Source organism: Rutilus rutilus, assembly GCF_951802725.1.
Source record: "Rutilus rutilus genome assembly, chromosome: 7".
NCBI lineage: Eukaryota > Metazoa > Chordata > Actinopteri > Cypriniformes > Leuciscidae > Rutilus > Rutilus rutilus.
The window spans coordinates 13,086,744-13,158,832 of record NC_140221.1 but is presented as its reverse complement, the minus strand read 5'-3'; positions in this window follow the sequence as shown (position 1 = coordinate 13,158,832).

The window sequence follows — 72,089 nt, the reverse complement described above, 5'->3', positions numbered from 1 at the left end:
AATGCAATGCAAGAAGTGCATAGCCTATATGTTATTCTTCAATGCACAACGTTAGATCGTTAGTGCAATGCAATGCAACAACACACATACCATCTCTTTAATGAACATGGGAATGGTTAAGTTCTAGTGTGCAATGCAATGCAAAAAGTGCATAACCTATATGTTATTCTTCAGTGCACAAAGTTAGATCGTTAGTGCAATGCAATGCAATGCAGTACAAGGCATTGCAAATCAATGCAATGCAACAACACACGTTATGTCTTTAATCAACATGGGAATGAGGTAGTTCTGGTGTGCAATGCAATGAAATGCAAAAAGTGCATAACCTATATGTTATTCTTGAGTGCACAACGTTACATCGCTAGTGCAATGCAATGCAATGCACCAACAAACGTTATCTCTTTAATGAACATGGGAATGGTTAAGTTCTAGTGTGCAATGCAATGCAAAAAGTGTATAACCTATATGTTATTCTTCAGTGCACAACGTTAGATCGTTAGTGCAATGCAATGCAACAACACACATATCATCTCTTTTAAGAACATGGGAATGATTTATTTCTGGTGTGCAATGCAATGCGAAAAGTGCATAACCTATATGTTATTCTTCAGAGCACAACGTTAGATCGTTTGTGCAATGCAATGCAATGCAATGCAATGCAATGCAATGCAATGCAATGCAATGCAACAACAAACATTATCTCTTTAATGAACATGGGAATGATTTAGTTCTGATGTGCAATGCAATGCAATGCAAAAAGTGCATAACCTATATGTTTTTCTTCAATGCACAACGTTAGATCGTTTGTGCAATAAAATGCAATGCAATGCAATTGCAACAACACACGTTATCTCTTTAATGAACATGGGAATGATTTAGTAGTCTGGTATGCAATGCAATGCAATGCAATGCGAAAAGTGCATAACCTATATGTTATTCTTCAGTGCACAACGTTAGATCGTTAGTGCAATGCAATGCAACAACACACATACCATCTCTTTAATGAACATGGGAATGGTTAAGTTCTAGTGTGCAATGCAATGCAAAAAGTGCATAACATATATGTTACTCTTCAGTGCACAGTTAGATCGTTAGTGCAATGCAATGCAATGCAATGCAATGCAATGCAATGCAATGCAATGCAGTACAAGGCATTGCAAATCAATGCAATGCAATGCAATGCAACAACACACGTTATGTCTTTAATCAACATGGGAATGAGGTAGTTCTGGTGTGCAATTCAATGAAATGCAAAAAGTGCATAACCTATATGTTATTCTTGAGTGCACAACGTTACATCGCTAGTGCAATGCAATGCAATGCAATGCACCAACAAACGTTATCTCTTTAATGAACATGGGAATGATTTAGGTCTGGTGTGCAATGAAATGCAAAAAGTGCATAACCTATATGTTATTCTTTCGTGCACAAAGTTAGATCGTTAGTGCAATGCAATGCAAAGCAATGCAATGCAATGCAATGCAATGCAATGCAATGCAACAACACACATATCATCTCTATAATGAACTTGGGAATGATTTTGTTCTGGTGTGCAGTGCAATGTGAAAAGAGCATAACCTATATGTTATTCTTCAGTGCACAACGTTAGATCGTTAGTGCAATGCAATGCAGTGCAAAGCAATGCAATGCAATGCAATGCAATGCAATGCAATGCAAAGCAATGCAAAGCAATGCAAAGCAATGCAAAGCAATGCAAAGCAATGCAAAGCAATGCAAAGCAATGCAAAGCAATGCAAAGCAATGCAATGCAATGCAATGCAATGCAATGCAATGCAATGCAATACAATGCAATGCAAAAACAAACGTTATGTCTTTAATGAACATGGGAATGATTTAGTTCTGGTGTGCAATGCAATGCAATACGTGCATAACCTATATGTTATTCTTCAGTGCACAACGTTAGATCGTTAGTGCAATGCAATGCAATGCAATGCAATGCAATGCAATGCAATGCAATGCAATGCAATGCAATGCAGTGCAAAGCAATGCAAATAAATGCAATGCAATGCAATGCAATGCAACAACACACGTTATGTTTTTAATCAACATGGGAATGAGGTAGTTCTGGTGTGCAATGCAATGCAAAAAGTGCATAACATATGTTATTCTTCAGTGCACAACGTTAGATCGTTAGTGCAATGCAAAGCAATGCAGAGCAATGCAAAGCAATGCAGATATAGTGCAATACAATGCAATGAAAAACACTCGTTATGTCTTTAATCAACATGGGAATGAGGTAGTTCTGGTGTGCAATGCAATGCGAAAAGTGCATAACCTATATGTTATTCTTCAGTGCACAACGTTAGATTGTTAGTGCAATGCAATGCAATGCAATGCAGTGCAAAGCAATGCAAATAAATGCAATGCAATGCAATGCAACAACACACGTTATGTTTTTAATCAACATGGGAAGGAGGTAGTTCTGGTGTGCAATGCAATGCAAAAAGTGCATAACATATGTTATTCTTCAGTGCACAACGTTAGATCGTTAGTGCAATGCAATGCAGTGCAAAGCAATGCAAAGCAGTGCAATTCAATGTAATGCAATGCAATACATTGCATTGCAATACATAGCAATGCAATGCAATGCAATACAATGCAATACAGCAACACACGTTATGTCTTTAATTTACATGGGAATGATTTAGTTCTGGTGTGCAATGCAATGCAATACGTGCACAACGTTAGATCGTTAGTGCAATGCAATGCAGTGCAAAGCAATGCAAAGCAATGCAAAGCAATGCAAAGCAATGCAAAGCAATGCAATGCAAAGCAATGCAAAGCAATGCAAAGCAATGCAATGCAAAGCAATGCAAAGCAATGCAAAGCAATGCAAAGCAATGCAATGCAATGCAATACAATGCAATGCAACAACACACGTTATGTCTTTAATGAACATTGGAATGATTTAGTTCTGGTATGCAATGCAATGCAATGCAAAAAGTGCATGACCTATATGTTATTCTTCAGTGCACAACGTTAGATCGTTAGTGCAATGCAATGCAAAGCAATGCAATGCAGTGCAAAGCAATGCAGTGCAAAGCAATGCAAATCAATGCAATACAATGCAATGCAACAACACACGTTATCTCTTTTATGAACATGGGAATGATTTAGTTCTGGTGTGCAATGCAATGCAGTGCAAAAAGTGCATACCTATATGTTATTCTTCAGTGCACAACGTTAGATCGTTAGTGCAATGCAATGTAATGCAACAACAAACGTTATGTCTTTAATCAACATGGGAATGAGGTAGTTCAGTTGTACAATGCAATGCAAAAAGTGCATAACCTGTATGTTATTCTTCAGTGCACAACGTTAGATCGTTAGTGCAATGCAATGCAATGCATCAACACACATATCAACACACATATCATCTCTATAATGAACATGGGAATGATTTAGTTCTGGTGTGCAATGCAAAGCGAAATATGCATAACCTATAAGTTTTTCTTCAGTGCACAACGTTAGATCGTTTGTGCAATGCAATGCAATGCAAGAAGTGCATTGCCTTTGTTATTCTTCAATGCACAACGTCAGATCGTGTGTGCAATGCAATGCAATGCAACAACACACGTTATCTTTGTAATGAACATGGGATCGAGTAGTTCTGTTGTGCAATGCAATGCAAGTAGTGCACAGACTATATGTTATTCTTCAATGCACAACGTTAGACAGTTTGTGCAAAGCAACAACACATATGTTATCTCTCTAATGAACATGGCATTGAGTTAGTTTTGGTGTGCAATGCAATGCAATGCACGAAGTGCATAACCTATGTTTCTTTAATGATGCTCAACGTTAGATCGTTTGTGCAAAGCACATAATGTTATAAGAATGAGCTATAGATAGGTACGCTTTTGACCTGCTGAACATATTTCTGGCCAAAGAGTCCTTAAAGATGTTCTATCATCCTGACAAAGGTCCAAATTTGAAACTGAATTTTTTTCTGTCCAAGGAGTACTCGAAACTTGACCTTACCATTTATACTCGTTGACTTTTTCTGATGTTACGTCAGCCATAAAGAAGTCCATATTTGACCCAAGGAACATATTTCTGGCCAAAGAGACCTCTATCTTGGGCTTTCTATACATACTCATAGACTCCTTCTGATGCTTCATAAGCCATATAGATATCCATATCTATCCTTTTGAACTTATTTCTTGTCAAAGTGTCCTAAAAAAAATTCAAACTATATAAAGTTATAGACTCCTTTTGATGATAAATCAGCTATACAGAGGCCCCTTTTGACCTCCTGAACATATTTCTGACCAAAGAGTCCTTGATCTATGGGCTTTCTATACATACTCATAGACTCCTTCTGATGCTTCATAAGCCATATAGATGTCCATATCTGACCTTTTGAACTTACTTGTGGTCAAATTGTCCTAACATTTTTTCAAACTATAGAAAGTTATAGACTCCTTTTGATGATAAATCAGCTATACAGAGGGCCCCTTTTGACCTACTGAACATATTTCTGGCCAAATAGTCCTCGATCTTGGGCTTTCTATACATACTCATAGACTCCTTCTGGTGCTTCATAAGCCATATAGATGTCCATATCTGACATTTTGAACTTATTTGTGGTCAAAGTGTCCTCAAAATATTTCAAACAATAGAAAGTTATAGACTCCTTTTGATGATAAATCAGCTATACAGAGGTCAACTTTTGACCTCCTAAACATATTTCTGGCCAAACAGTCCTTGATCTTGGGGCTTTCTATACATACTCATAGATTCCTTCTGATGCTTCATAAGCCATATAGATGTCCATATCTGACCTTTTGAACTTATTTGTGGTCAAAGTGTCCAAAAAAAAATTAAAACTATATAAAGTTATAGACTCCTTTTGATGATAAGTCAGCTATACAGAGGTCCCCTTTTGACCTCCTGAACATATTTCTGGCCAAAGAGTCCTCGATCTTGGGCTTTCTATACATACTCATAGACTCCTTCTGGTGCTTCATAAGATATAGATTTCCATATCTGACCTTTTGAACTTATTTGTGGTCAAAGTGTCCTCAACATTTTTCAAACAATAGAAAGTTATAGACTCCTTTTGATGATAAATCAGCTATACAGAGGTCAACTTTTGACCTCCTAAACATATATCTGGCCAAACAGTCCTTGATCTTGGGCTTTCTATACATACTCATAGACTCCTTCTGATGCCTCATAAGCCATGTAGATGTCCATATCTGACCTTTTGAACTTATTTGTGGTCAAAGTGTCCTCAAAATTTTTCAAACTATAGAAATTTATAGACTCCTTTTGATGATAAATCAGCTATACAGAGGTCCCCTTTTGACCTCTTGAACATATTTCTGGCCAAAGAGTCCTCGATCTTGGGCTTTCTATACATACTCATAGACTCCTTCTGATGCTTCATAAGCCATATAGATGTCCATATCTGACCTTTTTAACTTATTTGTGGTCAAAGTGTCCTAACATTTTTTCAAACTATAGAAAGTTATAGACTCCTTTTGATGATAAATCAGCTATACAGAGGGCCCCTTCTGACCTACTGAACATATTTCTGTCCAAAGAGTCCTTGATCTTGGGCTTTCTATACATACTCATAGACTCCTTCTGATGCTTCATGAGCCATATAGATTTTTCATATCTGACCTTTTGAACTTATTTGTGGTCAAAGTGTCCTAAAAAAAATTCAAACTATGTAAGTTATAGAATCCTTTTGATGATAAATCAGCTATACAGAGGTCCCATTTTGACCTCCTGAACATTTCTGGCCAAAGAGTCCTCGATCTTGGGCTTTCTATACATATAGACTCCTTCTGATGCTTCATGAGCCATATAGATTTTTCATATCTGACCTTTTGAACTTATTTGTGGTCAAAGATGTCCTCAAAATATTTCAAACTATAGAAAGTTATAGACTCCTTTTGATGATAAATCAGCTATACAGAGGTCCCCTTTTGACCTCCTGAACATATTTCTGGCCAAAGAGTCCTCGATCTTGGGCTTTCTATACATACTCATAGACTCCTTCTGGTGCTTCATAAGCCATATAGATTTCCATATCTGACATTTTGAACTTATTTGTGGTCAAAGTGTCCTAAAAAAACTTCAAACTATATAATGTTATAGACTCCTTTTGATGATAAGTCAGCTATACAGAGGTCCCCTTTTGACCTCCTGAACATATTTCTGGCCAAAGAGTCCTTGATCTTGGGCTTTCTATACATACTCATAGACTCCTTCTGATGCTTCATAAGCCATATAGATGTCCATATCTGACCTTTTGAACTTATTTGTGGTCAAAGTGTCCAAAAAAAAATTAAAACTATATAAAGTTATAGACTCCTTTTGATGATAAGTCAGCTATACAGAGGTCCCCTTTTGACCTCCTGAACATATTTCTGGCCAAAGAGTCCTCGATCTTGGGCTTTCTATACATACTCATAGACTCCTTCTGGTGCTTCATAAGATATAGATTTCCATATCTGACCTTTTGAACTTATTTGTGGTCAAAGTGTCCTCAACATTTTTCAAACAATAGACTCCTTATATGATAAATATAAGTTATAGACTTCTTTTGATGATAAATCAGCTATACAGAGGTCAACTTTTGACCTCCTAAACATATTTCTGGCCAAACAGTCCTTTATCTTGGGCTTTCTATACATACTCATAGACTCCTTCTGGTGCTTCATAAGATATAGATTTCCATATCTGACCTTTTGAACTTATTTGTGGTCAAAGTGTCCTCAACATTTTTCAAACAATAGAAAGTTATAGACTCCTTTTGATGATAAATCAGCTATACAGAGGTCAACTTTTGACCTCCTAAACATATTTCTGGCCAAACAGTCCTTTATCTTGGGCTTTCTATACATACTCATAGACTCCTTCTGATGCCTCATAAGCCATGTAGATGTCCATATCTGACCTTTTGAACTTATTTGTGGTCAAAGTGTCCTCAAAATTTTTCAAACTATAGAAATTTATAAACTCCTTTTGATGATAAATCAGCTATACAGAGGTCCCCTTTTGACCTCTTGAACATATTTCTGGCCAAAGAGTCCTCGATCTTGGGCTTTCTGTACATACTCATAGACTCCTTCTGTTGCTTCATAAGCCATATAGATGTCCATATCTGACCTTTTGAACTTATTTGTGGTCAAAGTGTCCTAACATTTTTTCAAACTTTAGAAAGTTATAGACTCCTTTTGATGATAAATCAGCTATACAGAGGGCCCCTTCTGACCTACTGAACATATTTCTGTCCAAAGAGTCCTTGATCTTGGGCTTTCTATACATACTCATAGACTCCTTCTGATGCTTCATAAGCCATATAGATGTCCATATCTGACCTTTTGAACTTATTTGTGGTCAAAGTGTCCAAAAAAAAATTAAAACTATATAAAGTTATAGACTCCTTTTGATGATAAGTCAGCTATACAGAGGTCCCCTTTTGACCTCCTGAACATATTTCTGGCCAAAGAGTCCTCGATCTTGGGCTTTCTATACATACTCATAGACTCCTTCTGGTGCTTCATAAGATATAGATTTCCATATCTGACCTTTTGAACTTATTTGTGGTCAAAGTGTCCTCAACATTTTTCAAACAATAGAAAGTTATAGACTCCTTTTGATGATAAATCAGCTATACAGAGGTCAACTTTTGACCTCCTAAACATATTTCTGGCCAAACAGTCCTTGATCTTGGGCTTTCTATACATACTCATAGACTCCTTCTGATGCCTCATAAGCCATGTAGATGTCCATATCTGACCTTTTGAACTTATTTGTGGTCAAAGTGTCCTCAAAATTTTTCAAACTATAGAAATTTATAGACTCCTTTTGATGATAAATCAGCTATACAGAGGTCCCCTTTTGACCTCTTGAACATATTTCTGGCCAAAGAGTCCTCGATCTTGGGCTTTCTATACATACTCATAGACTCCTTCTGATGCTTCATAAGCCATATAGATGTCCATATCTGACCTTTTTAACTTATTTGTGGTCAAAGTGTCCTAACATTTTTTCAAACTATAGAAAGTTATAGACTCCTTTTGATGATAAATCAGCTATACAGAGGGCCCCTTCTGACCTACTGAACATATTTCTGTCCAAAGAGTCCTTGATCTTGGGCTTTCTATACATACTCATAGACTCCTTCTGATGCTTCATGAGCCATATAGATTTTTCATATCTGACCTTTTGAACTTATTTGTGGTCAAAGTGTCCTAAAAAAAATTCAAACTATGTAAGTTATAGAATCCTTTTGATGATAAATCAGCTATACAGAGGTCCCATTTTGACCTCCTGAACATTTCTGGCCAAAGAGTCCTCGATCTTGGGCTTTCTATACATATAGACTCCTTCTGATGCTTCATGAGCCATATAGATTTTTCATATCTGACCTTTTGAACTTATTTGTGGTCAAAGATGTCCTCAAAATATTTCAAACTATAGAAAGTTATAGACTCCTTTTGATGATAAATCAGCTATACAGAGGTCCCCTTTTGACCTCCTGAACATATTTCTGGCCAAAGAGTCCTCGATCTTGGGCTTTCTATACATACTCATAGACTCCTTCTGGTGCTTCATAAGCCATATAGATTTCCATATCTGACATTTTGAACTTATTTGTGGTCAAAGTGTCCTAAAAAAACTTCAAACTATAGAAAGTTATAGACTCCTTTTGATGATAAATCAGCTATACAGAGGTCAACTTTTGACCTCCTAAACATATTTCTGGCCAAACAGTCCTTGATCTTGGGGCTTTCTATACATACTCATAGATTCCTTCTGATGCTTCAGAAGGATCAGAATCAGAATCAGCTATACAGAGGTCAACTTTTGACCTCCTAAACATATTTCTGGCCAAACAGTCCTTGATCTTGGGGCTTTCTATACATACTCATAGATTCCTTCTGATGCTTCATAAGCCATATAGATGTCCATATCTGACCTTTTGAACTTATTTGTGGTCAAAGTGTCCAAAAAAAAATTAAAACTATATAAAGTTATAGACTCCTTTTGATGATAAGTCAGCTATACAGAGGTCCCCTTTTGACCTCCTGAACATATTTCTGGCCAAAGAGTCCTCGATCTTGGGCTTTCTATACATACTCATAGACTCCTTCTGGTGCTTCATAAGATATAGATTTCCATATCTGACCTTTTGAACTTATTTGTGGTCAAAGTGTCCTCAACATTTTTCAAACAATAGAAAGTTATAGACTCCTTTTGATGATAAATCAGCTATACAGAGGTCAACTTTTGACCTCCTAAACATATATCTGGCCAAACAGTCCTTGATCTTGGGCTTTCTATACATACTCATAGACTCCTTCTGATGCCTCATAAGCCATGTAGATGTCCATATCTGACCTTTTGAACTTATTTGTGGTCAAAGTGTCCTCAAAATTTTTCAAACTATAGAAATTTATAGACTCCTTTTGATGATAAATCAGCTATACAGAGGTCCCCTTTTGACCTCTTGAACATATTTCTGGCCAAAGAGTCCTCGATCTTGGGCTTTCTATACATACTCATAGACTCCTTCTGATGCTTCATAAGCCATATAGATGTCCATATCTGACCTTTTTAACTTATTTGTGGTCAAAGTGTCCTAACATTTTTTCAAACTATAGAAAGTTATAGACTCCTTTTGATGATAAATCAGCTATACAGAGGGCCCCTTCTGACCTACTGAACATATTTCTGTCCAAAGAGTCCTTGATCTTGGGCTTTCTATACATACTCATAGACTCCTTCTGATGCTTCATGAGCCATATAGATTTTTCATATCTGACCTTTTGAACTTATTTGTGGTCAAAGTGTCCTAAAAAAAATTCAAACTATGTAAGTTATAGAATCCTTTTGATGATAAATCAGCTATACAGAGGTCCCATTTTGACCTCCTGAACATTTCTGGCCAAAGAGTCCTCGATCTTGGGCTTTCTATACATATAGACTCCTTCTGATGCTTCATGAGCCATATAGATTTTTCATATCTGACCTTTTGAACTTATTTGTGGTCAAAGATGTCCTCAAAATATTTCAAACTATAGAAAGTTATAGACTCCTTTTGATGATAAATCAGCTATACAGAGGTCCCCTTTTGACCTCCTGAACATATTTCTGGCCAAAGAGTCCTCGATCTTGGGCTTTCTATACATACTCATAGACTCCTTCTGGTGCTTCATAAGCCATATAGATTTCCATATCTGACATTTTGAACTTATTTGTGGTCAAAGTGTCCTAAAAAAACTTCAAACTATATAATGTTATAGACTCCTTTTGATGATAAGTCAGCTATACAGAGGTCCCCTTTTGACCTCCTGAACATATTTCTGGCCAAAGAGTCCTTGATCTTGGGCTTTCTATACATACTCATAGACTCCTTCTGATGCTTCATAAGCCATATAGATGTCCATATCTGACCTTTTGAACTTATTTGTGGTCAAAGTGTCCAAAAAAAAATTAAAACTATATAAAGTTATAGACTCCTTTTGATGATAAGTCAGCTATACAGAGGTCCCCTTTTGACCTCCTGAACATATTTCTGGCCAAAGAGTCCTCGATCTTGGGCTTTCTATACATACTCATAGACTCCTTCTGGTGCTTCATAAGATATAGATTTCCATATCTGACCTTTTGAACTTATTTGTGGTCAAAGTGTCCTCAACATTTTTCAAACAATAGACTCCTTATATGATAAATATAAGTTATAGACTTCTTTTGATGATAAATCAGCTATACAGAGGTCAACTTTTGACCTCCTAAACATATTTCTGGCCAAACAGTCCTTGATCTTGGGCTTTCTATACATACTCATAGACTCCTTCTGATGCCTCATAAGCCATGTAGATGTCCATATCTGACCTTTTGAACTTATTTGTGGTCAAAGTGTCCTCAAAATTTTTCAAACTATAGAAATTTATAGACTCCTTTTGATGATAAATCAGCTATACAGAGGTCCCCTTTTGACCTCTTGAACATATTTCTGGCCAAAGAGTCCTCGATCTTGGGCTTTCTGTAGATACTCATAGACTCCTTCTGATGCTTCATAAGCCATATAGATGTCCATATCTGACCTTTTTAACTTATTTGTGGTCAAAGTGTCCTAACATTTTTTCAAACTATAGAAAGTTATAGACTCCTTTTGATGATAAATCAGCTATACAGAGGGCCCCTTCTGACCTACTGAACATATTTCTGTCCAAAGAGTCCTTGATCTTGGGCTTTCTATACATACTCATAGACTCCTTCTGATGCTTCATAAGCCATATAGATTTTTCATATCTGACCTTTTGAACTTATTTGTGGTCAAAGTGTCCTAAAAAAAATTCAAACTATGTAAGTTATAGACTCCTTTTGATGATAAGTCAGCTATACAGAGGTCCCCTTTTGACCTCCTGAACATATTTCTGGCCAAAGAGTCCTTGATCTTGGGCTTTCTATACATACTCATAGACTCCTTCTGATGCTTCATAAGCCATATAGATGTCCATATCTGACCTTTTGAACTTATTTGTGGTCAAAGTGTCCAAAAAAAAATTAAAACTATATAAAGTTATAGACTCCTTTTGATGATAAGTCAGCTATACAGAGGTCCCCTTTTGACCTCCTGAACATATTTCTGGCCAAAGAGTCCTCGATCTTGGGCTTTCTATACATACTCATAGACTCCTTCTGGTGCTTCATAAGATATAGATTTCCATATCTGACCTTTTGAACTTATTTGTGGTCAAAGTGTCCTCAACATTTTTCAAACAATAGAAAGTTATAGACTCCTTTTGATGATAAATCAGCTATACAGAGGTCAACTTTTGACCTCCTAAACATATATCTGGCCAAACAGTCCTTGATCTTGGGCTTTCTATACATACTCATAGACTCCTTCTGATGCCTCATAAGCCATGTAGATGTCCATATCTGACCTTTTGAACTTATTTGTGGTCAAAGTGTCCTCAAAATTTTTCAAACTATAGAAATTTATAGACTCCTTTTGATGATAAATCAGCTATACAGAGGTCCCCTTTTGACCTCTTGAACATATTTCTGGCCAAAGAGTCCTCGATCTTGGGCTTTCTATACATACTCATAGACTCCTTCTGATGCTTCATAAGCCATATAGATGTCCATATCTGACCTTTTTAACTTATTTGTGGTCAAAGTGTCCTAACATTTTTTCAAACTATAGAAAGTTATAGACTCCTTTTGATGATAAATCAGCTATACAGAGGGCCCCTTCTGACCTACTGAACATATTTCTGTCCAAAGAGTCCTTGATCTTGGGCTTTCTATACATACTCATAGACTCCTTCTGATGCTTCATGAGCCATATAGATTTTTCATATCTGACCTTTTGAACTTATTTGTGGTCAAAGTGTCCTAAAAAAAATTCAAACTATGTAAGTTATAGAATCCTTTTGATGATAAATCAGCTATACAGAGGTCCCATTTTGACCTCCTGAACATTTCTGGCCAAAGAGTCCTCGATCTTGGGCTTTCTATACATATAGACTCCTTCTGATGCTTCATGAGCCATATAGATTTTTCATATCTGACCTTTTGAACTTATTTGTGGTCAAAGATGTCCTCAAAATATTTCAAACTATAGAAAGTTATAGACTCCTTTTGATGATAAATCAGCTATACAGAGGTCCCCTTTTGACCTCCTGAACATATTTCTGGCCAAAGAGTCCTCGATCTTGGGCTTTCTATACATACTCATAGACTCCTTCTGGTGCTTCATAAGCCATATAGATTTCCATATCTGACATTTTGAACTTATTTGTGGTCAAAGTGTCCTAAAAAAACTTCAAACTATATAATGTTATAGACTCCTTTTGATGATAAGTCAGCTATACAGAGGTCCCCTTTTGACCTCCTGAACATATTTCTGGCCAAAGAGTCCTTGATCTTGGGCTTTCTATACATACTCATAGACTCCTTCTGATGCTTCATAAGCCATATAGATGTCCATATCTGACCTTTTGAACTTATTTGTGGTCAAAGTGTCCAAAAAAAAATTAAAACTATATAAAGTTATAGACTCCTTTTGATGATAAGTCAGCTATACAGAGGTCCCCTTTTGACCTCCTGAACATATTTCTGGCCAAAGAGTCCTCGATCTTGGGCTTTCTATACATACTCATAGACTCCTTCTGGTGCTTCATAAGATATAGATTTCCATATCTGACCTTTTGAACTTATTTGTGGTCAAAGTGTCCTCAACATTTTTCAAACAATAGACTCCTTATATGATAAATATAAGTTATAGACTTCTTTTGATGATAAATCAGCTATACAGAGGTCAACTTTTGACCTCCTAAACATATTTCTGGCCAAACAGTCCTTGATCTTGGGCTTTCTATACATACTCATAGACTCCTTCTGATGCCTCATAAGCCATGTAGATGTCCATATCTGACCTTTTGAACTTATTTGTGGTCAAAGTGTCCTCAAAATTTTTCAAACTATAGAAATTTATAGACTCCTTTTGATGATAAATCAGCTATACAGAGGTCCCCTTTTGACCTCTTGAACATATTTCTGGCCAAAGAGTCCTCGATCTTGGGCTTTCTGTAGATACTCATAGACTCCTTCTGATGCTTCATAAGCCATATAGATGTCCATATCTGACCTTTTTAACTTATTTGTGGTCAAAGTGTCCTAACATTTTTTCAAACTATAGAAAGTTATAGACTCCTTTTGATGATAAATCAGCTATACAGAGGGCCCCTTCTGACCTACTGAACATATTTCTGTCCAAAGAGTCCTTGATCTTGGGCTTTCTATACATACTCATAGACTCCTTCTGATGCTTCATAAGCCATATAGATTTTTCATATCTGACCTTTTGAACTTATTTGTGGTCAAAGTGTCCTAAAAAAAATTCAAACTATGTAAGTTATAGACTCCTTTTGATGATAAGTCAGCTATACAGAGGTCCCCTTTTGACCTCCTGAACATATTTCTGGCCAAAGAGTCCTTGATCTTGGGCTTTCTATACATACTCATAGACTCCTTCTGATGCTTCATAAGCCATATAGATGTCCATATCTGACCTTTTGAACTTATTTGTGGTCAAAGTGTCCAAAAAAAAATTAAAACTATATAAAGTTATAGACTCCTTTTGATGATAAGTCAGCTATACAGAGGTCCCCTTTTGACCTCCTGAACATATTTCTGGCCAAAGAGTCCTCGATCTTGGGCTTTCTATACATACTCATAGACTCCTTCTGGTGCTTCATAAGATATAGATTTCCATATCTGACCTTTTGAACTTATTTGTGGTCAAAGTGTCCTCAACATTTTTCAAACAATAGAAAGTTATAGACTCCTTTTGATGATAAATCAGCTATACAGAGGTCAACTTTTGACCTCCTAAACATATATCTGGCCAAACAGTCCTTGATCTTGGGCTTTCTATACATACTCATAGACTCCTTCTGATGCCTCATAAGCCTTGTAGATGTCCATATCTGACCTTTTGAACTTATTTGTGGTCAAAGTGTCCTCAAAATTTTTCAAACTATAGAAATTTATAGACTCCTTTTGATGATAAATCAGCTATACAGAGGTCCCCTTTTGACCTCTTGAACATATTTCTGGCCAAAGAGTCCTCGATCTTGGGCTTTCTATACATACTCATAGACTCCTTCTGATGCTTCATAAGCCATATAGATGTCCATATCTGACCTTTTTAACTTATTTGTGGTCAAAGTGTCCTAACATTTTTTCAAACTATAGAAAGTTATAGACTCCTTTTGATGATAAATCAGCTATACAGAGGGCCCCTTCTGACCTACTGAACATATTTCTGTCCAAAGAGTCCTTGATCTTGGGCTTTCTATACATACTCATAGACTCCTTCTGATGCTTCATGAGCCATATAGATTTTTCATATCTGACCTTTTGAACTTATTTGTGGTCAAAGTGTCCTAAAAAAAATTCAAACTATGTAAGTTATAGAATCCTTTTGATGATAAATCAGCTATACAGAGGTCCCCTTTTGACCTCCTGAACATATTTCTGGCCAAAGAGTCCTCGATCTTGGGCTTTCTATACATACTCATAGACTCCTTCTGGTGCTTCATAAGCCATATAGATTTCCATATCTGACATTTTGAACTTATTTGTGGTCAAAGTGTCCTAAAAAAACTTCAAACTATATAATGTTATAGACTCCTTTTGATGATAAGTCAGCTATACAGAGGTCCCCTTTTGACCTCCTGAACATATTTCTGGCCAAAGAGTCCTTGATCTTGGGCTTTCTATACATACTCATAGACTCCTTCTGATGCTTCATAAGCCATATAGATGTCCATATCTGACCTTTTGAACTTATTTGTGGTCAAAGTGTCCAAAAAAAAATTAAAACTATATAAAGTTATAGACTCCTTTTGATGATAAGTCAGCTATACAGAGGTCCCCTTTTGACCTCCTGAACATATTTCTGGCCAAAGAGTCCTCGATCTTGGGCTTTCTATACATACTCATAGACTCCTTCTGGTGCTTCATAAGATATAGATTTCCATATCTGACCTTTTGAACTTATTTGTGGTCAAAGTGTCCTCAACATTTTTCAAACAATAGACTCCTTATATGATAAATATAAGTTATAGACTTCTTTTGATGATAAATCAGCTATACAGAGGTCAACTTTTGACCTCCTAAACATATTTCTGGCCAAACAGTCCTTTATCTTGGGCTTTCTATACATACTCATAGACTCCTTCTGGTGCTTCATAAGATATAGATTTCCATATCTGACCTTTTGAACTTATTTGTGGTCAAAGTGTCCTCAACATTTTTCAAACAATAGAAAGTTATAGACTCCTTTTGATGATAAATCAGCTATACAGAGGTCAACTTTTGACCTCCTAAACATATTTCTGGCCAAACAGTCCTTTATCTTGGGCTTTCTGTACATACTCATAGACTCCTTCTGATGCCTCATAAGCCATGTAGATGTCCATATCTGACCTTTTGAACTTATTTGTGGTCAAAGTGTCCTCAAAATTTTTCAAACTATAGAAATTTATAAACTCCTTTTGATGATAAATCAGCTATACAGAGGTCCCCTTTTGACCTCTTGAACATATTTCTGGCCAAAGAGTCCTCGATCTTGGGCTTTCTGTACATACTCATAGACTCCTTCTGTTGCTTCATAAGCCATATAGATGTCCATATCTGACCTTTTGAACTTATTTGTGGTCAAAGTGTCCTAACATTTTTTCAAACTTTAGAAAGTTATAGACTCCTTTTGATGATAAATCAGCTATACAGAGGGCCCCTTCTGACCTACTGAACATATTTCTGTCCAAAGAGTCCTTGATCTTGGGCTTTCTATACATACTCATAGACTCCTTCTGATGCTTCATAAGCCATATAGATGTCCATATCTGACCTTTTGAACTTATTTGTGGTCAAAGTGTCCAAAAAAAAATTAAAACTATATAAAGTTATAGACTCCTTTTGATGATAAGTCAGCTATACAGAGGTCCCCTTTTGACCTCCTGAACATATTTCTGGCCAAAGAGTCCTCGATCTTGGGCTTTCTATACATACTCATAGACTCCTTCTGGTGCTTCATAAGATATAGATTTCCATATCTGACCTTTTGAACTTATTTGTGGTCAAAGTGTCCTCAACATTTTTCAAACAATAGAAAGTTATAGACTCCTTTTGATGATAAATCAGCTATACAGAGGTCAACTTTTGACCTCCTAAACATATTTCTGGCCAAACAGTCCTTGATCTTGGGCTTTCTATACATACTCATAGACTCCTTCTGATGCCTCATAAGCCATGTAGATGTCCATATCTGACCTTTTGAACTTATTTGTGGTCAAAGTGTCCTCAAAATTTTTCAAACTATAGAAATTTATAGACTCCTTTTGATGATAAATCAGCTATACAGAGGTCCCCTTTTGACCTCTTGAACATATTTCTGGCCAAAGAGTCCTCGATCTTGGGCTTTCTATACATACTCATAGACTCCTTCTGATGCTTCATAAGCCATATAGATGTCCATATCTGACCTTTTTAACTTATTTGTGGTCAAAGTGTCCTAACATTTTTTCAAACTATAGAAAGTTATAGACTCCTTTTGATGATAAATCAGCTATACAGAGGGCCCCTTCTGACCTACTGAACATATTTCTGTCCAAAGAGTCCTTGATCTTGGGCTTTCTATACATACTCATAGACTCCTTCTGATGCTTCATGAGCCATATAGATTTTTCATATCTGACCTTTTGAACTTATTTGTGGTCAAAGTGTCCTAAAAAAAATTCAAACTATGTAAGTTATAGAATCCTTTTGATGATAAATCAGCTATACAGAGGTCCCATTTTGACCTCCTGAACATTTCTGGCCAAAGAGTCCTCGATCTTGGGCTTTCTATACATATAGACTCCTTCTGATGCTTCATGAGCCATATAGATTTTTCATATCTGACCTTTTGAACTTATTTGTGGTCAAAGATGTCCTCAAAATATTTCAAACTATAGAAAGTTATAGACTCCTTTTGATGATAAATCAGCTATACAGAGGTCCCCTTTTGACCTCCTGAACATATTTCTGGCCAAAGAGTCCTCGATCTTGGGCTTTCTATACATACTCATAGACTCCTTCTGGTGCTTCATAAGCCATATAGATTTCCATATCTGACATTTTGAACTTATTTGTGGTCAAAGTGTCCTAAAAAAACTTCAAACTATAGAAAGTTATAGACTCCTTTTGATGATAAATCAGCTATACAGAGGTCAACTTTTGACCTCCTAAACATATTTCTGGCCAAACAGTCCTTGATCTTGGGGCTTTCTATACATACTCATAGATTCCTTCTGATGCTTCAGAAGGATCAGAATCAGAATCAGCTATACAGAGGTCAACTTTTGACCTCCTAAACATATTTCTGGCCAAACAGTCCTTGATCTTGGGGCTTTCTATACATACTCATAGATTCCTTCTGATGCTTCATAAGCCATATAGATGTCCATATCTGACCTTTTGAACTTATTTGTGGTCAAAGTGTCCAAAAAAAAATTAAAACTATATAAAGTTATAGACTCCTTTTGATGATAAGTCAGCTATACAGAGGTCCCCTTTTGACCTCCTGAACATATTTCTGGCCAAAGAGTCCTCGATCTTGGGCTTTCTATACATACTCATAGACTCCTTCTGGTGCTTCATAAGATATAGATTTCCATATCTGACCTTTTGAACTTATTTGTGGTCAAAGTGTCCTCAACATTTTTCAAACAATAGAAAGTTATAGACTCCTTTTGATGATAAATCAGCTATACAGAGGTCAACTTTTGACCTCCTAAACATATATCTGGCCAAACAGTCCTTGATCTTGGGCTTTCTATACATACTCATAGACTCCTTCTGATGCCTCATAAGCCATGTAGATGTCCATATCTGACCTTTTGAACTTATTTGTGGTCAAAGTGTCCTCAAAATTTTTCAAACTATAGAAATTTATAGACTCCTTTTGATGATAAATCAGCTATACAGAGGTCCCCTTTTGACCTCTTGAACATATTTCTGGCCAAAGAGTCCTCGATCTTGGGCTTTCTATACATACTCATAGACTCCTTCTGATGCTTCATAAGCCATATAGATGTCCATATCTGACCTTTTTAACTTATTTGTGGTCAAAGTGTCCTAACATTTTTTCAAACTATAGAAAGTTATAGACTCCTTTTGATGATAAATCAGCTATACAGAGGGCCCCTTCTGACCTACTGAACATATTTCTGTCCAAAGAGTCCTTGATCTTGGGCTTTCTATACATACTCATAGACTCCTTCTGATGCTTCATGAGCCATATAGATTTTTCATATCTGACCTTTTGAACTTATTTGTGGTCAAAGTGTCCTAAAAAAAATTCAAACTATGTAAGTTATAGAATCCTTTTGATGATAAATCAGCTATACAGAGGTCCCATTTTGACCTCCTGAACATTTCTGGCCAAAGAGTCCTCGATCTTGGGCTTTCTATACATATAGACTCCTTCTGATGCTTCATGAGCCATATAGATTTTTCATATCTGACCTTTTGAACTTATTTGTGGTCAAAGATGTCCTCAAAATATTTCAAACTATAGAAAGTTATAGACTCCTTTTGATGATAAATCAGCTATACAGAGGTCCCCTTTTGACCTCCTGAACATATTTCTGGCCAAAGAGTCCTCGATCTTGGGCTTTCTATACATACTCATAGACTCCTTCTGGTGCTTCATAAGCCATATAGATTTCCATATCTGACATTTTGAACTTATTTGTGGTCAAAGTGTCCTAAAAAAACTTCAAACTATATAATGTTATAGACTCCTTTTGATGATAAGTCAGCTATACAGAGGTCCCCTTTTGACCTCCTGAACATATTTCTGGCCAAAGAGTCCTTGATCTTGGGCTTTCTATACATACTCATAGACTCCTTCTGATGCTTCATAAGCCATATAGATGTCCATATCTGACCTTTTGAACTTATTTGTGGTCAAAGTGTCCAAAAAAAAATTAAAACTATATAAAGTTATAGACTCCTTTTGATGATAAGTCAGCTATACAGAGGTCCCCTTTTGACCTCCTGAACATATTTCTGGCCAAAGAGTCCTCGATCTTGGGCTTTCTATACATACTCATAGACTCCTTCTGGTGCTTCATAAGATATAGATTTCCATATCTGACCTTTTGAACTTATTTGTGGTCAAAGTGTCCTCAACATTTTTCAAACAATAGACTCCTTATATGATAAATATAAGTTATAGACTTCTTTTGATGATAAATCAGCTATACAGAGGTCAACTTTTGACCTCCTAAACATATTTCTGGCCAAACAGTCCTTGATCTTGGGCTTTCTATACATACTCATAGACTCCTTCTGATGCCTCATAAGCCATGTAGATGTCCATATCTGACCTTTTGAACTTATTTGTGGTCAAAGTGTCCTCAAAATTTTTCAAACTATAGAAATTTATAGACTCCTTTTGATGATAAATCAGCTATACAGAGGTCCCCTTTTGACCTCTTGAACATATTTCTGGCCAAAGAGTCCTCGATCTTGGGCTTTCTATACATACTCATAGACTCCTTCTGATGCTTCATAAGCCATATAGATGTCCATATCTGACCTTTTTAACTTATTTGTGGTCAAAGTGTCCTAACATTTTTTCAAACTATAGAAAGTTATAGACTCCTTTTGATGATAAATCAGCTATACAGAGGGCCCCTTCTGACCTACTGAACATATTTCTGTCCAAAGAGTCCTTGATCTTGGGCTTTCTATACATACTCATAGACTCCTTCTGATGCTTCATGAGCCATATAGATTTTTCATATCTGACCTTTTGAACTTATTTGTGGTCAAAGTGTCCTAAAAAAAATTCAAACTATGTAAGTTATAGAATCCTTTTGATGATAAATCAGCTATACAGAGGTCCCATTTTGACCTCCTGAACATTTCTGGCCAAAGAGTCCTCGATCTTGGGCTTTCTATACATATAGACTCCTTCTGATGCTTCATGAGCCATATAGATTTTTCATATCTGACCTTTTGAACTTATTTGTGGTCAAAGATGTCCTCAAAATATTTCAAACTATAGAAAGTTATAGACTCCTTTTGATGATAAATCAGCTATACAGAGGTCCCCTTTTGACCTCCTGAACATATTTCTGGCCAAAGAGTCCTCGATCTTGGGCTTTCTATACATACTCATAGACTCCTTCTGGTGCTTCATAAGCCATATAGATTTCCATATCTGACATTTTGAACTTATTTGTGGTCAAAGTGTCCTAAAAAAACTTCAAACTATATAATGTTATAGACTCCTTTTGATGATAAGTCAGCTATACAGAGGTCCCCTTTTGACCTCCTGAACATATTTCTGGCCAAAGAGTCCTTGATCTTGGGCTTTCTATACATACTCATAGACTCCTTCTGATGCTTCATAAGCCATATAGATGTCCATATCTGACCTTTTGAACTTATTTGTGGTCAAAGTGTCCAAAAAAAAATTAAAACTATATAAAGTTATAGACTCCTTTTGATGATAAGTCAGCTATACAGAGGTCCCCTTTTGACCTCCTGAACATATTTCTGGCCAAAGAGTCCTCGATCTTGGGCTTTCTATACATACTCATAGACTCCTTCTGGTGCTTCATAAGATATAGATTTCCATATCTGACCTTTTGAACTTATTTGTGGTCAAAGTGTCCTCAACATTTTTCAAACAATAGACTCCTTATATGATAAATATAAGTTATAGACTTCTTTTGATGATAAATCAGCTATACAGAGGTCAACTTTTGACCTCCTAAACATATTTCTGGCCAAACAGTCCTTGATCTTGGGCTTTCTATACATACTCATAGACTCCTTCTGATGCCTCATAAGCCATGTAGATGTCCATATCTGACCTTTTGAACTTATTTGTGGTCAAAGTGTCCTCAAAATTTTTCAAACTATAGAAATTTATAGACTCCTTTTGATGATAAATCAGCTATACAGAGGTCCCCTTTTGACCTCTTGAACATATTTCTGGCCAAAGAGTCCTCGATCTTGGGCTTTCTGTAGATACTCATAGACTCCTTCTGATGCTTCATAAGCCATATAGATGTCCATATCTGACCTTTTTAACTTATTTGTGGTCAAAGTGTCCTAACATTTTTTCAAACTATAGAAAGTTATAGACTCCTTTTGATGATAAATCAGCTATACAGAGGGCCCCTTCTGACCTACTGAACATATTTCTGTCCAAAGAGTCCTTGATCTTGGGCTTTCTATACATACTCATAGACTCCTTCTGATGCTTCATAAGCCATATAGATTTTTCATATCTGACCTTTTGAACTTATTTGTGGTCAAAGTGTCCTAAAAAAAATTCAAACTATGTAAGTTATAGACTCCTTTTGATGATAAGTCAGCTATACAGAGGTCCCCTTTTGACCTCCTGAACATATTTCTGGCCAAAGAGTCCTTGATCTTGGGCTTTCTATACATACTCATAGACTCCTTCTGATGCTTCATAAGCCATATAGATGTCCATATCTGACCTTTTGAACTTATTTGTGGTCAAAGTGTCCAAAAAAAAATTAAAACTATATAAAGTTATAGACTCCTTTTGATGATAAGTCAGCTATACAGAGGTCCCCTTTTGACCTCCTGAACATATTTCTGGCCAAAGAGTCCTCGATCTTGGGCTTTCTATACATACTCATAGACTCCTTCTGGTGCTTCATAAGATATAGATTTCCATATCTGACCTTTTGAACTTATTTGTGGTCAAAGTGTCCTCAACATTTTTCAAACAATAGAAAGTTATAGACTCCTTTTGATGATAAATCAGCTATACAGAGGTCAACTTTTGACCTCCTAAACATATATCTGGCCAAACAGTCCTTGATCTTGGGCTTTCTATACATACTCATAGACTCCTTCTGATGCCTCATAAGCCTTGTAGATGTCCATATCTGACCTTTTGAACTTATTTGTGGTCAAAGTGTCCTCAAAATTTTTCAAACTATAGAAATTTATAGACTCCTTTTGATGATAAATCAGCTATACAGAGGTCCCCTTTTGACCTCTTGAACATATTTCTGGCCAAAGAGTCCTCGATCTTGGGCTTTCTATACATACTCATAGACTCCTTCTGATGCTTCATAAGCCATATAGATGTCCATATCTGACCTTTTTAACTTATTTGTGGTCAAAGTGTCCTAACATTTTTTCAAACTATAGAAAGTTATAGACTCCTTTTGATGATAAATCAGCTATACAGAGGGCCCCTTCTGACCTACTGAACATATTTCTGTCCAAAGAGTCCTTGATCTTGGGCTTTCTATACATACTCATAGACTCCTTCTGATGCTTCATGAGCCATATAGATTTTTCATATCTGACCTTTTGAACTTATTTGTGGTCAAAGTGTCCAAAAAAAAATTAAAACTATATAAAGTTATAGACTCCTTTTGATGATAAGTCAGCTATACAGAGGTCCCCTTTTGACCTCCTGAACATATTTCTGGCCAAAGAGTCCTCGATCTTGGGCTTTCTATACATACTCATAGACTCCTTCTGGTGCTTCATAAGATATAGATTTCCATATCTGACCTTTTGAACTTATTTGTGGTCAAAGTGTCCTCAACATTTTTCAAACAATAGACTCCTTATATGATAAATATAAGTTATAGACTTCTTTTGATGATAAATCAGCTATACAGAGGTCAACTTTTGACCTCCTAAACATATTTCTGGCCAAACAGTCCTTTATCTTGGGCTTTCTATACATACTCATAGACTCCTTCTGGTGCTTCATAAGATATAGATTTCCATATCTGACCTTTTGAACTTATTTGTGGTCAAAGTGTCCTCAACATTTTTCAAACAATAGAAAGTTATAGACTCCTTTTGATGATAAATCAGCTATACAGAGGTCAACTTTTGACCTCCTAAACATATTTCTGGCCAAACAGTCCTTTATCTTGGGCTTTCTGTACATACTCATAGACTCCTTCTGATGCCTCATAAGCCATGTAGATGTCCATATCTGACCTTTTGAACTTATTTGTGGTCAAAGTGTCCTCAAAATTTTTCAAACTATAGAAATTTATAAACTCCTTTTGATGATAAATCAGCTATACAGAGGTCCCCTTTTGACCTCTTGAACATATTTCTGGCCAAAGAGTCCTCGATCTTGGGCTTTCTGTACATACTCATAGACTCCTTCTGTTGCTTCATAAGCCATATAGATGTCCATATCTGACCTTTTGAACTTATTTGTGGTCAAAGTGTCCTAACATTTTTTCAAACTTTAGAAAGTTATAGACTCCTTTTGATGATAAATCAGCTATACAGAGGGCCCCTTCTGACCTACTGAACATATTTCTGTCCAAAGAGTCCTTGATCTTGGGCTTTCTATACATACTCATAGACTCCTTCTGATGCTTCATAAGCCATATAGATGTCCATATCTGACCTTTTGAACTTATTTGTGGTCAAAGTGTCCAAAAAAAAATTAAAACTATATAAAGTTATAGACTCCTTTTGATGATAAGTCAGCTATACAGAGGTCCCCTTTTGACCTCCTGAACATATTTCTGGCCAAAGAGTCCTCGATCTTGGGCTTTCTATACATACTCATAGACTCCTTCTGGTGCTTCATAAGATATAGATTTCCATATCTGACCTTTTGAACTTATTTGTGGTCAAAGTGTCCTCAACATTTTTCAAACAATAGAAAGTTATAGACTCCTTTTGATGATAAATCAGCTATACAGAGGTCAACTTTTGACCTCCTAAACATATTTCTGGCCAAACAGTCCTTGATCTTGGGCTTTCTATACATACTCATAGACTCCTTCTGATGCCTCATAAGCCATGTAGATGTCCATATCTGACCTTTTGAACTTATTTGTGGTCAAAGTGTCCTCAAAATTTTTCAAACTATAGAAATTTATAGACTCCTTTTGATGATAAATCAGCTATACAGAGGTCCCCTTTTGACCTCTTGAACATATTTCTGGCCAAAGAGTCCTCGATCTTGGGCTTTCTATACATACTCATAGACTCCTTCTGATGCTTCATAAGCCATATAGATGTCCATATCTGACCTTTTTAACTTATTTGTGGTCAAAGTGTCCTAACATTTTTTCAAACTATAGAAAGTTATAGACTCCTTTTGATGATAAATCAGCTATACAGAGGGCCCCTTCTGACCTACTGAACATATTTCTGTCCAAAGAGTCCTTGATCTTGGGCTTTCTATACATACTCATAGACTCCTTCTGATGCTTCATGAGCCATATAGATTTTTCATATCTGACCTTTTGAACTTATTTGTGGTCAAAGTGTCCTAAAAAAAATTCAAACTATGTAAGTTATAGAATCCTTTTGATGATAAATCAGCTATACAGAGGTCCCATTTTGACCTCCTGAACATTTCTGGCCAAAGAGTCCTCGATCTTGGGCTTTCTATACATATAGACTCCTTCTGATGCTTCATGAGCCATATAGATTTTTCATATCTGACCTTTTGAACTTATTTGTGGTCAAAGATGTCCTCAAAATATTTCAAACTATAGAAAGTTATAGACTCCTTTTGATGATAAATCAGCTATACAGAGGTCCCCTTTTGACCTCCTGAACATATTTCTGGCCAAAGAGTCCTCGATCTTGGGCTTTCTATACATACTCATAGACTCCTTCTGGTGCTTCATAAGCCATATAGATTTCCATATCTGACATTTTGAACTTATTTGTGGTCAAAGTGTCCTAAAAAAACTTCAAACTATAGAAAGTTATAGACTCCTTTTGATGATAAATCAGCTATACAGAGGTCAACTTTTGACCTCCTAAACATATTTCTGGCCAAACAGTCCTTGATCTTGGGGCTTTCTATACATACTCATAGATTCCTTCTGATGCTTCAGAAGGATCAGAATCAGAATCAGCTATACAGAGGTCAACTTTTGACCTCCTAAACATATTTCTGGCCAAACAGTCCTTGATCTTGGGGCTTTCTATACATACTCATAGATTCCTTCTGATGCTTCATAAGCCATATAGATGTCCATATCTGACCTTTTGAACTTATTTGTGGTCAAAGTGTCCAAAAAAAAATTAAAACTATATAAAGTTATAGACTCCTTTTGATGATAAGTCAGCTATACAGAGGTCCCCTTTTGACCTCCTGAACATATTTCTGGCCAAAGAGTCCTCGATCTTGGGCTTTCTATACATACTCATAGACTCCTTCTGGTGCTTCATAAGATATAGATTTCCATATCTGACCTTTTGAACTTATTTGTGGTCAAAGTGTCCTCAACATTTTTCAAACAATAGAAAGTTATAGACTCCTTTTGATGATAAATCAGCTATACAGAGGTCAACTTTTGACCTCCTAAACATATATCTGGCCAAACAGTCCTTGATCTTGGGCTTTCTATACATACTCATAGACTCCTTCTGATGCCTCATAAGCCATGTAGATGTCCATATCTGACCTTTTGAACTTATTTGTGGTCAAAGTGTCCTCAAAATTTTTCAAACTATAGAAATTTATAGACTCCTTTTGATGATAAATCAGCTATACAGAGGTCCCCTTTTGACCTCTTGAACATATTTCTGGCCAAAGAGTCCTCGATCTTGGGCTTTCTATACATACTCATAGACTCCTTCTGATGCTTCATAAGCCATATAGATGTCCATATCTGACCTTTTTAACTTATTTGTGGTCAAAGTGTCCTAACATTTTTTCAAACTATAGAAAGTTATAGACTCCTTTTGATGATAAATCAGCTATACAGAGGGCCCCTTCTGACCTACTGAACATATTTCTGTCCAAAGAGTCCTTGATCTTGGGCTTTCTATATATACTCATAGACTCCTTCTGATGCTTCATGAGCCATATAGATTTTTCATATCTGACCTTTTGAACTTATTTGTGGTCAAAGTGTCCTAAAAAAAATTCAAACTATGTAAGTTATAGAATCCTTTTGATGATAAATCAGCTATACAGAGGTCCCATTTTGACCTCCTGAACATTTCTGGCCAAAGAGTCCTCGATCTTGGGCTTTCTATACATATAGACTCCTTCTGATGCTTCATGAGCCATATAGATTTTTCATATCTGACCTTTTGAACTTATTTGTGGTCAAAGATGTCCTCAAAATATTTCAAACTATAGAAAGTTATAGACTCCTTTTGATGATAAATCAGCTATACAGAGGTCCCCTTTTGACCTCCTGAACATATTTCTGGCCAAAGAGTCCTCGATCTTGGGCTTTCTATACATACTCATAGACTCCTTCTGGTGCTTCATAAGCCATATAGATTTCCATATCTGACATTTTGAACTTATTTGTGGTCAAAGTGTCCTAAAAAAACTTCAAACTATATAATGTTATAGACTCCTTTTGATGATAAGTCAGCTATACAGAGGTCCCCTTTTGACCTCCTGAACATATTTCTGGCCAAAGAGTCCTTGATCTTGGGCTTTCTATACATACTCATAGACTCCTTCTGATGCTTCATAAGCCATATAGATGTCCATATCTGACCTTTTGAACTTATTTGTGGTCAAAGTGTCCAAAAAAAAATTAAAACTATATAAAGTTATAGACTCCTTTTGATGATAAGTCAGCTATACAGAGGTCCCCTTTTGACCTCCTGAACATATTTCTGGCCAAAGAGTCCTCGATCTTGGGCTTTCTATACATACTCATAGACTCCTTCTGGTGCTTCATAAGATATAGATTTCCATATCTGACCTTTTGAACTTATTTGTGGTCAAAGTGTCCTCAACATTTTTCAAACAATAGACTCCTTATATGATAAATATAAGTTATAGACTTCTTTTGATGATAAATCAGCTATACAGAGGTCAACTTTTGACCTCCTAAACATATTTCTGGCCAAACAGTCCTTGATCTTGGGCTTTCTATACATACTCATAGACTCCTTCTGATGCCTCATAAGCCATGTAGATGTCCATATCTGACCTTTTGAACTTATTTGTGGTCAAAGTGTCCTCAAAATTTTTCAAACTATAGAAATTTATAGACTCCTTTTGATGATAAATCAGCTATACAGAGGTCCCCTTTTGACCTCTTGAACATATTTCTGGCCAAAGAGTCCTCGATCTTGGGCTTTCTGTAGATACTCATAGACTCCTTCTGATGCTTCATAAGCCATATAGATGTCCATATCTGACCTTTTTAACTTATTTGTGGTCAAAGTGTCCTAACATTTTTTCAAACTATAGAAAGTTATAGACTCCTTTTGATGATAAATCAGCTATACAGAGGGCCCCTTCTGACCTACTGAACATATTTCTGTCCAAAGAGTCCTTGATCTTGGGCTTTCTATACATACTCATAGACTCCTTCTGATGCTTCATAAGCCATATAGATTTTTCATATCTGACCTTTTGAACTTATTTGTGGTCAAAGTGTCCTAAAAAAAATTCAAACTATGTAAGTTATAGACTCCTTTTGATGATAAGTCAGCTATACAGAGGTCCCCTTTTGACCTCCTGAACATATTTCTGGCCAAAGAGTCCTTGATCTTGGGCTTTCTATACATACTCATAGACTCCTTCTGATGCTTCATAAGCCATATAGATGTCCATATCTGACCTTTTGAACTTATTTGTGGTCAAAGTGTCCAAAAAAAAATTAAAACTATATAAAGTTATAGACTCCTTTTGATGATAAGTCAGCTATACAGGGGTCCCCTTTTGACCTCCTGAACATATTTCTGGCCAAAGAGTCCTCGATCTTGGGCTTTCTATACATACTCATAGACTCCTTCTGGTGCTTCATAAGATATAGATTTCCATATCTGACCTTTTGAACTTATTTGTGGTCAAAGTGTCCTCAACATTTTTCAAACAATAGAAAGTTATAGACTCCTTTTGATGATAAATCAGCTATACAGAGGTCAACTTTTGACCTCCTAAACATATTTCTGGCCAAACAGTCCTTTATCTTGGGCTTTCTATACATACTCATAGACTCCTTCTGATGCCTCATAAGCCATGTAGATGTCCATATCTGACCTTTTGAACTTATTTGTGGTCAAAGTGTCCTCAAAATTTTTCAAACTATAGAAATTTATAAACTCCTTTTGATGATAAATCAGCTATACAGAGGTCCCCTTTTGACCTCTTGAACATATTTCTGGCCAAAGAGTCCTCGATCTTGGGCTTTCTGTACATACTCATAGACTCCTTCTGTTGCTTCATAAGCCATATAGATGTCCATATCTGACCTTTTGAACTTATTTGTGGTCAAAGTGTCCTAACATTTTTTCAAACTTTAGAAAGTTATAGACTCCTTTTGATGATAAATCAGCTATACAGAGGGCCCCTTCTGACCTACTGAACATATTTCTGTCCAAAGAGTCCTTGATCTTGGGCTTTCTATACATACTCATAGACTCCTTCTGATGCTTCATAAGCCATATAGATGTCCATATCTGACCTTTTGAACTTATTTGTGGTCAAAGTGTCCAAAAAAAAATTAAAACTATATAAAGTTATAGACTCCTTTTGATGATAAGTCAGCTATACAGAGGTCCCCTTTTGACCTCCTGAACATATTTCTGGCCAAAGAGTCCTCGATCTTGGGCTTTCTATACATACTCATAGACTCCTTCTGGTGCTTCATAAGATATAGATTTCCATATCTGACCTTTTGAACTTATTTGTGGTCAAAGTGTCCTCAACATTTTTCAAACAATAGAAAGTTATAGACTCCTTTTGATGATAAATCAGCTATACAGAGGTCAACTTTTGACCTCCTAAACATATTTCTGGCCAAACAGTCCTTGATCTTGGGCTTTCTATACATACTCATAGACTCCTTCTGATGCCTCATAAGCCATGTAGATGTCCATATCTGACCTTTTGAACTTATTTGTGGTCAAAGTGTCCTCAAAATTTTTCAAACTATAGAAATTTATAGACTCCTTTTGATGATAAATCAGCTATACAGAGGTCCCCTTTTGACCTCTTGAACATATTTCTGGCCAAAGAGTCCTCGATCTTGGGCTTTCTATACATACTCATAGACTCCTTCTGATGCTTCATAAGCCATATAGATGTCCATATCTGACCTTTTTAACTTATTTGTGGTCAAAGTGTCCTAACATTTTTTCAAACTATAGAAAGTTATAGACTCCTTTTGATGATAAATCAGCTATACAGAGGGCCCCTTCTGACCTACTGAACATATTTCTGTCCAAAGAGTCCTTGATCTTGGGCTTTCTATACATACTCATAGACTCCTTCTGATGCTTCATGAGCCATATAGATTTTTCATATCTGACCTTTTGAACTTATTTGTGGTCAAAGTGTCCTAAAAAAAATTCAAACTATGTAAGTTATAGAATCCTTTTGATGATAAATCAGCTATACAGAGGTCCCATTTTGACCTCCTGAACATTTCTGGCCAAAGAGTCCTCGATCTTGGGCTTTCTATACATATAGACTCCTTCTGATGCTTCATGAGCCATATAGATTTTTCATATCTGACCTTTTGAACTTATTTGTGGTCAAAGATGTCCTCAAAATATTTCAAACTATAGAAAGTTATAGACTCCTTTTGATGATAAATCAGCTATACAGAGGTCCCCTTTTGACCTCCTGAACATATTTCTGGCCAAAGAGTCCTCGATCTTGGGCTTTCTATACATACTCATAGACTCCTTCTGGTGCTTCATAAGCCATATAGATTTCCATATCTGACATTTTGAACTTATTTGTGGTCAAAGTGTCCTAAAAAAACTTCAAACTATAGAAAGTTATAGACTCCTTTTGATGATAAATCAGCTATACAGAGATCCCCTTTTGACCTCCAGAACATATTTCTGGCCAAAAGAGTCCTCGATCTTGGGCTTTCTATACATACTCACTCCTTCTGATGCTTCATAAGCCATATAGATTTCCATATCTGACCTTTTGAACTTATTTGTGGTCAAAGTGTCCTAAAAAAATTTCAAACTATGTAAGTTATAGAATCCTTTTGATGATAAATCAGCTATAGAGAGGTCCCATTTTGACCTCCTGAACATATTTCTGGCCAAAGAGTCCTCGACCTTGGGCTTTCTATACATACTCATAGACTCCTTCTGATGCTCTATAAGCCAAATAGATGTCCATATCTGACCTTTTGAACTTATTTGTGGTCAAAGATGTCCTCAAAATTTATCAAACTATAGAAAGTTATAGACTCCTTTTGATGATAAATCAGCTATACAGAGGTCCCCTTTTGACCTCCAGAACATATTTCTGGCCAAAGAGTCCTTGATCTTGGGCTTTCTATACATACTCATAGACTCCTTCTGATGCTTCATAAGCCATATAGATTTCCATATCTGACCTTTTGAACTTATTTTTGGTCAAAGTGTCCTAACATTTTTTCAAACTATATAAAGTGATAGACTCCTTTTGATGATAAATCAGCTATACAGAGGTCCCCTTTTGACCTACTGAACATATTTCTGGCCAAAGAGTCCTCGATCTTGGGCTTTCTATACATACTCATAGACTCCTTCTGATGCTTCATAAGCCATATAGATGTCCATATCTATCCTTTTGATATGGACATCTATATGGCCTTTTCATATATACTTGTTGACTATTTCTGATGTTACGTCAGACATACAGAATTCCATATTTGACCCAAGGAACATATTTCTTGCCAAAGAGTCCTCGATCTTGGGCTTTCTATACATACTCATAGACTCCTTCTGATGCTTCATAAGAATACATACTTTCTATACATACTCATAGACTCCTTCTGATGCTTCATAAGCCATATAGATGTCCATATCTATCCTTTTGATATGGACATCTATATGGCCTTTTCATATATACTTGTTGACTATTTCTGATGTTACGTCAGACATACAGAATTCCATATTTGACCCAAGGAACATATTTCTTGCCAAAGAGTCCTCGATCTTGGGCTTTCTATACATACTCATAGACTCCTTCTGATGCTTCATAAGCCATATAGATGTCCATATCTATCCTTTTGAACTTATTTCTGGTAAAAGTGTCCTCAAAATTTTTCAAACTATATAAAGTTATAGACTCCTTCTGATAAAAAAGAGTCCTCAATCTTGAACTTTGCATTCTCACTCCTAGACTCCTTCTGATGGTTCATAAGCCACATATAGAATTCCATATTTGACCTACTGAACTTATTTCTGGTCAAATGGTCCTCAAAGGGTTTCTTATTATGTTAATTCAGCCATACAGAGGTTCCTATTTGAACTACTGAACACATTTTTGGCCAAAGAGTCTTTGAACATTAATTTCTCTGCTTATTGACTTCTCTTAATAATACATTAGCCATACAAAAGTCCATATTTGACCTACTAATATATTTCTAGTCAAAGAGTCCCTGATCTTGACCTTTCTGTACATGCTCATTGACAGCTTCTGATGTTTCATCAGCCTGAAAGATGTCCATACTTGACCCATTGAATATATTTCTGACCATAGAGTCCTCGATCTTGAACTTTCTAAACATACTTGTAGACTTGTTAATTAATTATCTGCTATCCAATGTATTTGAACAGTAGTTCAAATTTTATATTTTGAACATATTTCTAGACATGAGACATTAGACTAATTGCTTTTACAATCCTTCTGATGTTTCATCAGCCATACAGTATAGTTCAAATTTGACCTATTGAACATTTCTATAACCAAAGTGTCCTCGATCTTGATCGTTCTATACATAATCATAGGCTTGTTCTGATGTTTCATCATTGAGACAGAAGTCAGTTATTGACCTACTGAACATATTTCTGGCAAAAGAATCATCAAAGTTTAACTTACTGTTCCTTCTCCTAGACTATTTTTGATTTTACATCCACCATACAGGAGTCCATATTTGACCAAGAGAACATATTTCTGGCCAAAAGAGTCGTCAAAAGGTATGTTTATATGCATTCTCATCGACTTCTTTTGATGTTAAATCAACCATATTGTTAGTCCAAATTTGACCCATTGAACATATATCTGGCCAAAGAGACCTAGAACTTTAATTATCTATACATAATTACTATCTCCTTCTGATTTTTCATCACCCAGGCTATTATCCATATTTGACAATTGAACATATTTCTGGCTGGAAGAGTCCTTGATCTTTCTATACGCACTCATAGATGCTTTCAGATAGTACTTCAGCCAAAAAATGATCCATAATTGACTACTAAACTCATTTCTGAGCGATGGGTTTATAATCTTGATTTCTCTATACATTGACTCCTTCTGATGTTACAATAGCAAAACATTATTGTATTGTATTGTATCAATATGACCTATTAAACCTATTTCTGACCAATGAGTCTATGAACATTTTTCAATACATACTCAATGACTCCTGATTTTACAACAGCAATATAGTATTTCAAAATTTGATCAATTGAACATATTTCTGGCCAAAGAGACCTTGATCTTATTCTTTCTATACATACTCCTTCTGATGTTTCATCAGCCAGATAATTGTCCACAATTGACCTACTGAACATTTTTCTGCCCGAAGAGTCTATGAACTTGAACTTTCTATACATAATCATTTACTTCTGATGTTTCTTCAGCCATACAGTAGTCCAGATTTGACATGTTGAACATATTTCTGACCAAAGGGATTTTGATCTTGAACTTTCTATTCATAATTATAGACTCTTTCAGAAAGTTACATCGGACAGACAATTGTCCATATTAATTATTAAACATATTTCTGACCAACAAGTCCATGAACTTGAACGTTCTGTACATGCTAAGAGTCCTCTGTCTTGAACTTTCTATAGATTCTCAGTGACTCCATATAGATAATTGACCCACTGAACATATTTCTACCTGAAGACTCTTTGAACTTGAACTTTCTATTCATAATCTTCTTCCTCAATCTTCATTGACTTCTGATTCATCAGCCAGACAGCAGTCCATATTTGACCCACTAAACATATTTCTGGCAAAAGAGTCCTCGATCTTGAACCTTTTAAACATACTCATAGACTCTTTCTGGTGTTTCATCAGCCATGCAGTAGTTCTGATTTGACATAATGAACATATTTCTGACCGAAGAGTCCTCGATCTTGAACTTTCTATTCACACTTATAGACTCTTTCAGATAGTACATCGGCCAGACAATTGTAGATATTGACTATTGAAGTAAAAGAGTTCTTGATCTTGAACTTTCTATACATTCTCAGTGATGCCTTATTTTGTTTCTTTAGCCATACAGAAGTCCAGATTTGACATGTTGAACATATTTCTGACTTGAAAATTGTGTACATGCTAATTGACTCCTTTTAGTGTTTCATCAGCCAGACAGTAGTCAATAATGGACCTACTGAAAATATTTCTGGTAAAAGAGTCCTCGATTTTGAACTTTCTATACATTCTCAGTGACGCCTTATTTTGTTTCTTTAGCCATAAAGTAGTTCAGATTTAACATGTTGAACATATTTCTGACTGAAGAGTCCTTGATCTTGAACTTTCTATTCACACTTATAGACTCGTTCAGATAGTACATCGGCCAGACAACTGTCCATAATGATTTTTTTTTTTTTTTTGGCCAACGAGTCTATGTACTTGAACTTTCTATACATGCTCATTGACTCCTTTTAGTGCTTCATCAGCCAGAGAGTACTCCATAATTTACCTACTGAACATATTTCTAGTAAAAGAGTCCTCGATCTTGAACATTCTATACATGCTCATTGACTCCTTATGCTGTTTCTTTCTACACATAGTCGTTTACTCCATCTGATGTTACATCAGCCATAAAGAAGTCCATAATTGATCCAAGGGACATATTTGTGGCCAATCTTGAACTTTCTATACATACTCATAGTCTCCTTCTGATTCTTCATAAGCCATATTTATGTCCATATTTATGACTTATTATTATTTCTGGTCAAAGGTTCCTCAAAAGTTTTTAAACTATGTAAAATTATAGACTCCATCTGATGATAAATCAGACCAAAAGAGGTCAAATTTAGACTCTTGAGTCAATATGTATAGAGAGTTAATGTTCAATGATTCTTTGGCCAAAAATATATTCAGAGGGTCACATACCTGTTAAAGTGATGTATCATCAGAAGAAGTCTATGAGTATTTAGTAAGTTAACTTGTGAGGACCTTTTTGCCAAAAATATTTTCAATTCGCCAGATATGGACATCTATATAGCTAATGAAGAATCAGAAAGAGTCAATGAGTATATATAGAATGGTCAAGTTGAGACTCTTTGACCAGAAAAAATTTCAGTATGTCAAATATGGACTTTTGTCATGATGATATAACATCCGAAGATATCAATCTGAATGTATAGTGTTAATCTTTAAGGACTCTTTGGCCAGTAATATTTTCGGACATCAGAAGGAGTCTATAGATTATGACAGACAAAATCCTTTTGAGAACTCTTTGGTCAAATTTTTTTTTCAATCGGTCAAATATGGACTACTGCCTGCCTGGTTTGGCATTGCAAGAAGTCAGTCTATATTGTATAGTGAGTTAATGTTCACGGACTCTGGCCAGAAATATTTTCAGTAGGTCAAAAATAGACTACTGGCTGGTTAATATAACATCACAACAAGTCAATCTGTAGTCAAAAGTCAAAAGTTCAAGCAAGATAATGTTCAAGAACTCTTTGGCCAGAAATATGTTCAAAAGGTCAAAAGGTGACCTTTGTATAGCTGATTTATCATCAGAAAGAGTCTATAACTTTATATAGTTTAAAAACTTTTGATGACCAGAAATAAGTTCAAAAGGTCAGATATGGATATCTATATGGCTTATGTAACATTAGAAGGAGTCTATGAGTATGTATAGAAAGGTCAAGATCGAGAACTCTATGGCCATAAATATATTCCTTGGGTCAAATATGGACTTCTGTATGGCCGATTTAACATCAGAAGGAGTCTATGAGTTTCTAAGAGTAAAAAACATTTTGAGGATTCTTTGGCCAAAAACATGTTAAATCAGTCAAATATGGCTACAGTCTGGCTGACATAACATCACAAGAAGTCTTTATGGTAGGAGAAATATAAATAGTAAGGTAAATGTTCAAGGTCTCTGGCCAGAAATATGTTCAGAAGGTCAAATATGGACTTCTGTATGGCTGATTTAACATCAGAAGGAGTCTATACATTTATGATAGACAAAATCCTTTAGAGAACTCTTTGGTCAATTTTTTTTTTCAATCAGTCAAATATGGACTACTGTCTGCCTGATTTTACATTATGAGAAGTCAGTCTATATGTATAGTGAGTTGATGTTCACGGACTCTGGCCAGAAATATGTTCAGTAGGTCAAAAATAGACTACTGGCTGGTTAATATAACATCACAACAAGTCAATCTGTAGTATAGCAAGATAATGTTCAAGAACTCTTTGGCCAGAAATATGTTCAGAAGGTCAAAAGGTGACCTTGGTATAGCTGATTTATTATCAGAAGGAGTCTATAACTTTATATAGTTTGAAAAATTTTGAGGACACTTTGAACAGAAATAAGTTCAAAAGGTCAGATATAGACATCTATATGGCTTATGAAGCATCAGAAGGAGTCTATGAGTATGTATAGAAAGCCCAAGATCGAGGACTCTTTGGCAAGAAATATGTTCCTTGGGTCAAATATGGAATTCTGTATGTCTGACGTAACATCAGAAAGAGTCAACAATATGGAAAGGTCAAGTTTCGAGTACTCACTCCTTGGCCAGAAAAAAATTCAGTATGTCAAATATGGACTTTTGTCAGGATGATATAACATCCGAAGATAAAAGTCTGAATGTATAGTGTTAATCATTTAGGACTCTTTGGCCAGAAACATGTTCAGGAGGTCAAAAGGGGACCTCTGTATAGCTGACTTATCATCAAAAGGAGTCTATAACTTTATATAGTTTGAATTTTTTTTAGGACACTTTGACCACAAATAAGTTCAAAAGGTCATATATGGACATCTATATGGCTTATGAGGCATCAGAAGGAGTCTATGAGTATGTATAGAAAGCATAAGATCGAGGACTCTTTGGCCAGAAATATGTACAGGAGGTCAAAAGGGGACCTCTGTATAGCTGATTTATCATCAAAAGGAGTCTATAACTTTCTATAGTTTGAATTTTTTTAGGACACTTTGACCACAAATAAGTTCAAAAGGTCAGATATGGACATCTATATGGCTTATGAAGCACCAGAAGGAGTCTATGAGTATGTATAGAAAGCCCAAGATCAAGGACTCTTTGGCCAGAAATATGTACAGGAGGTCAAAAGGGGACCTCTGTATAGCTGATTTATCATCAAAAGGAGTCTATAACTTTCTATTGTTTGAAATATTTTGAGGACACTTTGACCACAAATAAGTTCAAAAGGTCAGATATGGACATCTATATGGCTTATGAAGCATCAGAAGGAATCTATGAGTATGTATAGAAAGCCCAAGATTGAGGAATCTTTGGCCAGAAACATGTTCAGTAGATCAAAAGGGTGTATAGCTGACTTATCATCAAAAGAACTCTATAACTTTATATAGTTTGAAAAAATGTTAGGACACTTTGACCACAAATAAGTTCAAAAGGTCAGATATGGACATCTATATGGCTTATGAAGCATCAGAAGGAATCTATGAGTATGTATAGAAAGCATAAGATCAAGGACTCTTTGGCCAGAAACATGTTCAGGAGGTCAAAAGGGGGCCTCTGCTATTATAGCTGACTTATCATCAAAAGGAGTCTATAACTTTATATAGTTTGAATTTTTTTTAGGACACTTTGACCACAAACAAGTTCAATAGGTCAGATATGGACATCTATATAGTTTATGAAGCATCAGAAGGAGTGTATGAGTATGTATAAAAAGCCCAAGATCGAGGACTCTTTGGCAAGAAATATGTTCCTTGGGTCAAATATGGAATTTTGTATGTCTGACGTAACATCAGAAAGAGTCAACAAGTCTGTATGGAAAGGTCAAGTTTCGAGTACTCCTTGGCCAGAAGAAAATTCAGTATGTCAAATATGGACTTTTGTCAGGAAGATATAACATCCGAAGATATCAATCTGAATGTATAGTGTTAATCATTTAGGACTCTTTGGCCAGAAATATGTTCAGTAGGTCAAAAGGGGACCTCTGAATAGCTGATTTATCATCAGAAAGAGTCTATAACTTTATATAGTTTAAAAACTTTTGATGACCAGAAATAAGTTCAAAAGGTCAGATATGGACATCTATATGGCTTATGAAGCATCAGAAGGAGTCTATGAGTATGTATAGAAAGCCCCAAGATCAAAGACTCTTTAGCCAAAAATATGTTCAGTAGGTCAAAAGGGGACCTCTGTATAGCTGATTTATCATCAAAAGGAGTCTATAACTTTATATAGTTTGAATTTTTTTTAGGACACTTTGACCACAAATAAGTTCAAAAGGTCAGATATGGACATCTATATGGCTTATGAGGCATCAGAAGGAGTCTATGAGTATGTATAGAAAGCACAAGATCGAGGACTCTTTGGCCAGAAATATGTTCTGAAGGTCAAAAGGGGCCCTCTGTATAGCTGATTTATCATCAAAAGGAGTCTATAACTTTATATAGTTTAAAAACTTTTGATGACCAGAAATAAGTTCAAAAGGTCAGATATGGACATCTATATGGCTTATGAAGCATCAGAAGGAGTCTATGAGTATGTATAGAAAGCCCAAGATCGAGGACTCTTTGGCAAGAAATATGTTCCTTGGGTCAAATATGGAATTTTGTATGTCTGACGTAACATCAGAAAGAGTCAACAAGTCTGTATGGAAAGGTCAAGTTTCGAGTACTCCTTGGCCAGAAGAAAATTCAGTATGTCAAATATGGACTTTTGTCAGGAAGATATAACATCCGAAGATATCAATCTGAATGTATAGTGTTAATCATTTAGGACTCTTTGGCCAGAAATATGTTCAGTAGGTCAAAAGGGGACCTCTGAATAGCTGATTTATCATCAGAAAGAGTCTATAACTTTATATAGTTTAAAAACTTTTGATGACCAGAAATAAGTTCAAAAGGTCAGATATGGATATCTATATGGCTAACATTAGAAGGAGTCTATGAGTATGTATAGAAAGGTCAAGATCGAGAACTCTATGGCCAAAAATATATTCCTTGGGTCAAATATGGACCTATGAGTTTCTAAGAGTAAAAAACATTTTGAGGATTCTTTGGCCAAAAACATGTTAAATCAGTCAAATATGGCTACAGTCTGGCTGACATAACATCACGAGAAGTCTTTATGGTAGGAGAAATATAAATAGTAAGGTAAATGTTCAAGGTCTCTGGCCAGAAATATGTTCAGAAGGTCAAATATGGACTTCTGTATGGCTGATTTAACATCAGAAGGAGTTTATACATTTAGACAAAATCCTTTTGAGAACTCTTTGGTCAATTTTTTTTTCAATCAGTCAAATATGGACTACTGTCTGCCTGATTTTACATTACGAGAAGTCAGTCTATATGTATAGTGAGTTGATGTTCACGGACTCTGGCCATAAATATGTACAGTAGGTCAAAAATAGACCACTGGCTGGTTAATATAACATCACAAGAAGTCAATCTGTAGTATAGCAAGACAATGTTCAAGAACTCTTTGGCCTGAAATATGTTCAGAAGGTCAAAAGGTGACCTTTGTATAGCTGATTTATTATCAGAAGGAGTCTATAACTTTATATAGCTTAAGTATTATATATTAGAAATATGTTCCTTGGGTCACATATGGACTGATGGACATGGCTGACGTAACATCAGAAGGAGTCAACAAGTATGTATAGAAAGTTCAAGTTTGAGTACTCTTTGGCCCGAATTATGTTTAGTAGGTAAAAAAAGTGACCTCTGTATGGCTGATTTAACATCAGAATTAGTCTATAAGATTATATAGCTTAAGTATTATATATTATATAAGATTATATATATTTAAAACCTTTTAAGGACCCATTGACCAGAAATAAGTTTAACAGGTCAGATATGGACTTCTAAATGGCTTATGAAGCATCAGAAGATGTCTAGAGTATGTACAGAAAGTTCAAGATCGAGTACTCTTTTTCCCAGTAGTTGAAATATGGCTGATTTAACATCAGAAGGAGTCTATAAATTTATAAGAGTAAAAAAAAAAACATTTCGAGGCCTCTTTGGCCAAAAATGTGTTCAATCGGTCAGATATCGACTACTCCTTGCCTGAGTTAACATCACGAGAAGTCAATATGTACGTTAAGTTTCATGGTCTCTTGGCAGAAATATGTTTAGTAGGTCAAAAATGTACTTTTTTTTTATGGGTGATGTAACATCAGAAGGAGTCTATAAGTTTGTTTAAAAACCTTTGAGGACCCTTTGACCAGAAATAAGTTCAATAGGTCAAATATGCACCTCTATATGGCTGATTTAACATCAGAAGGAGTCTATAAGTTTATAATATACACAAAATACCTTTTGAGGACTCTTTTGCCAAAAATATGTTCAATCAGTCAAATATGGACTACTGTCTGGCTTACTAAACATACAAGACTGACTTCTTGTGATGTTATATAAGACAAGAGGGACCTCTGTAGGCCTGATTTGACACATGACATATGTGCATTGGCATTGCACAATAACTAACTTATTCATTTATTCTTTTAAGGGAAATTATTGCATTTACCTCTTGCATTACAATGCATAGAATAAACTACTTCATACCTCATGTGCAATGAAAACATAACATGAGTGTTGCATTGCACAAACGATCTAAGAATTAGCGTTGAATAATAATGTATTATTATTATATCTAACTATATCAGTTAGATATTTTATGCAGTGGAATGTAGATAGTTGAGATAGTTATTGTATGTTTGTGATGCACTCATAGCTTATATGTTATTCTTCAATGCACAAAGTTTGATCTTGTGTGAAATGCAATGCAATAGCACATATTGTATTTCCTCAAAGCAAAACGCAAAGTAGTTTGGGAATGAGTTACTTCTGGTGTGTAATGCAATGCAAGAAGTGCATAGCCTATATGTTATTCTTCAATGCACAACGTTAGATCGTTAGTGCAATGCAATGCAACAGCACACATGTTATCTCTTTAATGAACATGGGAATGGTTAAGTTCTAGTGTGCAATGCAATGCAAAAAGTGTATAACCTATATGTTATTCTTCAGTGCACAACGTTAGATCGTTTGTGCAATAAAATGCAATGCAATGCAATTGCAACAACACACGTTATCTCTTTAATGAACATGGGAATGATTTAGTAGTCTGGTATGCAATGCAATGCAATGCGAAAAGTGCATAACCTATATGTTATTCTTCAGTGCACAACGTTAGATCGTTAGTGCAATGCAATGCAACAACACACATACCATCTCTTTAATGAACATGGGAATGGTTAAGTTCTAGTGTGCAATGCAATGCAAAAAGTGCATAACCTATATGTTATTCTTCAGTGCACAAAGTTAGATCGTTAGTGCAATGCAATGCAATGCAGTACAAGGCATTGCAAATCAATGCAATGCAACAACACACGTTATGTCTTTAATCAACATGGGAATGAGGTAGTTCTGGTGTGCAATGCAATGAAATGCAAAAAGTGCATAACCTATATGTAATTCTTGAGTGCACAACGTTACATCGCTAGTGCAATGCAATGCAATGCACCAACAAACGTTATCTCTTTAATGAACATGGGAATGGTTAAGTTCTAGTGTGCAATGCAATGCAAAAAGTGTATAACCTATATGTTATTCTTCAGTGCACAACGTTAGATCGTTAGTGCAATGCAATGCAACAACACACATATCATCTCTTTTAAGAACATGGGAATGATTTATTTCTGGTGTGCAATGCAATGCGAAAAGTGCATAACCTATATGTTATTCTTCAGAGCACAACGTTAGATCGTTTGTGCAATGCAATGCAATGCAATGCAACAACAAACATTATCTCTTTAATGAACATGGGAATGATTTAGTTCTGATGTGCAATGCAATGCAATGCAAAAAGTGCATAACCTATATGTTTTTCTTCAATGCACAACGTTAGATCGTTTGTGCAATAAAATGCAATGCAATTGCAACAACACACGTTATCTCTTTAATGAACATGGGAATGATTTAGTAGTCTGGTATGCAATGCAATGCAATGCAATGCGAAAAGTGCATAACCTATATGTTATTCTTCAGTGCACAACGTTAGATCGTTAGTGCAATGCAATGCAACAACACACATACCATCTCTTTAATGAACATGGGAATGGTTAAGTTCTAGTGTGCAATGCAATGCAAAAAGTGCATAACATATATGTTATTCTTCAGTGCACAGTTAGATCGTTAGTGCAATGCAATGCAATGCAATGCAATGCAGTACAAGGCATTGCAAATCAATGCAATGCAATGCAATGCAACAACACACGTTATGTCTTTAATCAACATGGGAATGAGGTAGTTCTGGTGTGCAATTCAATGAAATGCAAAAAGTGCATAACCTATATGTTATTCTTGAGTGCACAACGTTACATCGCTAGTGCAATGCAATGCAATGCAATGCACCAACAAACGTTATCTCTTTAATGAACATGGGAATGATTTAGGTCTGGTGTGCAATGCAATGCAAAAAGTGCATAACCTATATGTTATTCTTTCGTGCACAAAGTTAGATCGTTAGTGCAATGCAATGCAATGCAAAGCAATGCAATGCAATGCAATGCAATGCAACAACACACATATCATCTCTATAATGAACTTGGGAATGATTTTGTTCTGGTGTGCAGTGCAATGCGAAAAGAGCATAACCTATATGTTATTCTTCAGTGCACAACGTTAGATCGTTAGTGCAATGCAATGCAATGCAATGCAGTGCAAAGCAATGCAATGCAGTGCAATGCAATGCAATGCAATGCAATGCAATGCAATGCAATGCAATGCAATGCAATGCAATGCAAAGCAATGCAAAGCAATGCAATGCAATGCAATGCAATGCAATGCAATGCAATGCAATACAATGCAATGCAATGCAAAAACAAATGTTATGTCTTTAATGAACATGGGAATGATTTAGTTCTGGTGTGCAATGCAATGCAATACGTGCATAACCTATATGTTATTCTTCAGTGCACAACGTTAGATCGTTAGTGCAATGCAATGCAATGCAATGCAATGCAATGCAATGCAATGCAGTGCAAAGCAATGCAAATAAATGCAATGCAATGCAATGCAATGCAATGCAACAACACACGTTATGTTTTTAATCAACATGGGAATGAGGTAGTTCTGGTGTGCAATGCAATGCAAAAAGTGCATAACATATGTTATTCTTCAGTGCACAACGTTAGATCGTTAGTGCAATGCAAAGCAATGCAGAGCAATGCAAAGCAATGCAGAGCAATATAGTGCAATACAATGCAATGAAAAACACTCGTTAGGTCTTTAATCAACATGGGAATGAGGTAGTTCTGGTGTGCAATGCAATGCGAAAAGTGCATAACCTATATGTTATTCTTCAGTGCACAACGTTAGATTGTTAGTGCAATGCAATGCAATGCAATGCAGTGCAAAGCAATGCAAATAAATGCAATGCAATGCAATGCAACAACACACGTTATGTTTTTAATCAACATGGGAAGGAGGTAGTTCTGGTGTGCAATGCAATGCAAAAAGTGCATAACATATGTTATTCTTCAGTGCACAACGTTAGATCGTTAGTGCAATGCAATGCAGTGCAAAGCAATGCAAAGCAGTGCAATTCAATGTAATACAATGCAATACATTGCATTGCAATACATAGCAATGCAATGCAATGCAATACAATGCAATACAGCAACACACGTTATGTCTTTAATTTACATGGGAATGATTTAGTTCTGGTGTGCAATGCAATGCAATACGTGCACAACGTTAGATCGTTAGTGCAATGCAATGCAGTGCAAAGCAATGCAAAGCAATGCAAAGCAATGCAAAGCAATGCAATGCAATACAATGCAATGCAACAACACACGTTATGTCTTTAATGAACATTGGAATGATTTAGTTCTGGTATGCAATGCAATGCAAAAAGTGCATGACCTATATGTTATTCTTCAGTGCACAACGTTAGATCGTTAGTGCAATGCAATGCAAAGCAATGCAATGCAGTGCAAAGCAATGCAGTGCAAAGCAATGCAAATCAATGCAATGCAATACAATGCAATGCAACAACACGTGTTATCTCTTTTATGAACATGGGAATGATTTAGTTCTGGTGTGCAATGCAATGCAGTGCAAAAAGTGCATACCTATATGTTATTCTTCAGTGCACAACGTTAGATCGTTAGTGCAATGCAATGTAATGCAACAACAAACGTTATGTCTTTAATCAACATGGGAATGAGGTAGTTCAGTTGTACAATGCAATGCAAAAAGTGCATAACCTGTATGTTATTCTTCAGTGCACAACGTTAGATCGTTAGTGCAATGCAATGCAATGCATCAACACACATATCAACACACATATCATCTCTATAATGAACATGGGAATGATTTAGTTCTGGTGTGCAATGCAAAGCGAAATATGCATAACCTATAAGTTTTTCTTCAGTGCACAACGTTAGATCGTTTGTGCAATGCAATTGCAACAACACATATGTTATCTCTTTAATGAACATGGGAATGAGTTAGTTCTGGTGTGCAATGCAATGCAATGCAAGAAGTGCATTGCCTATGTTATTCTTCAATGCATAACGTTAGATCGTGTGTGCAATGCAATGCAATGCAACAACACACGTTATCTTTGTAATGAACATGGGATCGAGTAGTTCTGTTGTGCAATGCAATGCAAGTAGTGCACAGACTATATGTTATTCTTCAATGCACAACATTAGACAGTTTGTGCAAAGCAACAACACATATGTTATCTCTCTAATGAACATGGCATTGAGTTAGTTTTGGTGTGCAATGCAATGCAATTTACGAAGTGCATAACCTATGTTTCTTTAATGATGCTCAACGTTAGATCGTTTGTGCAAAGCACATAATGTTATAAGAATGAGCTATAGATAGGTACGCTTTTGACCTGCTGAACATATTTCTGGCCAAAGAGTCCTTAAAGATGTTCTATTATCCTGACAAAGGTCCAAATTTGAAACTGAATTTTTTTCTGTCCAAGGAGTACTCGAAACTTGACCTTACCATTTATACTCGTTGACTTTTTCTGATGTAACGTCAGCCATAAAGAAGTCCATATTTGACCCAAGGAACATATTTTTGGCCAAAGAGTCCTCGATCTTGGGCTTTCTATTCATATAGTCCAACTCCTTCTGATGCGTCATAAGCCATATAGATGTCCATATCTGACCTTTTGAAATTATTTCTGGTCAAAGTGTCCTCAAAATTTTTCAAACTATATAAAGTTATAGTCTCCTTCTGATGATAAATCAGCTATACAGAGGTCCCCTTTTGACCTACTGAAAAAATTTCTGGCCAAAGAGTCCTAAAAGATTAACACTATACATTCAGACTGATATCTTCGGATGTTATATCATCCTGACAAAAGTCCATATTTGACCTACCGAATTTTTTTTCTGGCCATGGAGTGAGTACTCGAAACTTGATCTTTCCATATATACTTGTTGACTCTTTCTGATGTTACGTCAGACATACAGAATTCCATATTTGACCCAAGGAACATATTTCTGGCCAAAGAGACCTCTATCTTGGGCTTTCTATACATACTCATAGACTCCTTCTGATGCTTCATAAGCCATATAGATATCCATATCTATCCTTTTGAACTTATTTCTTGTCAAAGTGTCCTAAAAAAAATTCAAACTATATAAAGTTATAGACTCCTTTTGATGATAAATCAGCTATACAGAGGGCCCCTTTTGACCTCCTGAACATATTTCTGACCAAAGAGTCCTTGATCTATGGGCTTTCTATACATACTCATAGACTCCTTCTGATGCTTCATAAGCCATATAGATGTCCATATCTGACCTTTTGAACTTATTTTTGGTCAAAGTGTCCTCAACATTTTTCAAACAATAGAAAGTTATAGACTCCTTTTGATGATAAATCAGCTATACAGAGGTCCCCTTTTGACCTCTTGAACATATTTCTGGCCAAAGAGTCCTCGATCTTGGGCTTTCTGTACATACTCATAGACTCCTTCTGTTGCTTCATAAGCCATATAGATGTCCATATCTGACCTTTTGAACTTATTTGTGGTCAAAGTGTCCTAACATTTTTTCAAACTTTAGAAAGTTATAGACTCCTTTTGATGATAAATCAGCTATACAGAGGGCCCCTTCTGACCTACTGAACATATTTCTGTCCAAAGAGTCCTTGATCTTGGGCTTTCTATACATACTCATAGACTCCTTCTGATGCTTCATAAGCCATATAGATTTTTCATATCTGACCTTTTGAACTTATTTGTGGTCAAAGTGTCCTAAAAAAAATTCAAACTATGTAAGTTATAGAATCCTTTTGATGATAAATCAGCTATACAGAGGTCCCATTTTGACCTCCTGAACATATTTCTGGCCAAAGAGTCCTCGATCTTGGGCTTTCTATACATATAGACTCCTTCTGATGCTTCATAAGCCAAATAGATGTCCATATCTGACCTTTTGAACTTATTTGTGGTCAAAGATGTCCTCAAAATATTTCAAACTATAGAAAGTTATAGACTCCTTTTGATGATAAATCAGCTATACAGAGGTCCCCTTTTGACCTCCTGAACATATTTCTGGCCAAAGAGTCCTCGATCTTGGGCTTTCTATACATACTCATAGACTCCTTCTGGTGCTTCATAAGCCATATAGATTTCCATATCTGACCTTTTGAACTTATTTGTGGTCAAAGTGTCCTCAACATTTTTCAAACAATAGAAAGTTATAGACTCCTTTTGATGATAAATCAGCTATACAGAGGTCAACTTTTGACCTCCTGAACATATTTCTGGCCAAACAGTCCTTGATCTTGGGCTTTCTATACATACTCATAGACTCCTTCTGATGCCTCATAAGCCATGTAGATGTCCATATCTGACCTTTTGAACTTATTTGTGGTCAAAGTGTCCTCAAAATTTTTCAAACTATAGAAATTTATAGACTCCTTTTGATGATAAATCAGCTATACAGAGGTCCCCTTTTGACCTCTTGAACATATTTCTGGCCAAAGAGTCCTCGATCTTGGGCTTTCTGTAGATACTCATAGACTCCTTCTGATGCTTCATAAGCCATATAGATGTCCATATCTGACCTTTTTAACTTATTTGTGGTCAAAGTGTCCTAACATTTTTTCAAACTATAGAAAGTTGTAGACTCCTTTTGATGATAAATCAGCTATACAGAGGGCCCCTTCTGACCTCCTGAACATATTTCTGGCCAAAGAGTCCTTGATCTTGGGCTTTCTATACATACTCATAGACTCCTTCTGATGCTTCATAAGCCATATAGATGTCCATATCTGACCTTTTGAACTTATTTGTGGTCAAAGTGTCCAAAAAAAAATTAAAACTATATAAAGTTATAGACTCCTTTTGATGATAAGTCAGCTATACAGGGGTCCCCTTTTGACCTCCTGAACATATTTCTGGCCAAAGAGTCCTCGATCTTGGGCTTTCTATACATACTCATAGACTCCTTATGGTGCTTCATAAGATATAGATTTCCATATCTGACCTTTTGAACTTATTTGTGGTCAAAGTGTCCTCAACATTTTTCAAACAATAGAAAGTTATAGACTCCTTTTGATGATAAATCAGCTATACAGAGGTCAACTTTTGACCTCCTAAACATATTTCTGGCCAAACAGTCCTTGATCTTGGGCTTTCTATACATACTCATAGACTCCTTCTGATGCCTCATAAGCCATGTAGATGTCCATATCTGACCTTTTGAACTTATTTGTGGTCAAAGTGTCCTCAAAATTTTTCAAACTATAGAAATTTATAGACTCCTTTTGATGATAAATCAGCTATACAGAGGTCCCCTTTTGACCTCTTGAACATATTTCTGGCCAAAGAGTCCTCGATCTTGGGCTTTCTGTACATACTCATAGACTCCTTCTGTTGCTTCATAAGCCATATAGATGTCCATATCTGACCTTTTGAACTTATTTGTGGTCAAAGTGTCCTAACATTTTTTCAAACTTTAGAAAGTTATAGACTCCTTTTGATGATAAATCAGCTATACAGAGGGCCCCTTCTGACCTACTGAACATATTTCTGTCCAAAGAGTCCTTGATCTTGGGCTTTCTATACATACTCATAGACTCCTTCTGATGCTTCATAAGCCATATAGATTTTTCATATCTGACCTTTTGAACTTATTTGTGGTCAAAGTGTCCTAAAAAAAATTCAAACTATGTAAGTTATAGAATCCTTTTGATGATAAATCAGCTATACAGAGGTCCCATTTTGACCTCCTGAACATATTTCTGGCCAAAGAGTCCTCGATCTTGGGCTTTCTATACATATAGACTCCTTCTGATGCTTCATAAGCCAAATAGATGTCCATATCTGACCTTTTGAACTTATTTGTGGTCAAAGATGTCCTCAAAATATTTCAAACTATAGAAAGTTATAGACTCCTTTTGATGATAAATCAGCTATACAGAGGTCCCCTTTTGACCTCCTGAACATATTTCTGGCCAAAGAGACCTCGATCTTGGGCTTTCTATACATACTCATAGACTCCTTCTGGTGCTTCATAAGCCATATAGATTTCCATATCTGACCTTTTGAACTTATTTGTGGTCAAAGTGTCCTCAACATTTTTCAAACAATAGAAAGTTATAGACTCCTTTTGATGATAAATCAGCTATACAGAGGTCAACTTTTGACCTCCTAAACATATTTCTGGCCAAACAGTCCTTGATCTTGGGCTTTCTATACATACTCATAGACTCCTTCTGATGCCTCATAAGCCATGTAGATGTCCATATCTGACCTTTTGAACTTATTTGTGGTCAAAGTGTCCTCAAAATTTTTCAAACTATAGAAATTTATAGACTCCTTTTGATGATAAATCAGCTATACAGAGGTCCCCTTTTGACCTCTTGAACATATTTCTGGCCAAAGAGTCCTCGATCTTGGGCTTTCTGTACATACTCATAGACTCCTTCTGTTGCTTCATAAGCCATATAGATGTCCATATCTGACCTTTTGAACTTATTTGTGGTCAAAGTGTCCTAACATTTTTTCAAACTTTAGAAAGTTATAGACTCCTTTTGATGATAAATCAGCTATACAGAGGGCCCCTTCTGACCTACTGAACATATTTCTGTCCAAAGAGTCCTTGATCTTGGGCTTTCTATACATACTCATAGACTCCTTCTGATGCTTCATAAGCCATATAGATTTTTCATATCTGACCTTTTGAACTTATTTGTGGTCAAAGTGTCCTAAAAAAAATTCAAACTATGTAAGTTATAGAATCCTTTTGATGATAAATCAGCTATACAGAGGTCCCATTTTGACCTCCTGAACATATTTCTGGCCAAAGAGTCCTCGATCTTGGGCTTTCTATACATATAGACTCCTTCTGATGCTTCATAAGCCAAATAGATGTCCATATCTGACCTTTTGAACTTATTTGTGGTCAAAGATGTCCTCAAAATTTTTCAAACTATAGAAAGTTATAGACTCCTTTTGATGATAAATCAGCAATACAGAGGTCCCCTTTTGACCTCCTGAACATATTTCTGGCCAAAGAGTCCTCGATCTTGGGCTTTCTATACATACTCATAGACTCCTTCTGGTGCTTCATAAGCCATATAGATTTCCATATCTGACATTTTGAACTTATTTGTGGTCAAAGTGTCCTAAAAAAACTTCAAACTATATAAAGTTATAGACTCCTTTTGATAATAAGTCAGCTATACAGAGGTCCCCTTTTGACCTCCTGAACATATTTCTGGCCAAAGAGTCCTCGATCTTGGGCTTTCTATACATACTCATAGACTCCTTCTGATGCTTCATAAGCCATATAGATGTCCATATCTGACCTTTTGAACTTATTTGTGGTCAAAGTGTCCTCAAAAGTTTTCAAACTATAGAAAGTTATAGACTCCTTTTGATGATAAATCAGCTATACAGAGGTCCCCTTTTGACCTCCAGAACATATTTCTGGCCAAAGAGTCCTCGATCTTGGGCTTTCTATACATACTCATAGACTCCTTCTGATGCTTCATAAGCCATATAGATTTCCATATCTGACCTTTTGAACTTATTTGTGCTCAAAGATGTCCTCAAAATTTTTCAAACTATAGAAAGTTATAGACTCCTTCTGATGATAAATCAGCTATACAGAGGTCCCTTTTTGACCTCCTGAACATGTTTCTGGCCAAAGAGTCCTCGATCTTGGGCTTCCTATACATACTCATAGATTCCTTCTGATGCTTCATAAGCCATATAGATGTCCATATCTGACCTTTTGAACTTATTTTTGGTCAAAGTGTCCTAACATTTTTTCAAACTATAGAAAGTTATAGACTCCTTTTGATGATAAATCAGCTATACAGAGGGCCCCTTCTGACCTACTGAACATATTTCTGGCCAAAGAGTCCTTGATCTTGGGCTTTCTATACATACTCATAGACTCCTTCTGGTGCTTCATAAGCCATATAGATGTCCATATCTGACCTTTTGAACTTATTTGTGGTCAAAGTGTCCTCAAAAGTTTTCAAACTATGTAAGTTATAGAATCCTTTTGATGATAAATCAGCTATAGAGAGGTCCCATTTTGACCTCCTGAACATATTTCTGGCCAAAGAGTCCTCGACCTTGGGCTTTCTATACATACTCATAGACTCCTTCTGATGCTCTATAAGCCAAATAGATGTCCATATCTGACCTTTTGAACTTATTTGTGGTCAAAGATGTCCTCAAAATTTATCAAACTATAGAAAGTTATAGACTCCTTTTGATGATAAGTCAGCTATACAGAGGTCCCCTTTTGACCTCCTGAACATATTTCTGGCCAAATAGTCCTCGATCTTGGGCTTTCTATACATACTCATAGACTCCTTCTGATGCTTCATAAGCCATGTAGATGTCCATATCTGACCTTTTGAACTTATTTGTGGTCAAAGTGTCCTCAACATTTTTCAAACTATAGAAAGTTATAGACTCCTTTTGATGATAAATCAGCTATACAGAGGTCCCCTTTTGACCTCCAGAACATATTTCTGGCCAAAGAGTCCTTGATCTTGGGCTTTCTATACATACTCATAGACTCCTTCTGATGCTTCATAAGCCATATAGATGTCCATATCTGACCTTTTGAACTTATTTTTGGTCAAAGTGTCCTAACATTTTTTCAAACTATATAAAGTGATAGACTCCTTTTGATGATAAATCAGCTATACAGAGGTCCCCTTTTGACCTACTGAACATATTTCTGGCCAAAGAGTCTTCGATCTTGCGTTTTCTATACATACTCATAGACTCCTTCTGATGCTTCATAAGCCATATAGATGTCCATATCTGACCTTTTGAACTTATTTGTGGTCAAAGTGTCCTCAAATTTTTTCAAACTATATAAAGTTATAGTCTCCTTTTGATGATATATCAGCTATACAGAGGGCCCCTTTTGACCTATACTGAACATATTTCTGGCCAAAGAGTCCTAAAAGATTAACACTATACATTCAGACTGATATCTTCGGATTTTATATCATCCTGACAAAAGTCCATATTTGACCTACCGAATTTTTTTCTGACCAAGGAGTGAGTACTCGAAACTTGACCTTTTCATATATACTTGTTGACTCTTTCTGATGTTACGTCAGACATACAGAATTCCATATTTGACCCAAGGAACATATTTCTTGCCAAAGAGTCCTCGATCTTGGGCTTTCTATACATACTCATAGACTCCTTCTGATGCTTCATAAGCCATATAGATGTCCATATCTATCCTTTTGAACTTATTTCTGGTAAAAGTGTCCTCAAAATTTTTCAAACTATATAAAGTTATAGACTCCTTCTGATAAAAAAGAGTCCTCAATCTTGAACTTTGCATTCTCACTCCTAGACTCCTTCTGATGGTTCATAAGCCACATATAGAATTCCATATTTGACCTACTGAACTTATTTCTGGTCAAATGGTCCTCAAAGGGTTTCTTATTATGTTAATTCAGCCATACAGAGGTTCCTATTTGAACTACTGAACACATTTTTGGCCAAAGAGTCTTTGAACATTAATTTCTCTGCTTATTGACTTCTCTTAATAATACATTAGCCATACAAAAGTCCATATTTGACCTACTAATATATTTCTAGTCAAAGAGTCCCTGATCTTGACCTTTCTGTACATGCTCATTGACAGCTTCTGATGTTTCATCAGCCTGAAAGATGTCCATACTTGACCCATTGAATATATTTCTGACCATAGAGTCCTCGATCTTGAACTTTCTAAACATACTTGTAGACTTGTTAATTAATTATCTGCTATCCAATGTATTTGAACAGTAGTTCAAATTTTATATTTTGAACATATTTCTAGACATGAGACATGAGACTAATTGCTTTTACAATCCTTCTGATGTTTCATCAGCCATACAGTATAGTTCAAATTTGACCTATTGAACATTTCTATAACCAAAGTGTCCTCGATCTTGATCGTTCTATACATAATCATAGGCTTGTTCTGATGTTTCATCATTGAGACAGAAGTCAGTTATTGACCTACTGAACATATTTCTGGCAAAAGAATCATCAAAGTTTAACTTACTGTTCCTTCTCCTAGACTATTTTTGATTTTACATCCACCATACAGGAGTCCATATTTGACCAAGAGAACATATTTCTGGCCAAAAGAGTCGTCAAAAGGTATGTTTATATGCATTCTCATCGACTTCTTTTGATGTTAAATCAACCATATTGTTAGTCCAAATTTGACCCATTGAACATATATCTGGCCAAAGAGACCTAGAACTTTAATTATCTATACATAATTACTATCTCCTTCTGATTTTTCATCACCCAGGCTATTATCCATATTTGACAATTGAACATATTTCTGGCTGGAAGAGTCCTTGATCTTTCTATACGTACTCATAGATGCTTTCAGATAGTACTTCAGCCAAAAAATGATCCATAATTGACTACTAAACTCATTTCTGAGCGATGGGTTTATAATCTTGATTTCTCTATACATTGACTCCTTCTGATGTTACAATAGCAAAACATTATTGTATTGTATTGTATCAATATGACCTATTAAACCTATTTCTGACCAATGAGTCTATGAACATTTTTCAATACATACTCAATGACTCCTGATTTTACAACAGCAATATAGTATTTCAAAATTTGATCAATTGAACATATTTCTGGCCAAAGAGACCTTGATCTTATTCTTTCTATACATACTCCTTCTGATGTTTCATCAGCCAGATAATTGTCCACAATTGACCTACTGAACATTTTTCTGCCCGAAGAGTCTATGAACTTGAACTTTCTATACATAATCATTTACTTCTGATGTTTCTTCAGCCATACAGTAGTCCAGATTTGACATGTTGAACATATTTCTGACCAAAGGGATTTTGATCTTGAACTTTCTATTCATAATTATAGACTCTTTCAGAAAGTTACATCGGACAGACAATTGTCCATATTAATTATTAAACATATTTCTGACCAACAAGTCCATGAACTTGAACGTTCTGTACATGCTAATTGACTCCTTTTAGTGTTTCATCAGCCAGACATTAGTCCATAATTGACCTACTGAACATATTGCTGCCCGAAGAGTCTTGAACTTGAACTTTCTATATAGGCTCATTGACTCCTTCTGATGTTTCACAAGCAGACAATAGTCCATAATTGACCCTCTGAACATATTTATAGTAAAAGAGTCCTCTGTCTTGAACTTTCTATAGATTCTCAGTGACTCCATATAGATAATTGACCCACTGAACATATTTCTACCTGAAGACTCTTTGAACTTGAACTTTCTATTCATAATCTTCTTCCTCAATCTTCATTGACTTCTGATTCATCAGCCAGACAGCAGTCCATATTTGACCCACTAAACATATTTCTGGCAAAAGAGTCCTCGATCTTGAACCTTTTAAACATACTCATAGACTCTTTCTGGTGTTTCATCAGCCATGCAGTAGTTCTGATTTGACATAATGAACATATTTCTGACCGAAGAGTCCTCGATCTTGAACTTTCTATTCACACTTATAGACTCTTTCAGATAGTACATCGGCCAGACAATTGTAGATATTGACTATTGAAGTAAAAGAGTTCTTGATCTTGAACTTTCTATACATTCTCAGTGATGCCTTATTTTGTTTCTTTAGCCATACAGAAGTCCAGATTTGACATGTTGAACATATTTCTGACTTGAAAATTGTGTACATGCTAATTGACTCCTTTTAGTGTTTCATCAGCCAGACAGTAGTCAATAATGGACCTACTGAAAATATTTCTGGTAAAAGAGTCCTCGATTTTGAACTTTCTATACATTCTCAGTGACGCCTTATTTTGTTTCTTTAGCCATAAAGTAGTTCAGATTTAACATGTTGAACATATTTCTGACTGAAGAGTCCTTGATCTTGAACTTTCTATTCACACTTATAGACTCGTTCAGATAGTACATCGGCCAGACAACTGTCCATAATGATTTTTTTTTTTTTTTTTGGCCAACGAGTCTATGTACTTGAACTTTCTATACATGCTCATTGACTCCTTTTAGTGCTTCATCAGCCAGAGAGTACTCCATAATTTACCTACTGAACATATTTCTAGTAAAAGAGTCCTCGATCTTGAACATTCTATACATGCTCATTGACTCCTTATGCTGTTTCTTTCTACACATAGTCGTTTACTCCATCTGATGTTACATCAGCCATAAAGAAGTCCATAATTGATCCAAGGGACATATTTGTGGCCAATCTTGAACTTTCTATACATACTCATAGTCTCCTTCTGATTCTTCATAAGCCATATTTATGTCCATATTTATGACTTATTATTATTTCTGGTCAAAGGTTCCTCAAAAGTTTTTAAACTATGTAAAATTATAGACTCCATCTGATGATAAATCAGACCAAAAGAGGTCAAATTTAGACTCTTGAGTCAATATGTATAGAGAGTTAATGTTCAATGATTCTTTGGCCAAAAATATATTCAGAGGGTCACATACCTGTTAAAGTGATGTATCATCAGAAGAAGTCTATGAGTATTTAGTAAGTTAACTTGTGAGGACCTTTTTGCCAAAAATATTTTCAATTCGCCAGATATGGACATCTATATAGCTAATGAAGAATCAGAAAGAGTCAATGAGTATATATAGAATGGTCAAGTTGAGACTCTTTGACCAGAAAAAATTTCAGTATGTCAAATATGGACTTTTGTCATGATGATATAACATCCGAAGATATCAATCTGAATGTATAGTGTTAATCTTTAAGGACTCTTTGGCCAGTAATATTTTCGGACATCAGAAGGAGTCTATAGATTATGACAGACAAAATCCTTTTGAGAACTCTTTGGTCAAATTTTTTTTTCAATCGGTCAAATATGGACTACTGCCTGCCTGGTTTGGCATTGCAAGAAGTCAGTCTATATTGTATAGTGAGTTAATGTTCACGGACTCTGGCCAGAAATATATTCAGTAGGTCAAAAATAGACTACTGGCTGGTTAATATAACATCACAACAAGTCAATCTGTAGTCAAAAGTCAAAAGTTCAAGCAAGATAATGTTCAAGAACTCTTTGGCCAGAAATATGTTCAAAAGGTCAAAAGGTGACCTTTGTATAGCTGATTTATCATCAGAAAGAGTCTATAACTTTATATAGTTTAAAAACTTTTGATGACCAGAAATAAGTTCAAAAGGTCAGATATGGATATCTATATGGCTTATGTAACATTAGAAGGAGTCTATGAGTATGTATAGAAAGGTCAAGATCGAGAACTCTATGGCCATAAATATATTCCTTGGGTCAAATATGGACTTCTGTATGGCCGATTTAACATCAGAAGGAGTCTATGAGTTTCTAAGAGTAAAAAACATTTTGAGGATTCTTTGGCCAAAAACATGTTAAATCAGTCAAATATGGCTACAGTCTGGCTGACATAACATCACAAGAAGTCTTTATGGTAGGAGAAATATAAATAGTAAGGTAAATGTTCAAGGTCTCTGGCCAGAAATATGTTCAGAAGGTCAAATATGGACTTCTGTATGGCTGATTTAACATCAGAAGGAGTCTATACATTTATGATAGACAAAATCCTTTAGAGAACTCTTTGGTCAATTTTTTTTTTCAATCAGTCAAATATGGACTACTGTCTGCCTGATTTTACATTATGAGAAGTCAGTCTATATGTATAGTGAGTTGATGTTCACGGACTCTGGCCAGAAATATGTTCAGTAGGTCAAAAATAGACTACTGGCTGGTTAATATAACATCACAACAAGTCAATCTGTAGTATAGCAAGATAATGTTCAAGAACTCTTTGGCCAGAAATATGTTCAGAAGGTCAAAAGGTGACCTTGGTATAGCTGATTTATTATCAGAAGGAGTCTATAACTTTATATAGTTTGAAAAATTTTGAGGACACTTTGAACAGAAATAAGTTCAAAAGGTCAGATATAGACATCTATATGGCTTATGAAGCATCAGAAGGAGTCTATGAGTATGTATAGAAAGCCCAAGATCGAGGACTCTTAGGCAAGAAATATGTTCCTTGGGTCAAATATGGAATTCTGTATGTCTGACGTAACATCAGAAAGAGTCAACAATATGGAAAGGTCAAGTTTCGAGTACTCACTCCTTGGCCAGAAAAAAATTCAGTATGTCAAATATGGACTTTTGTCAGGATGATATAACATCCGAAGATAAAAGTCTGAATGTATAGTGTTAATCATTTAGGACTCTTTGGCCAGAAACATGTTCAGGAGGTCAAAAGGGGACCTCTGTATAGCTGACTTATCATCAAAAGGAGTCTATAACTTTATATAGTTTGAATTTTTTTTAGGACACTTTGACCACAAATAAGTTCAAAAGGTCATATATGGACATCTATATGGCTTATGAGGCATCAGAAGGAGTCTATGAGTATGTATAGAAAGCATAAGATCGAGGACTCTTTGGCCAGAAATATGTACAGGAGGTCAAAAGGGGACCTCTGTATAGCTGATTTATCATCAAAAGGAGTCTATAACTTTCTATAGTTTGAATTTTTTTAGGACACTTTGACCACAAATAAGTTCAAAAGGTCAGATATGGACATCTATATGGCTTATGAAGCACCAGAAGGAGTCTATGAGTATGTATAGAAAGCCCAAGATCAAGGACTCTTTGGCCAGAAATATGTACAGGAGGTCAAAAGGGGACCTCTGTATAGCTGATTTATCATCAAAAGGAGTCTATAACTTTCTATTGTTTGAAATATTTTGAGGACACTTTGACCACAAATGAGTTCAAAAGGTCAGATATGGACATCTATATGGCTTATGAAGCATCAGAAGGAATCTATGAGTATGTATAGAAAGCCGAAGATTGAGGAATCTTTGGCCAGAAACATGTTCAGTAGATCAAAAGGGTGTATAGCTGACTTATCATCAAAAGAACTCTATAACTTTATATAGTTTGAAAAAATGTTAGGACACTTTGACCACAAATAAGTTCAAAAGGTCAGATATGGACATCTATATGGCTTATGAAGCATCAGAAGGAATCTATGAGTATGTATAGAAAGCATAAGATCAAGGACTCTTTGGCCAGAAACATGTTCAGGAGGTCAAAAGGGGACCTCTGCTATTATAGCTGACTTATCATCAAAAGGAGTCTATAACTTTATATAGTTTGAATTTTTTTTAGGACACTTTGACCACAAACAAGTTCAAAAGGTCAGATATGGACATCTATATGGCTTATGAAGCATCAGAAGGAGTGTATGAGTATGTATAGAAAGCCCAAGATCAACTTAGCACTACCCTCGGGTATACCAGTGGTCAAACAATTTAAGTATTTGGGCATTATGATTGGTGCTTCATTGCAATATATAATTAAGACTAACTATGAGGGCATCCTGTCTAAAATTTCTTGTAACTTGGACAATTGGTCATCACTTCCAAATTCCCTTAGATCGCGCATCTCGATTATAAAAATGAATGTACTACCTCGAATTAACTTTGTGAGTTCTATGCTGCCCTTGCCTCCCCCTTCTCGTTTTTGGGATAGGCTACAGAGCATAATTACTAAATTTGTATGGAATGGCAAACGTCCACGCCTGAAACTTTCCACAATGCAACGAGATAGATTTGCAGGTGGACTTGCACTGCCGAATTTTAAGCTATATCACTGGGCTTTTACACTACGTCCCCTGCTTAGCTGGTATAATGACAAAATAGATGTTTCGTGGCGTTCCTTGGAGGGAAATCTAGTTCTTCCTCTGAAGTTAGATGAAGTTTTATTTGCCAATATTCCCCCAAAAAAGTGTACTCTCCGTTTCGGTCCTTTACTGTCACATGCTCTGTCGGTCTGGAGAGCAGCAGAAAAAGCGTGTAATATCCGTTCTAATTGGAATCCCTACTCTCCTATCTTCAATAATGATGGTTTGCTAATTGGTAAGCGCCCAATAAAGATTGGCCAGTGTCGACATTGGTTCAACAAAGGAATTCACTCCTTGGGTGATTTAATGGGTGATAAAGGCCTTCACTCCTTTGAAGAACTTTCCATTCAGTTTAACCTTCAGAGCTCTACCTTTTTTTTTTACTTACAGTTGAGGGCAGCTATGAAGGCTTATGGGGTTCCTTGGTTGGCTCCTCTTAAAGATCACCCTTTACTTAAAGTGTTACGTGAGACTCGGGGAACAAGAGGTTTGGTTTCTAAATTATATACTTTTTTTCGGGAAAAAATGCATCCCCCTCTGACAATTGACTCTTCATGGCGGGCAGATATTCCGGACCTTTCCCCCAGTTTTAATTGGGACAATGTTTGGGTGATGGTTATGCATGCCTCAAGGAATCCAGATCATCAACAAATCCATTTTAATTTTATTCATAGGACTTATATGACTCCACGTAAACTCTATATTATGAAGCTTAAACCTGATCCTAATTGTACGCTGTGCCATACAGGTGAAATTGGTACTTTTTTTCACATGATTTGGGAATGCCCTGGGGTTGCTTACTTTTGGAATATGGTTAAAGAAGGTTTGTCCACTTTATTGAACGTTTCGGTCCCTTTGTCCCCTTCTGTTTTTATTTTAGACGAGCTTTCTGATATCCAATTGAACAAAACTCAGAAACGAGTGTTCTTAGCTGGTTTGACAGCCGCTAAGAAAATAGTAGCAACGAGATGGAAACCTCCACATTCTCTTAATAAGCAGTATTGGGTTCTCGCATTTATTGATGTGGTGTATCTCGAATTGTCCACTGCACGCATTCATGGCGCAAGAGAGGACACCATTAGACTCTGGGCCCAAACATTGGAAAAACTCAAGGGTTTACTGAGTTGAATTAATACCACCACCCCCCCCCTCCCCCCCTCCTCCTCTCTCTCTGGTTTCATGGTCATTTTATTTTATTTTTATTGTTCTTGTTCATGTGGTTAATTTATTTTTTCTTTATTATTAATCATATATTCCAATTGTCGTAGATTTCTTTCAGCTCTATTCTACTGTGTTGTGTTTTTTTTTTTTTTTTTTTTTTTTTTTTTTTTTTGGATATTTTCTAATAATCTGTAGTAATTATCTGTGTATATTTTGAAGTATATTCTGTATGTTTGTTTACTTATTCATTATATATAATTTTTCTGTAGCTTTGTTATCCCACTGATAGTGCCCTATATATATTCATATTTTTTTTAAAAAAATTTATTATTATTATTATTTATTTATTTATTTATTTATTATTTTTATCTTATTGATTTATTCATTTTTATTTATGATTGTTGTTATTATTATTTATTTATTTATTTATTTATTTTTCATACTGGGGTAATTGCTGATTGTTTGTCTTCGATATGTCATGTTTAAACGATGTTAAACAATAAAAATTTGATAACAAAAAAAGAAAGCCCAAGATCGAGGACTCTTTGGCAAGAAATATGTTCCTTGGGTCAAATATGGAATTTTGTATGTCTGACGTAACATCAGAAAGAGTCAACAAGTCTGTATGGAAAGGTCAAGTTTCGAGTACTCCTTGGCCAGAAGAAAATTCAGTATGTCAAATATGGACTTTTGTCAGGAAGATATAACATCCGAAGATATCAATCTGAATGTATAGTGTTAATCATTTAGGACTCTTTGGCCAGAAATATGTTCAGTAGGTCAAAAGGGGACCTCTGAATAGCTGATTTATCATCAGAAAGAGTCTATAACTTTATATAGTTTAAAAACTTTTGATGACCAGAAATAAGTTCAAAAGGTCAGATATGGACATCTATATGGCTTATGAAGCATCAGAAGGAGTCTATGAGTATGTATAGAAAGCCCCAAGATCAAGGACTCTTTGGCCAAAAATATGTTCAGTAGGTCAAAAGGGGACCTCTGTATAGCTGATTTATCATCAAAAGGAGTCTATAACTTTATATAGTTTGAATTTTTTTTAGGAAACTTTGACCACAAATAAATTCAAAAGGTCAGATATGGACATCTATATGGCTTATGAAGCACCAGAAGGAGTCTATGAGTATGTATAGAAAGCATAAGATCGAGGACTCTTTGGCCAGAAATATGTTCAGTAGGTCAAAAGGGGACCTCTGTATAGCTGATTTATCATCAAAAGGAGTCTATAACTTTATATAGTTTGAATTTTTTTTAGGACACTTTGACCACAAATAAGTTCAAAAGGTCAGATATGGACATCTATATGGCTTATGAGGCATCAGAAGGAGTCTATGAGTATGTATAGAAAGCACAAGATCGAGGACTCTTTGGCCAGAAATATGTTCTGAAGGTCAAAAGGGGCCCTCTGTATAGCTGATTTATCATCAAAAGGAGTCTATAACTTTATATAGTTTAAAAACTTTTGATGACCAGAAATAAGTTCAAAAGGTCAGATATGGACATCTATATGGCTTATGAAGCATCAGAAGGAGTCTATGAGTATGTATAGAAAGCCCAAGATCGAGGACTCTTTGGCAAGAAATATGTTCCTTGGGTCAAATATGGAATTTTGTATGTCTGACGTAACATCAGAAAGAGTCAACAAGTCTGTATGGAAAGGTCAAGTTTCGAGTACTCCTTGGCCAGAAGAAAATTCAGTATGTCAAATATGGACTTTTGTCAGGAAGATATAACATCCGAAGATATCAATCTGAATGTATAGTGTTAATCATTTAGGACTCTTTGGCCAGAAATATGTTCAGTAGGTCAAAAGGGGACCTCTGAATAGCTGATTTATCATCAGAAAGAGTCTATAACTTTATATAGTTTAAAAACTTTTGATGACCAGAAATAAGTTCAAAAGGTCAGATATGGATATCTATATGGCTTATGTAACATTAGAAGGAGTCTATGAGTATGTATAGAAAGGTCAAGATCGAGAACTCTATGGCCAAAAATATATTCCTTGGGTCAAATATGGACCTCTGTATGGCTGATTTAACATCAGAAGGAGTCTATGAGTTTCTAAGAGTAAAAAACATTTTGAGGATTCTTTGGCCAAAAACATGTTAAATCAGTCAAATATGGCTACAGTCTGGCTGACATAACATCACGAGAAGTCTTTATGGTAGGAGAAATATAAATAGTAAGGTAAATGTTCAAGGTCTCTGGCCAGAAATATGTTCAGAAGGTCAAATATGGACTTCTGTATGGCTGATTTAACATCAGAAGGAGTTTATACATTTAGACAAAATCCTTTTGAGAACTCTTTGGTCAATTTTTTTTTCAATCAGTCAAATATGGACTACTGTCTGCCTGATTTTACATTACGAGAAGTCAGTCTATATGTATAGTGAGTTGATGTTCACGGACTCTGGCCATAAATATGTACAGTAGGTCAAAAATAGACCACTGGCTGGTTAATATAACATCACAAGAAGTCAATCTGTAGTATAGCAAGACAATGTTCAAGAACTCTTTGGCCTGAAATATGTTCAGAAGGTCAAAAGGTGACCTTTGTATAGCTGATTTATTATCAGAAGGAGTCTATAACTTTATATAGCTTAAGTATTATATATTAGAAATATGTTCCTTGGGTCACATATGGACTGATGGACATGGCTGACGTAACATCAGAAGGAGTCAACAAGTATGTATAGAAAGTTCAAGTTTGAGTACTCTTTGGCCCGAATTATGTTTAGTAGGTAAAAAAAGTGACCTCTGTATGGCTGATTTAACATCAGAATTAGTCTATAAGATTATATAGCTTAAGTATTATATATTATATAAGATTATATATATTTAAAACCTTTTAAGGACCCATTGACCAGAAATAAGTTTAACAGGTCAGATATGGACTTCTAAATGGCTTATGAAGCATCAGAAGATGTCTAGAGTATGTACAGAAAGTTCAAGATCGAGTACTCTTTTTCCCAGTAGTTGAAATATGGCTGATTTAACATCAGAAGGAGTCTATAAATTTATAAGAGTAAAAAAAAAAACATTTCGAGGCCTCTTTGGCCAAAAATGTGTTCAATCGGTCAGATATCGACTACTCCTTGCCTGAGTTAACATCACGAGAAGTCAATATGTACGTTAAGTTTCATGGTCTCTTGGCAGAAATATGTTTAGTAGGTCAAATATGCACCTCTATATGGCTGATTTAACATCAGAAGGAGTCTATAAGTTTATAATATACACAAAATACCTTTTGAGGACTCTTTTGCCAAAAATATGTTCAATCAGTCAAATATGGACTACTGTCTGGCTTACTAAACATACAAGACTGACTTCTTGTGATGTTATATAAGACAAGAGGGACCTCTGTAGGCCTGATTTGACACATGACATATGTGCATTGGCATTGCACAATAACTAACTTATTCATTTATTCTTTTAAGGGAAATTATTGCATTTACCTCTTGCATTACAATGCATAGAATAAACTACTTCATACCTCATGTGCAATGAAAACATAACATGAGTGTTGCATTGCACAAACGATCTAAGAATTAGCGTTGAATAATAATGTATTATTATTATATCTAACTATATCAGTTAGATATTTTATGCAGTGGAATGTAGATAGTTGAGATAGTTATTGTATGTTTGTGATGCACTCATAGCTTATATGTTATTCTTCAATGCACAAAGTTTGATCTTGTGTGAAATGCAATGCAATAGCACATATTGTATTTCCTCAAAGCAAAACGCAAAGTAGTTTGGGAATGAGTTACTTCTGGTGTGTAATGCAATGCAAGAAGTGCATAGCCTATATGTTATTCTTCAATGCACAACGTTAGATCGTTAGTGCAATGCAATGCAACAGCACACATGTTATCTCTTTAATGAACATGGGAATGGTTAAGTTCTAGTGTGCAATGCAATGCAAAAAGTGTATAACCTATATGTTATTCTTCAGTGCACAACGTTAGATTGTTTGTGCAATAAAATGCAATGCAATGCAATTGCAACAACACACGTTATCTCTTTAATGAACATGGGAATGATTTAGTAGTCTGGTATGCAATGCAATGCAATGCGAAAAGTGCATAACCTATATGTTATTCTTCAGTGCACAACGTTAGATCGTTAGTGCAATGCAATGCAACAACACACATACCATCTCTTTAATGAACATGGGAATGGTTAAGTTCTAGTGTGCAATGCAATGCAAAAAGTGCATAACCTATATGTTATTCTTCAGTGCACAAAGTTAGATCGTTAGTGCAATGCAATGCAATGCAGTACAAGGCATTGCAAATCAATGCAATGCAACAACACACGTTATGTCTTTAATCAACATGGGAATGAGGTAGTTCTGGTGTGCAATGCAATGAAATGCAAAAAGTGCATAACCTATATGTTATTCTTGAGTGCACAACGTTACATCGCTAGTGCAATGCAATGCAATGCACCAACAAACGTTATCTCTTTAATGAACATGGGAATGGTTAAGTTCTAGTGTGCAATGCAATGCAAAAAGTGTATAACCTATATGTTATTCTTCAGTGCACAACGTTAGATCGTTAGTGCAATGCAATGCAACAACACACATATCATCTCTTTTAAGAACATGGGAATGATTTATTTCTGGTGTGCAATGCAATGCGAAAAGTGCATAACCTATATGTTATTCTTCAGAGCACAACGTTAGATCGTTTGTGCAATGCAATGCAATGCAATGCAATGCAATGCAATGCAATGCAATGCAACAACAAACATTATCTCTTTAATGAACATGGGAATGATTTAGTTCTGATGTGCAATGCAATGCAATGCAAAAAGTGCATAACCTATATGTTTTTCTTCAATGCACAACGTTAGATCGTTTGTGCAATAAAATGCAATGCAATGCAATTGCAACAACACACGTTATCTCTTTAATGAACATGGGAATGATTTAGTAGTCTGGTATGCAATGCAATGCAATGCAATGCGAAAAGTGCATAACCTATATGTTATTCTTCAGTGCACAACGTTAGATCGTTAGTGCAATGCAATGCAACAACACACATACCATCTCTTTAATGAACATGGGAATGGTTAAGTTCTAGTGTGCAATGCAATGCAAAAAGTGCATAACATATATGTTATTCTTCAGTGCACAGTTAGATCGTTAGTGCAATGCAATGCAATGCAATGCAATGCAATGCAATGCAGTACAAGGCATTGCAAATCAATGCAATGCAATGCAATGCAACAACACACGTTATGTCTTTAATCAACATGGGAATGAGGTAGTTCTGGTGTGCAATTCAATGAAATGCAAAAAGTGCATAACCTATATGTTATTCTTGAGTGCACAACGTTACATCGCTAGTGCAATGCAATGCAATGCAATGCACCAACAAACGTTATCTCTTTAATGAACATGGGAATGATTTAGGTCTGGTGTGCAATGAAATGCAAAAAGTGCATAACCTATATGTTATTCTTTCGTGCACAAAGTTAGATCGTTAGTGCAAAGCAATGCAAAGCAATGCAATGCAATGCAATGCAATGCAATGCAATGCAATGCAACAACACACATATCATCTCTATAATGAACTTGGGAATGATTTTGTTCTGGTGTGCAGTGCAATGTGAAAAGAGCATAACCTATATGTTATTCTTCAGTGCACAACGTTAGATCGTTAGTGCAATGCAATGCAATGCAGTGCAAAGCAATGCAATGCAATGCAATGCAAAGCAATGCAAAGCAATGCAAAGCAATGCAAAGCAATGCAAAGCAATGCAAAGCAATGCAATGCAATGCAATGCAATACAATGCAATGCAAAAACAAACGTTATGTCTTTAATGAACATGGGAATGATTTAGTTCTGGTGTGCAATGCAATGCAATACGTGCATAACCTATATGTTATTCTTCAGTGCACAACGTTAGATCGTTAGTGCAATGCAATGCAATGCAATGCAATGCAGTGCAAAGCAATGCAAATAAATGCAATGCAATGCAATGCAATGCAACAACACACGTTATGTTTTTAATCAACATGGGAATGAGGTAGTTCTGGTGTGCAATGCAATGCAAAAAGTGCATAACATATGTTATTCTTCAGTGCACAACGTTAGATCGTTAGTGCAATGCAAAGCAATGCAGAGCAATGCAAAGCAATGCAGAGCAATATAGTGCAATACAATGCAATGAAAAACACTCGTTATGTCTTTAATCAACATGGGAATGAGGTAGTTCTGGTGTGCAATGCAATGCGAAAAGTGCATAACCTATATGTTATTCTTCAGTGCACAACGTTAGATTGTTAGTGCAATGCAATGCAATGCAATGCAGTGCAAAGCAATGCAAATAAATGCAATGCAATGCAATGCAACAACACACGTTATGTTTTTAATCAACATGGGAAGGAGGTAGTTCTGGTGTGCAATGCAATGCAAAAAGTGCATAACATATGTTATTCTTCAGTGCACAACGTTAGATCGTTAGTGCAATGCAATGCAGTGCAAAGCAATGCAAAGCAGTGCAATTCAATGTAATGCAATGCAATACATTGCATTGCAATACATAGCAATGCAATGCAATGCAATACAATGCAATACAGCAACACACGTTATGTCTTTAATTTACATGGGAATGATTTAGTTCTGGTGTGCAATGCAATGCAATACGTGCACAACGTTAGATCGTTAGTGCAATGCAATGCAGTGCAAAGCAATGCAAAGCAATGCAAAGCAATGCAAAGCAATGCAAAGCAATGCAAAGCAATGCAATGCAATGCAATACAATGCAATGCAACAACACACGTTATGTCTTTAATGAACATTGGAATGATTTAGTTCTGGTATGCAATGCAATGCAATGCAAAAAGTGCATGACCTATATGTTATTCTTCAGTGCACAACGTTAGATCGTTAGTGCAATGCAATGCAAAGCAATGCAATGCAGTGCAAAGCAATGCAGTGCAAAGCAATGCAAATCAATGCAGTGCAAAGCAATGCAAATCAATGCAATACAATGCAATGCAACAACACACGTTATCTCTTTTATGAACATGGGAATGATTTAGTTCTGGTGTGCAATGCAATGCAGTGCAAAAAGTGCATACCTATATGTTATTCTTCAGTGCACAACGTTAGATCGTTAGTGCAATGCAATGTAATGCAACAACAAACATTATGTCTTTAATCAACATGGGAATGAGGTAGTTCAGTTGTACAATGCAATGCAAAAAGTGCATAACCTGTATGTTATTCTTCAGTGCACAACGTTAGATCGTTAGTGCAATGCAATGCAATGCATCAACACACATATCAACACACATATCATCTCTATAATGAACATGGGAATGATTTAGTTCTGGTGTGCAATGTAAAGCGAAATATGCATAACCTATAAGTTTTTCTTCAATGCACAACGTTAGATCGTTTGTGCAATGCAATTGCAACAACACATATGTTATCTCTTTAATGAACATGGGAATGAGTTAGTTCTGGTGTGCAATGCAATGCAATGCAAGAAGTGCATTGCCTTTGTTATTCTTCAATGCACAACGTCAGATCGTGTGTGCAATGCAATGCAATGCAACAACACACGTTATCTTTGTAATGAACATGGGATCGAGTAGTTCTGTTGTGCAATGCAATGCAAGTAGTGCACAGACTATATGTTATTCTTCAATGCACAACGTTAGACAGTTTGTGCAAAGCAACAACACATATGTTATCTCTCTAATGAACATGGCATTGAGTTAGTTTTGGTGTGCAATGCAATGCAATGCACGAAGTGCATAACCTATGTTTCTTTAATGATGCTCAACGTTAGATCGTTTGTGCAAAGCACATAATGTTATAAGAATGAGCTATAGATAGGTACGCTTTTGACCTGCTGAACATATTTCTGGCCAAAGAGTCCTTAAAGATGTTCTATCATCCTGACAAAGGTCCAAATTTGAAACTGAATTTTTTTCTGTCCAAGGAGTACTCGAAACTTGACCTTACCATTTATACTCGTTGACTTTTTCTGATGTTACGTCAGCCATAAAGAAGTCCATATTTGACCCAAGGAACATATTTCTGGCCAAAGAGACCTCTATCTTGGGCTTTCTATACATACTCATAGACTCCTTCTGATGCTTCATAAGCCATATAGATATCCATATCTATCCTTTTGAACTTATTTCTTGTCAAAGTGTCCTAAAAAAAATTCAAACTATATAAAGTTATAGACTCCTTTTGATGATAAATCAGCTATACAGAGGCCCCTTTTGACCTCCTGAACATATTTCTGACCAAAGAGTCCTTGATCTATGGGCTTTCTATACATACTCATAGACTCCTTCTGATGCTTCATAAGCCATATAGATGTCCATATCTGACCTTTTGAACTGACTTGTGGTCAAATTGTCCTAACATTTTTTCAAACTATAGAAAGTTATAGACTCCTTTTGATGATAAATCAGCTATACAGAGGGCCCCTTTTGACCTACTGAACATATTTCTGGCCAAATAGTCCTCGATCTTGGGCTTTCTATACATACTCATAGACTCCTTCTGGTGCTTCATAAGCCATATAGATGTCCATATCTGACATTTTGAACTTATTTGTGGTCAAAGTGTCCTCAAAATATTTCAAACAATAGAAAGTTATAGACTCCTTTTGATGATAAATCAGCTATACAGAGGTCAACTTTTGACCTCCTAAACATATTTCTGGCCAAACAGTCCTTGATCTTGGGGCTTTCTATACATACTCATAGATTCCTTCTGATGCTTCATAAGCCATATAGATGTCCATATCTGACCTTTTGAACTTATTTGTGGTCAAAGTGTCCAAAAAAAAATTAAAACTATATAAAGTTATAGACTCCTTTTGATGATAAGTCAGCTATACAGAGGTCCCCTTTTGACCTCCTGAACATATTTCTGGCCAAAGAGTCCTCGATCTTGGGCTTTCTATACATACTCATAGACTCCTTCTGGTGCTTCATAAGATATAGATTTCCATATCTGACCTTTTGAACTTATTTGTGGTCAAAGTGTCCTCAACATTTTTCAAACAATAGAAAGTTATAGACTCCTTTTGATGATAAATCAGCTATACAGAGGTCAACTTTTGACCTCCTAAACATATATCTGGCCAAACAGTCCTTGATCTTGGGCTTTCTATACATACTCATAGACTCCTTCTGATGCCTCATAAGCCATGTAGATGTCCATATCTGACCTTTTGAACTTATTTGTGGTCAAAGTGTCCTCAAAATTTTTCAAACTATAGAAATTTATAGACTCCTTTTGATGATAAATCAGCTATACAGAGGTCCCCTTTTGACCTCTTGAACATATTTCTGGCCAAAGAGTCCTCGATCTTGGGCTTTCTATACATACTCATAGACTCCTTCTGATGCTTCATAAGCCATATAGATGTCCATATCTGACCTTTTTAACTTATTTGTGGTCAAAGTGTCCTAACATTTTTTCAAACTATAGAAAGTTATAGACTCCTTTTGATGATAAATCAGCTATACAGAGGGCCCCTTCTGACCTACTGAACATATTTCTGTCCAAAGAGTCCTTGATCTTGGGCTTTCTATACATACTCATAGACTCCTTCTGATGCTTCATGAGCCATATAGATTTTTCATATCTGACCTTTTGAACTTATTTGTGGTCAAAGTGTCCTAAAAAAAATTCAAACTATGTAAGTTATAGAATCCTTTTGATGATAAATCAGCTATACAGAGGTCCCATTTTGACCTCCTGAACATTTCTGGCCAAAGAGTCCTCGATCTTGGGCTAATATAGACTCCTTCTGATGCTTCATGAGCCATATAGATTTTTCATATCTGACCTTTTGAACTTATTTGTGGTCAAAGATGTCCTCAAAATATTTCAAACTATAGAAAGTTATAGACTCCTTTTGATGATAAATCAGCTATACAGAGGTCCCCTTTTGACCTCCTGAACATATTTCTGGCCAAAGAGTCCTCGATCTTGGGCTTTCTATACATACTCATAGACTCCTTCTGGTGCTTCATAAGCCATATAGATTTCCATATCTGACATTTTGAACTTATTTGTGGTCAAAGTGTCCTAAAAAAACTTCAAACTATATAATGTTATAGACTCCTTTTGATGATAAGTCAGCTATACAGAGGTCCCCTTTTGACCTCCTGAACATATTTCTGGCCAAAGAGTCCTTGATCTTGGGCTTTCTATACATACTCATAGACTCCTTCTGATGCTTCATAAGCCATATAGATGTCCATATCTGACCTTTTGAACTTATTTGTGGTCAAAGTGTCCAAAAAAAAATTAAAACTATATAAAGTTATAGACTCCTTTTGATGATAAGTCAGCTATACAGAGGTCCCCTTTTGACCTCCTGAACATATTTCTGGCCAAAGAGTCCTCGATCTTGGGCTTTCTATACATACTCATAGACTCCTTCTGGTGCTTCATAAGATATAGATTTCCATATCTGACCTTTTGAACTTATTTGTGGTCAAAGTGTCCTCAACATTTTTCAAACAATAGACTCCTTATATGATAAATATAAGTTATAGACTTCTTTTGATGATAAATCAGCTATACAGAGGTCAACTTTTGACCTCCTAAACATATTTCTGGCCAAACAGTCCTTGATCTTGGGCTTTCTATACATACTCATAGACTCCTTCTGATGCCTCATAAGCCATGTAGATGTCCATATCTGACCTTTTGAACTTATTTGTGGTCAAAGTGTCCTCAAAATTTTTCAAACTATAGAAATTTATAGACTCCTTTTGATGATAAATCAGCTATACAGAGGTCCCCTTTTGACCTCTTGAACATATTTCTGGCCAAAGAGTCCTCGATCTTGGGCTTTCTGTAGATACTCATAGACTCCTTCTGATGCTTCATAAGCCATATAGATGTCCATATCTGACCTTTTTAACTTATTTGTGGTCAAAGTGTCCTAACATTTTTTCAAACTATAGAAAGTTATAGACTCCTTTTGATGATAAATCAGCTATACAGAGGGCCCCTTCTGACCTACTGAACATATTTCTGTCCAAAGAGTCCTTGATCTTGGGCTTTCTATACATACTCATAGACTCCTTCTGATGCTTCATAAGCCATATAGATTTTTCATATCTGACCTTTTGAACTTATTTGTGGTCAAAGTGTCCTAAAAAAAATTCAAACTATGTAAGTTATAGACTCCTTTTGATGATAAGTCAGCTATACAGAGGTCCCCTTTTGACCTCCTGAACATATTTCTGGCCAAAGAGTCCTTGATCTTGGGCTTTCTATACATACTCATAGACTCCTTCTGATGCTTCATAAGCCATATAGATGTCCATATCTGACCTTTTGAACTTATTTGTGGTCAAAGTGTCCAAAAAAAAATTAAAACTATATAAAGTTATAGACTCCTTTTGATGATAAGTCAGCTATACAGGGGTCCCCTTTTGACCTCCTGAACATATTTCTGGCCAAAGAGTCCTCGATCTTGGGCTTTCTATACATACTCATAGACTCCTTCTGGTGCTTCATAAGATATAGATTTCCATATCTGACCTTTTGAACTTATTTGTGGTCAAAGTGTCCTCAACATTTTTCAAACAATAGAAAGTTATAGACTCCTTTTGATGATAAATCAGCTATACAGAGGTCAACTTTTGACCTCCTAAACATATTTCTGGCCAAACAGTCCTTGATCTTGGGCTTTCTATACATACTCATAGACTCCTTCTGATGCCTCATAAGCCATGTAGATGTCCATATCTGACCTTTTGAACTTATTTGTGGTCAAAGTGTCCTCAAAATTTTTCAAACTATAGAAATTTATAAACTCCTTTTGATGATAAATCAGCTATACAGAGGTCCCCTTTTGACCTCTTGAACATATTTCTGGCCAAAGAGTCCTCGATCTTGGGCTTTCTGTACATACTCATAGACTCCTTCTGTTGCTTCATAAGCCATATAGATGTCCATATCTGACCTTTTGAACTTATTTGTGGTCAAAGTGTCCTAACATTTTTTCAGACTTTAGAAAGTTATAGACTCCTTTTGATGATAAATCAGCTATACAGAGGGCCCCTTCTGACCTACTGAACATATTTCTGTCCAAAGAGTCCTTGATCTTGGGCTTTCTATACATACTCATAGACTCCTTCTGATGCTTCATAAGCCATATAGATGTCCATATCTGACCTTTTGAACTTATTTGTGGTCAAAGTGTCCAAAAAAAAATTAAAACTATATAAAGTTATAGACTCCTTTTGATGATAAGTCAGCTATACAGAGGTCCCCTTTTGACCTCCTGAACATATTTCTGGCCAAAGAGTCCTCGATCTTGGGCTTTCTATACATACTCATAGACTCCTTCTGGTGCTTCATAAGATATAGATTTCCATATCTGACCTTTTGAACTTATTTGTGGTCAAAGTGTCCTCAACATTTTTCAAACAATAGAAAGTTATAGACTCCTTTTGATGATAAATCAGCTATACAGAGGTCAACTTTTGACCTCCTAAACATATTTCTGGCCAAACAGTCCTTGATCTTGGGCTTTCTATACATACTCATAGACTCCTTCTGATGCCTCATAAGCCATGTAGATGTCCATATCTGACCTTTTGAACTTATTTGTGGTCAAAGTGTCCTCAAAATTTTTCAAACTATAGAAATTTATAGACTCCTTTTGATGATAAATCAGCTATACAGAGGTCCCCTTTTGACCTCTTGAACATATTTCTGGCCAAAGAGTCCTCGATCTTGGGCTTTCTATACATACTCATAGACTCCTTCTGATGCTTCATAAGCCATATAGATGTCCATATCTGACCTTTTTAACTTATTTGTGGTCAAAGTGTCCTAACATTTTTTCAAACTATAGAAAGTTATAGACTCCTTTTGATGATAAATCAGCTATACAGAGGGCCCCTTCTGACCTACTGAACATATTTCTGTCCAAAGAGTCCTTGATCTTGGGCTTTCTATACATACTCATAGACTCCTTCTGATGCTTCATGAGCCATATAGATTTTTCATATCT